General features: G+C 45.8%; 2 protein-coding genes across 37 annotated transcripts in view; both read right to left on the bottom strand.

The window, feature by feature from the left end:
• The window catches only part of BRD4 (bromodomain containing 4), a 209,512-nt gene extending 203,253 nt beyond the window's left edge, over positions 1-6,259 (bottom strand). For 7 of the 29 annotated variants that reach the window (XR_010594492.1, XR_010594493.1, XM_065576361.1 and 4 more), the window contains exon 1: positions 6,007-6,147. The gene's annotated coding sequence lies outside the window, so the exon portion shown is untranslated. Of the gene's footprint in view, positions 1-5,011; positions 5,296-5,373; positions 5,589-5,660; positions 5,863-6,006 lie in introns of those variants that run through there. The other 22 variants (XM_065576362.1, XM_065576366.1, XM_065576375.1 and 19 more) reach the window with 11 other exon arrangements.
• A 36,477-nt stretch (positions 6,260-42,736) lies between these two features.
• On the bottom strand, positions 42,737-70,685 carry AKAP8 (A-kinase anchoring protein 8). 8 transcript variants are annotated; one of them, XR_256599.5, is made up of 15 exons: positions 70,463-70,671; positions 64,564-64,602; positions 63,427-63,459; positions 61,544-61,847; positions 59,748-60,333; positions 58,258-58,399; positions 57,757-57,803; positions 56,993-57,029; positions 54,260-54,356; positions 53,440-53,581; positions 52,515-52,608; positions 50,753-50,883; positions 47,575-47,670; positions 45,886-46,080; positions 42,737-44,213 (listed from the first exon to the last, which is right to left on the bottom strand). XR_256599.5 is itself a non-coding variant. In XM_005304399.5 (14 exons), the coding sequence occupies exons 1-14, from the start codon at positions 70,479-70,481 to the stop codon at positions 43,698-43,700; spliced, it is 2,247 nt and encodes a 748-aa protein (XP_005304456.2). In that variant the 5' UTR covers positions 70,482-70,685; the 3' UTR covers positions 42,737-43,697. The 8 variants fall into 8 exon arrangements, 4 of the variants coding, with proteins under 4 accessions (XP_005304456.2, XP_005304455.2, XP_005304457.2 ...); XR_010594489.1 differs by having other exon boundaries at positions 59,784-60,333; XR_010594490.1 differs by lacking the exon at positions 56,993-57,029 and having other exon boundaries at positions 57,759-57,803.
• Between the last annotated feature and the right edge of the window lie 1,000 nt (positions 70,686-71,685).

The following is a 71,685-nucleotide window of genomic DNA, read 5'->3' as shown; positions in this document are numbered from 1 at the left end:
AAGATCAGATGGGAAACACTTCAACCTGTCCCGACGTAAGTCAAAGACCAAAATCAAAAAGGCGCTTATCAGGGAACTTCTATTCACTGATGATGCTGCCCTCATAGCCCACAATGAAGATCTGGTATAAGAACTCATGAACCACCTTTCAAGTACCTGTCAGGAAAGGCTGCCATCACCTTCAGTAGACTAACTAAAAGAGCATGGAACAACTCAAAGCTTATCATCAAGACCAAAATGCTAGTGTACCAAGCTTGTGACCTCAGCACTCATGTATGGTGGGAAAACATGGACAACTTATACTCATCAGGCCAATGCTCAAACCACATCAGAAGTTTCAATCTACATTGTTTACGCTGCATACTCAAGCAAGACAAGGTGGGTGAGAATATCTTTTACTGGACCAACTTCTGTTGGTGGGAGAGAAGTTTCTGAGTTTACACAGAGCTCTTTCTGCACTGATGCCTGCAATCATCCACATTCATCTGAACATTTGACTACAATCACTACAGACAAAAGACATAACCAGTTTGTGAACAACAACAAAACCAATGAGGCTAAGATTAAGAAAACTTTGCAGGACAGAGTAAATGCCTATTCTGCACACATTCTAAATCTAGGTGAGATACTATCTATGCTCCTGATTGCACACAATGGTCTCCTGTAACCCCACAGACTTCAACATTTCTTTGCAAAAGTACAGGGATCCACCCACACAGGACCTTGATCTTACAACTGGATTTGTGATTAAGTTACTTTTCAACAGCCACTTTACAGCTGCCAAATACAAACAGAAAGATGGCAGCATATATTTGTCACATCTCAAGTAATAAGATGAAATACTTTTGCAGCTTGCCTACAAGTTTGTTTCAGACTAAATCAAGTGAATAAAGATCTGCGAAGAATGTAGACTGAGTGCTTCTCTATGCTTAAAAGGCTGCAACTGCGCCACTGCAGCGCTTCAGTGAAGTCATTACCAAAAACAATGGGAAGACTTCTACTGTCAGCATAGGTAATCCACCTTCCCAAGAAGCAGTAGTTATGTCAACGGGAGAAGCCCTCCCATCGACACAGTGCTGTTTACACCAGGAGTAAGGTCAGTATAACTGTGTCACTCAGGGATGTGGATTTTACTGGCCAGAAAAAATTCACTAGGAAATTGTTCAAAATACTGAAACCAGTAGTAATGGCATATGAATTTGTATAGAGAAGTTCGTGTTCCTTGGCTGAAGCTGTTGAAGTGTGGAGGAAGACAAACATTTTTTTATTGAAATGCAATTAATGATAAAATGCATGTTCAGCAAGTATTATGTGGTAGTCCTCATTATTTTCTAAAATATATGACCAGTTTCTGCATGTGCTGGTTCCACCCACAGCAGCAGAATCAACACCTGCACTTGACTATTTAGATTAATATGTTTATGATGGAAGTAGGTTTTCTGCCAACAATAGTTGAACTGCAAGCCAGCTGCCTCAATTTAAAAAAAAAAAAAGTCATGTTCGCCAATTGAGTATTGTAACAGCTATTCAGTAGTGATAATCTCCAGTATATACTCTGAGAAAAAGATATGATCATGAAAGTAGTGTCAATTAACTGCTAAGGGTTCTGCTGGCTTTGAATTAGTATTTTCATCATTTCACCAGGTGCACTTAAAGACTAGAAACTGCATTAGGACAACTTCAAAGTTGATTTTTGTTTTCAGCATTTTATTTCTGAATGACTTCAAGACCCCTCTGTGAATTTCAATAACTGGCCACAATAGCAACAATTCTGATTTTTGCTCATGAACTATAATTGTAAAATATTACATTACTGATGTTAACATATTTGCAAGCTTGTACATATAAAAAACCCACAATTTTGAAGTTTGTTAATATCTTGAAATACTAAGCTTTTCAATGTTAACAATGACAACTTTCATAGTGATGAAGATTTTATTCCACTTTGTATGAATATAAATTCTGAATAAAAACAGTATTAAGGCTCCATTCTGAAAGCACTTATGCTACTGAAATCAAACTAGTCATGCAGTGAAGTGCTTAAGTGTTTTATGATGGAATTTTCTTTTTTTGTTGTTTGCCTGAAGCAGTTGCATAAAATTCAAAGATATCCTATCGTAGTGACGCTGAACAGTTTAAAACCAGAATTTATAAAACTTAATTCATAATCAATTTAACCTAAAATTGCAAGCCATACCATAAATTTTCAAATTAAGTTGGGGCTTTACAAAGCTAATGTAAATCAATGATTTTTAAAGTCCCTCCACCATTTCATTCTATTTTTATGAAAAATGTTCTGTAAATACAAAAGAGAACCCAACATCCTAAGTAGCCTGCAGAATTAAGTTTACATACATGTATCTCATAGAACACTAACCATCTAGCCATACTGTAACAGTATCATACACAACCACTGGTGATCATTCATGATCTTGACTGTCTGGTAAATATTTGCCAGCTTAAGTCTTTCCATCCCAGGATAATATGCATCTCAAACAAAGATCTACAGCACATGCACTTCCTACATTTTCCAGCTATTTTCCCAGTCTCCAGTCAGTTTTTATAAAATGTGCAATAAGTCTGAACACCACAAATTTTAGATTAAAAACAATAGAAGCACTGCTAAACAAGAACTTCCCGGAAACAGTCTAAAAAAAAATTTTTTTTAACAAGGCTTATTGACAGTTAATTGATGTTTATCATTTATAACTATTTGTTTAAGTGACACCTAATTTTTGGCCATTTTTAGTTTTAAAATCACCTACCTATAAAGCACTATTTAGGTAAAGAACAATGTGCTCATCAGTAGTATTTAAAGGAAGATAAAGCTGTATCCTGACCCATTCTTGAGATCAATCCAGTTCCAGGACAGATCATAGTTTCACTTTACATGATTAACAAGCAGCAGGAAAAGAAAAAAGTTACTAAAAAATAAGCAAGCAAAATAGTCTTCACATTTTTATATAAACAGTTAATGGAACTATGAAAATATAGAAGTATTACTGAAATACTTTTGTTATAGCTATGAGAGAGGAATTTTAGCCACACTACCAATGGTGCAAGTAGATCTAACTTCTCTGGTTCTCTGTATTTGCCACCCCAAGCACGGCAGTCAGGCAGCTTTCGGCAGCACGCCTGCGGGAGGTCCGCTGGTAATGAGGATTCGGCGGCATGCCTGCAGGAGGTCCGCCAGTCCCACGCCTTTGGCGTACCTGCCTCCAAATTGCCCCCGAAGCCGCAGGACCAGCGGACCTCCCGCAGGCATATCGCTGAAGGCAACCTGACTGCTGCCCTCACAGTAACCGGCAGGTCGCCCCCCACGGCTTGCCGCCCCAGGCACATGCTTGGTGCGCTGCTGCCTGGAGCCGCCCCTGCTGTGGTTATATTTTAAGTAGAATTCACCAGTCAATCACAATGCAATGCATATTCACACAATACAGTCAGTAGGGACATGGTCACCTTCCTTTTCTTCTCATACTACCAACTCTCCTTCCCAAAACATGAACCAGCCTTCTTAATAGGAAGTTCTGTTTCTGAACAGACTGTTTACACTCAAGGAACATTCTATAATCTAGGCAACAATTTGGAAGGGGGGGGGGGAATCAGTCAGAGTGGGAGAAGCACTGCAGACAGGAAGAAAATATTAGCCACACAATTTCATATTAGCAGAAATCATACGGTCAGGGACGGTCTAGAATGATAATACTTAGTCCTGCCATGAGTGCAGGGGACTAGACAAGATGACCTCTTGAGGTCCCTTCCAGTCCTATGACTATGATTTATTTATTCATGGAATCAGGTGCTTTAGATGCAATCAACTATATTTTGAGGGGGTGGGGAGTTGTAGAACAATTTTGCATTTAAACTTTCTTCTAACTGGCTAACTTCAAATTATCTAGTTCACAATATATAAACAGCTGTGTCAACACATTTTTAGTCTAAATCAAACCACAGTACTGAATTTTTTTTAAATTCACTAGTGTTACTTGTAACATTTAAGATTAAAACCAGTAATTTAAGAAATTCTCTATACAGAATGTACCATCAAATACACAGCATAGTCAGTTCCGCTGTTTCTATCACTGTAAACAGTTTTCAGAGTGGTATCGGTGTTTGTATCAGCAAAAAGCACAGGAGTACTTGTGGCACCTTAGAGACTAACAAATTTATTTGGGCATAAGCTTTCGTGGGCTAAAACGCACTTCATCAGATGCATGCAGTGGAAAATTCATGGTGGGTGGGTGTCTTCCTACTGTATTTGCTACAACTTATTTGTTTGAATCTTTCACACCAAGAGAGAGAACATTTGTTTTTCTACACTGCAAAATGACAAAATCTGAAGAGCCAGTGTAGTAAGCAGCATCAGTTTATACTCTGAAGTGCACCAGAATTCAGGTTACTGCCCTTTCAAAAAAAAAAAAAAAAAAAAAAAGTCAAGGTTCATCAAAGGTACACATTGTTCAAAGTCTTCCTTCCAATCAGGCCCGTTTAAACCCGAATCAGCGCCTCAATCCCATTTACGGGACTCTGCTGGGGCCGCATTTGCTGGGCAATCTCAAAGAGGCCCTTCCGCCAGCGGCTGTTGGCCGGACAGTAACGTGCCCGCAGGCCGGGGCGAGCTGCACACACACACTCGGTTACAGTGAACAGGGTTTAACGCCGAGCCGCCTCCTGCTGCTGCACCAGCACCGCCGCTCCCTGCCCAGTGACCTGTCCCCGCAGAGACCGACCCGCCCGCCCAATCACCAGGACCCGCACGTGTCGGCGACGGGCCCAGCCACCCTGGCACGTCGGGGGCGGCCGGGCCTGAGCGCCAGGAGGAGCCGGGCCCGATCTATCCGCATCCACCCCGCGGTGGCGGCGGCGGCCCGGCCTAACGGCGCGGAGAGACGCGGCTGTCCCACGCCCCGCCGGCGATCTCGGGGGCCGCCTGCTCCGGGCTGGCGTGACCCACGAAGGAGCCGGGGCGGGTAGAGCCCGTGAGGGTGGGGTGCGTGACCGCCTCACTCACCGCAAGCCGCGGGGCCAGGCCGGGCCGCTGCCTCCACTCAAGAGCCACCGCTTCCTCCTCCGGCTAGATGACAAAATGGCGGCGGCAGGAAGTACCATCAGCTCCGCCGCCCCGCCCCAGGGCCCCTGCTCCCGTACACTGCGCAATCCGCGCACTGAGCTACCCGTCCCCCACCGGCCCCAGTGCAAGCGGCGCAACGGCCCCTCGCCCAGAGACACCCCTGTGCAGGCCGCGTACCAAAAAGCCTTCCCCCACTCACCAGAGGACAAACGCTCCTACGCAAACAGCGCGCCTCCTAAAAAAATAATACATCGGGCTACTCAGGTCGCTACGCACATAGCGCTAAAGTCCTATTCGCCTACCTCTCCAGGGAACAGCCGTCCTCAACGAAGAATCGCCCCCAACGTACGTAAACCGCGGTCCGCGCGCGGGGGGAAAAAAAGCACTATCTACGCAAATCGCGTAGCCCACCGACGGGGCCAAATCTCTCTCCCACGCAAACTCTGCACCCTATGCCCTGCGTTCGCTTTCCACCGCAATCGGCGCAACAGAGCCAGAGACGTCCCCTACGTAAATCACGTAGTATTCTGCAGGTTACCCAGCCGCCAAATGCGCAAAATGCGTAAACAGAAAAAGCCGATCCCCTTACCCGTTCTCATACACCACCCACGCAGACCGCTGGCTGCAGAATGCGGGCTACATGAACGGCACCACAGCGGCCTGGAGGACCTCTCCTGCTACGCACATAACGTAGCGTCCCTCTCTACGAGGAAAGCGGGTCGGAATACACCGTTTGAGCAGCAGGCCTCAGCCTGAGACAGACGCCCCAGCGAAGATTGCGTAGTCTCCCTAACGCAGCGGCCGCATTACGCAATGCGGGTTACGCTAGCAGGGCAACGTAACCAAGGATGGTGAATACCGACACCCCCACCTCCGCTCGACCGCGCCCCCCAGTCGAGAGCCGCTTCCCTCGCGCGCGCGAACTCCGCTCTCACCTGAGGGGCGGGCCGCGCGCTCTCCACCCTCCCGCCGGACCGGGTGCCGTGGGGCCCGGAGGGGGGGTGGCGTCTCCTCCGCGTCGCACCGGGGGGCTGGGTGGGGGGGCCTCCGCGGGGCAGATAAAGACCGAGGGGCAGCGGGAGGGACCGATAGCGGCTCCGCACTGACCTCACCGCGCAACGCTCTGCGTCGCGGCGCAACAGACCACGCAACCGACGCATCCCGCGCAGGCTACGGGCGTCCCCGCCCCTTCCTAAGCCCCGCCCTCTCCATTCCCTACGCCCCGCCCCTCGAGCGCAAGGGCTGAGGTGGAGCCGAGAGCGGAGGCGGCGCGTGGGAGAGAGGTCGGGTCGTTCCGCGCCCGGGCAGCCGCTGCAAGGGGGGGGCACTGCACTGCACTGGGGAGGAAGGACGCGCTTGGGTCCCCAGCTAGTGGGGGGCTCTGCAGTGGCGGGGGCATGCATGGTGCGGGGGAAGGGGGAGCTCTGCAGCAGGCGGGGACGGCCCGGAGGGAGGGAGCCTCGGTAGCCCGCTGGTCATTGCAAGGAGGGGAGAGGCGGCTCCCTGCAGGGGCGTGGGCACTGCCTGGGGAGGCGGTTTCTGCACGTTGATGGGCATTGTGCAGGTAGGGGGCATGTCCCGGCAGCAAGGTGTATGCTGCACGAAGAGATGAGGGGAGATCGCTCCTGGGAATAGCGCATCATCCGCTGCATGGGGAGAAGAGCCTCTCCTGAAAACTGCTGGTTGAATCATTTGCTCTGGAGAATGGTTAGTCCTTCCACTTCCTGGTCGGCCCCAGTGTCTGTTGACTCTGAAGTCTGGTAATGCAAATGTCCATGTTAGCTGTTTTACTGCGGATCATTTTAGCAGAAAGATCCGTCTCCTCTGGCACTGTGGGTGTGACCCCCTACAAGTATCATGTAATGCCACTTCATTGATTTGTATGTAGCACTCTCCAGATTGCTGCAGCCACTGGTAGCCAGCGCTTACTCGCACCTCTCAAGGTATGTCTACACCAGAGCTGGACAATGTAATTTCCAGCTCAGGGAGACATATTTGCACTAGCACTGACTGAGCAGTGTAGACCTGGTGGCAATAGGGGCTAGGTGTCCTGAGGATGTACCTACAAGTTCAGTCAGGATTGTACTTGAGGAAGCTAGCTTCTTGTGCTGCCAGGGTGTAGGCATACTGTCAGCCAGAGCCCTGGGCTGAGCATGGGGTGGCACCTCACTTCCCCATCAGGAGCCCCAGCAGTCACTGTGACTCAGGCAGACCATGCTGCCCAGATGCAAAGCGGGAGAGCACCTACTCCTGGTGTTGCCAATTTTGGTTGGATGTATTCCTGGAGGCTTCATCACATGACAAAATCTTTAATTAACTATTAATCTTTAATTCCTTGAGACTCCATGACAATCCTGGAGGGTTAGCAACCTTACCCACTCCTTATCCACTAAGGTGCCACAAGTACGCCTGTTCTTTTTACCCACTCCTGTTTCTCATGCCCAGGCGCAGCATGCCCTCTGCTGGCCAATGTGGAGATGGCCATTGCCCCATCTGCTGCCTAAAGCAGGCCTGCAGGTGTGGTTGAGATCTACACTGAGGGCACAACATGAGCTCCCTTTCCTCCTCCCCATTATACATCCACTCTCAAGCTGGCTACAATCTGGTCCCTAACATCTTGGCTCCAATAACTGATTTGAAGGACTCCAGCTGTTTGGTCTGATTCCCTAAAATGATCCATGATCTTTCACAGGATCAGCTATGCCCCTGATTTTCAAGTGCAAATATAGTCATGCCACTGGGAAGGTCGGTCCTGTCTGGGCTCAAGTTCTGTGCCTGTGTTCAGGAGGAAGAAATGGAGACACTGCGATGTGTTTGCCATTCTGAGCAGGAGACCTTTAATATGTGGCCTCTTCTAGCTGTCCACAGCTGTCTGCTGGCCATGTGTGGTGGGAGCAGGGAGAGAAGTGTGAAATCTCTACCATAGCATTAACTGTGGCTCACAGATCCCAAGCAGGAGGCAGAGGAGGGGTTAAACTCCAAAAGGAGCTGCAGGCAATGAGGAAATTCACCCCTTGAGCTCCCTGGGTAACCTCAATTCTGGCATTTTCAAACTTCTGAATGGTTGACTTCCCTGCATTATCATTCTTGTAATAGGCTATATTGATTACTATATTGTCTGTATAACTATGGGACCCCAATCTTAAATTAAGGTTTCAGAGTAGCAGCCGTGTTAGTCTGTATCCGCAAAAAGAACAGGAGTACCTGTGGCACCTTAGAGACTAACAAATTTATTTGAGCATAAGCTTTCGTGGGCTACAGCCCACTTCATCGGATTCATAGAATGGAATCATTCTAAGGTGCCACACGTACTCCCAATCTTAAATTAACACTCAGCAGAGGACTGGATGCCTCAAGGGAGAGACTTTCTCCAGAAGATCACCAGTCTGAGTCCTTCCTAGTTCAATAGGGCCTAAAAAAATTTTCCATTTGCACATGTCCAGAGAACAGGCACCTCAGCTGGACGGACCCAGAAATTCCCAGAACAAGGTTAGGTAATTATCTGGCATGCTTAGTATCTGTTTCTGAGGCTGTGTAGGAAGTTTTCATTATTGGCAACCCACCCGGGAGGCCATACCCTACGCACCCTCTGAGAGCTGAGCCAACCAGAAATAGGGTGGCCAAGCATCTGGTTTTCAACTGGAATGCACGGTCGAAAAGGGACCCTGGCAGCTCTGGTCAGCACTGCTGACTAGGCTGCTAAAAGTTCGGTTGGCCACAGCAGAGGGCTTCCAGAAGCGCCTGGCATGTCTCTCTGGTTCCTAGGTACAGGGGTGGCCAGGGGGGTCTCCGCATGCTGCCCCTGCCAGTGGTGCAGGTGCTACCCAAGAACTAGCTCTGCAGCTCCCAACGGCAGGGAACCACGGGCAGTGGGCGCTGCGGGGGTGGCGCCTGCGGAGCCCCCTGGCTGCCCCTGCGCCTAGGAGCCAAAGAGACATGACGCCGCTTCCTGGGAGCCTCCTGAAGTCCGCACGGCCTAGGGTGACCAGACAGCAACTGTGAAAAATCGGGACAGGGGGTGGGGGGGTAATAGGAGCCTATATAAGAAAAAGACCCAAAAATTGGGACTGTCCCTATAAAATCGGGATATCTGGTCACCCTAGCGCTGCTCAGAGCCTGCACCCCATCTACTGGTACCTGAACTCCCTGTTTACATATATACATATAGAGAGCACTTTTGTAACAGGCGAGTTCTGGGGGGTGGAGGTCTCCCAAACCAAGAAGCAGAGGACAAGGGGCTTCCCCCCTTACTTCAGGGCTCCATCTTGTTGACAAATAAAGGGGTTCTGAAGTTAATGATGAAAATTGTGGAAACGCCCCATGGGTCATGACCCACTGGTCTCAAACTCATGTCCATAGGAGCAGCCACACTCCAAGCCTCCACCTAGCAGCCTGCTGACAATGACTTACCTGGGACCCATGAAGCCCAGCCCCCATGTGCGGCTCCATCTTCGAGGTCTGATTGGCGGAGCCCCAGAGCAGCTGAATGGCCGACTGCCCCTGCTTAAGCCAGCAGCAGGAACACGAAGCTGTCTGAACAACCGGGTTTCACCCTGCTCTGGGCTGTGCACTTTGTGCTTCCCACCCATGCTGCTTGATATCCTAGCTTGACTCCTGGCATCTGACTTGAGGTTCCTGGCCTCCAGCTTGTTTCCTGTCTCTGAGCCCCCGGTAGCTTGACCTGGCCTGACTCTGGTTCCCGACTTGTGGTTCTGATCTCCAGTTTGTCTCCTGCTACTGACCTCCCGAAATCCTGACCCAGTTGGCTCTTGACTCCTGTCTCCTGACTGCAGACTTTGACTCTGACTACAAGGTCTGACTGCCCATGACCAAGCCATGACACCCTGACAGTGGGATTGGTAGTTGGCTCAAACCAGAGACAATTTTAAAAGGCAGGATAATCCAGTGTCTCAGGAATTGTGTTTGAAAACTAGATGCAACAAAGCTGATGGAGAAGCACCCTTGGTGCTGGGGATATTCCTACCACTGGCCTGTAAACCACACACGGGATATTTCAAAGTGAAAAGAGGCTCTAGGATCTGGCGCAATGACGTCTCCTGCTGTGTTCGCCATCCAAACACCCTTTGGTCCAGGGGAATGTGCGTGGGCCTGTTTTCCAGGTGAGGGAACCAAAGGACAGGGAATATAAGTGACTGGGAAAAGGTTATAGAGGAAATATGGGGCAGAACTGGGAGCAGAGATCTTCTCTCCATTCACTACCCAAAACTTTGGTTAACAAAGAGTTATGGTTGGCTGGCAGTGCCTTGTACCCATCTAGAATGTTGAGTGCAACTAGATTTAAATCTCTGAAAACCAGAAAATAAAGAGGTAAGATGCATAGCAGCCCTCACCCAACCTTAACTCTGCTCCTGGAGCTTGCAAAAGCCACTGAGGCTATACTGTAAGTATGGTTCAGCCAGGACTGCCCCGTAATGAGCAGACATGAGGAATGTCTAAGGGCTTGTCTTCTCTTCAGAGTTAAGGCAAGCTAAATTCAAGTGTTGCCTGTTGTGATTATTGGACCTACAAACTTACCATGAGCTCAATTGTAAAAAGTATGTGAAAGTTCATAAAAGTTACAATACCCATTGTTTACAATGACGAATATTCTAATAGGTGCAAGAAAACCCAACAGAGAAACTGTGGTAGTCCAAACAACCAGGGCTTACTGATATAATTCAAGGACTATACCAGATCATACTTAGTAAACAAGAAAATATGGAAACAAAGGTACCTATGCCAAGTTTGGCCTCACAGAAACGCATTTAAATGATGGACAGATTAATGAGGATAAACTCTGCCTCCTACTTTTACTCCTTTTTGGGGTTCCTAAAATGAGACTTTGGGGAAAAAATAGTTTTCTTCCCTCAGCTCATCCCCCAGTCTGCCAGCATTGCAACTCATCTCGCTTCCTCAAGCTTAAGTCAGACAGAGCAGACCAGGCTAAGGACTTCCTGGGGGACGGAGGGAGGAAGCCGGCTGGCCTTGCTCTTGTTGCAGGAACTTTGTTTTCACCTGTGAGTGCGGAAAGTCACCACACAATCACGACAGCCCATCAGTGGGACTGTCCACCAGCCCTGCAAAGGCATGTAAGATCCTGTATTATTTTCCCTTCCCTTGTTGTGTTGATTTCTTTCCTCCCTCTTTTGTCCTGTCCCCTCTCTCATTCTCTCCGTTTTTTGTTTTAATGTAGTGAGATGAGATGAGCACAACGGGGCCTTGTCTAAGGAGCAAGAATCCAAATAGATGATGTCCCTAATCAGAGCATGAACAGGGATCAAGCAGAAAGTGCTAAGCTTGACCTGCCAGCCAAAGCATCCATTCATGATTGACCAGTATTCCAAAGATATGTGTCAAATCTGTATTCCCACCTTTCTCCCTCTCTCTCCTCCACCTTGAGCCTGTCTGCCTATCTTAGAAACAGGAGAAGTAAATACTCTTTACAAGGCAGGACTGGAAGTAAAATTAACTCTTTTAATCAACGAAAGGTGGTTCTCTCTCATTTTGTCTCCCAAACGAGAGAGACTTTAAAGGATTTGATTGTTTCAGTTTCAATATAAATGCTTGTTTTCATTTCTTGTTCATTCTTGTGTTTGATCAATATGCTTTCAGTTTTAGAATGAATGCTTTTGGGTGTTTGCCGAGTAAACTAAGGTCTCTGTAGAACTCCCCCACCCCCAAATCTATTTATTACCGTGTGATGTTGGACAGTGAAAGAGTTTATAGTCATCTTAACTCTTTAGACCTTCAAGATCAATACAATATCCCCCAACTCAAGTCCCTTCCTTATACAAAACATCTTATGGGTGGTGCTGCTTTTAACTCCAGTTGGCTGCCCAGTCAGGGATGTGGGCTACACTGTTTGAGTTAGCACAGCTTGTCAGCTGCTAACACAGCCCCTCTGTGCAACTCAAGTATTGTTTCATAGTGTGACTGTATTTACTTGAGCTGGGCTAACTCCAGAGGAGTTAACTCAGGTGGAGATAATGGCAGTTTACTCTTCTGTGAAGACATTTACCATATGTGCTGTGGTGTGCCCCATATAATTATATTCTTTCATTCAGCTGCTTGCATGCCCACTGCTTTGCACTGTCTGAGGGGCAGCTCTATGGACTGGATCAGGAATTACTTACAGTGGGTTGCTACAGCTTCCAATGTGATAGGATGGAGGGGCCTCTGTAATCGGAAGGATCGTGCAGCCTTGTTTCTGTGATGAGTTATGTGGATTCTGCAGGTAGAGGAACACTATGGTCTATTGTTGCCATGGGGATTTCTAGCAGTCTGGTATCAGACATGACAGTGCTACAAGGCAGAGAGAAGTGCAGGTGGTGTTCCAGAGGAAATCCATAGGCCTAGGGTGTGAGGCAGTGCCGCTCATACTTAGCTATTCATTAACCTAGTTCTTGGGCAGTCAATAAAACAGTTACTAACCTGTTCTGTAACTGTTGTTCCTTGAGACGTTGCACATGTCCGTTCCACTTCAGGTTTGTGTGCACCCTGTGCATCAGAGTCAGAGATTTTTCCTTTAGTGGTACCCATCGCAGTGACACACACGCACCATCTGCAGCCTTGTGCTGCTGTGCTGTATATAAAGGGTGGAGCCACCCCCAACCCCATTCAGTTCCTTCCTATTGGACAGACTCCAATATAAAGGGGAAGGATGGCAGGTCCTGGAATGTACATGTGCAGCACATCTCAAAGAACAACAGTTACAGAACAGGCTAGGAACCATTCTTCAAGTGATTGCACTGTCCATTCCACTTGAGTTTGACTCAAATAGTTCAATCCAAAGATGGGTGAAGGACTACTCATCTGAACTTGGCATTGTTTCTGGAGTGCTGAGATATAACGAATCATGAAGATGTGTACCAATGATTAAGTTGCAGTCTGTTATAGGCACTTGGGATAGAAAAGCTGCCAAAGTTGCTTGAGATCTTGTTGAGTGTGCCGTCACCCTTCCTGGCAGGGTTACATTGGTAATGTCATACCACATATGTATAGAGAAGGAAATCCATGAACGGACCCTCTGAGTAGAAACTGGAAGGCCCTTCATCCTGTCTGAAACTGCTATGAACCATTCAGATGACAATCTACACAATCTGGTTCTATCCAAGTAAAAAGCTAATGCTTTTCTGACAGCCAAGGTAAGGAGTCAGAGTAGCAGCCGTGTTAGTCTGTATCCGCAAAAAGAAGAACAGGAGTACTTGTGGCACCTTAGAGACTAACAAATTTATTAGAGCATAAGCTTTCGTGGACTACAGCCCACTTCTTCGGATGCATATAGAATGGAACATATATTGAGGAGATATATATACACACATACAGAGAGCATAAACAGGTGGGAGTTGTCTTTTGCCAATTGGCCTCTCAGAGTTGGTAAGACAACTCCCACCTGTTTATGCTCTCTGTATGTGTGTATATATATCTCCTCAATATATGTTCCATTCTATATGCATCCGAAGAAGTGGGCTGTAGTCCACGAAAGCTTATGCTCTAATAAATTTGTTAGTCTCTAAGGTGCCACAAGTACTCCTGTTCTTCTTTTTAAGGTAAGGAGTCTTTCTCCACCTTTATAAGAATAAGACTTTAGGAAAGAAAGTTGGTAAACTTATCACTTGATTGAGGTGGAATTTAGACATTGCTTTAGTCAGAAACTTTGGCTGAGGATGTTAGTAAACTTCGCTCTTTAGAAAAGACTGTGTAAGAAGGGTACCAATACTTGTATTTTCCTCCACTTTTCTCACAGTGGTAATAGATACAAAAATGCTACTTTCATGGATAGATGAAGTAAAGATCAGGTAGCCAACAATTCATAGGGTGGAGCCCTCAAATCAAATCCCAGGAAGAGAGAGGATTTGCCATTTGGGGATATAACCTGTCCAGACATTGGAATGAGCATGTCCAATGGGTGATGAGCCAGGGAGTATACTTACTTTAACCAGCCCTATAACTTTCTGAAATGAAGTCTGACATGCCAGATGACATGTGCAGGAGGTCATGTGTCCCAGAAGTCTGAGGCAGTTCCTTACAGCAGAGATGATGGTGTTTGCCACAGTAATCTTATGGGCTTTAATAGGGCTTCATTTATGGGTAGAGCCACGTGGGAAGGGTGTGTTGACCCGAGTGTAGTAAGATGAGACCCTGAAACATAAAATCTTGTATCAGAGGCCCAGTACGAGGCCTGAACTAGAGTAATAGTCAAGTCATTGTTAAGCAAAGCTGGGCTGTGAGCCAGAGGCAGGTCCCACTCACAGAAGTTGGCAAGAAGAGGGCGGCAAGAAGAGGGCTGCTAGAAATACGTATTAATCACTAATAAAATTAACATGGGCCAAGATGGCACCAGAACAATTGGGTACAAACACATCCCGCACATCCCACACAGATAACAAAGAACAGGTAGACCTAGCCTAAAGACAATATGAAAGGACAATATGATAGATAGACAATATGAAAGGACAATATGATGAATAGACAATATGAAAGGACAATACGATAGACAGTATGACGGATAGTTTGTTCAAACCAACCTGTGTCAAGAGAAAGGCAACCCCCTCATAGAGGGGCTGTACCTCAGTACGTTCAATGATGCATAACCTGTTTGTACCTGTGTATAAAAATACATCCCTGAGTGGATGTCTTTGTCCAGCCTAAGGGGCAGTGGAAAGTCCCGCCACTGACAGAGCTGTGTCCATTGACAGGCGGCACAAATTCGTAGTATGTCTTGTAGAGTCTATAGGAAACTATTACTGTGCTTCGTTTGACAATAAACCTGGCCGGAGGCCTTCATACCTTACTAGAGTCTGTGGTCATTGGGGGTTTTCTCGGGGTCTGCTGTGTCAGCGATCTGCAGAGCCGGGGCAGCACACAGAGGGAACACGCACGCAGCCGACTGATATCAACATTGAACAGAGCAGAGCACCACACCGGTAGCTCTGACGACACCCAGTATATCCACTAGCCTATGGGAATTCTCTGGCACTACCTCAACCTAGATTTCCAGAGAGGAAGCAACCTCTCTGGAACTCCTGAAGAGGTGGGGACGCCCCAGACCACTGCCTCATCAGGTGATAAGGAATAGGAATGGAAAGGAGATTGAACTGGAATCTCCTGTGACTCCCCAGGTGGAGGCTGTGCTTATGCAAGGCTGGCTCCTGCTTAGTAGTGGGGATTGTGACACTGTACCCCATATTCTCAGTAGTGATATTAGTATGATATAATTGTATCAGAATTATGATTGTATTTTATGCAAGAGAAGGCATGTGAGGTGTCATTGGAAAGGTTATGGCTTGCTGAATATGATTATCCTATTTGTATGCATGTATCATTTTTGTATCTGAAGTTATGAATATTGACTATGTATTGGGGGGAGGGATAGCTCAGTGGTTTGAGCATTGGCCTGCTAAACCCAGGGTTGTGAGGTCAATCCTTGAGGGGGCATTTAGGGATCGGGGGGGGGGGGAACTGTCAGGGACTGTACTTGGTCCTGCTAGTGAAGGCAGGGGACTGGACTGGACTCAATGACCTTTCAAGGTCCCTTCCAGTTCTTTGAGATAGATAACATAACATATGGAGATATACCTATTTCACATGTAGCTATTCCACTAAGCAAAATGCTCTCAGTCTAGATGGCTGGCTGGGAAGGGCCCATTCAGGTTAATGAGCCGTTAGGAAGAAACAATAGGCCTTAGGAGAAGCTTATCTCCCACCTGGGGAGCCTTCCTGTGAACGCTCCAAACATCCAGTGGGGGATGGCCGCTGTGACTCTACAGGGACATGTGACCAGGTCATCTGGTGCTGGACTCCATCTTGGGATGTCAGTATTTTTCCAATGACTGGTGTGGGAACCAAGCTTTGAAATAGGATTTCCACCATATGCAAAAGCTATATAAGGCAGGGGAGTGATATCATCTTGGTTCTTCACTGACTCCCCACCCAAGAAGATTCCTGGAAACACCTGAGGAACAAAGACTGAACTGGGGGAAGTGCTGGACTCGGGCTAAAGGGATTTCTAGCCTGTGAATGGAACACCTGGGGATTCCAAGCTGTAAGCAAGTGCAGCTTTCCCCTTAAAAATCTGCATCACTTAGGGTGAGGATCTGCTATTCATATCCAATCTATGTCGTATATTAAGCTTAGATTGTGGTTTTTTTTTTGTTTATTTGCTAGGTAATCTGCTTTGATCTGTTTGCTATCCCTTATAATCACTTCAAATCTCTTTTATAGTTAATAAATTTGTTTTTGCTTTATCTAAAACCAGTGTGTGGGAATCATGACTCAGGGGGAGAAAGCTGTTGCATATTCCTCTCCACATTGAGGGAGGGGGTGAATTTGATGAGCTTACGCTGTACAGTTCCCTGTGCAGTGCAAGACGGTATAATTTTGGGTGTATACTCCAGAGGGGAGGTGTGTCTTAGGAACTGGGAGGTGCCCTAGCTGAAGCCTTCGCATGCAGGGGCTGGTTAAAGAGCCTGCCTGCATGTAACCGCAGCTGGGTGTGTCCCTACCTGCATTCATGCTGGTGAAAGTGCAGACTAGAGAGGGCTTTGCAGCTTGTCACAGCAGTACAGTGTAAAAGGGAGCCTGGGCTGGTGGTTCAGGGAGGCTCAGTGGTATCCCAGTTCCCTGGGGGGAACCCGTCACGGGGGTAGTGTCCTGAGATTCTTCATGTGGACTATCCACATTGTCTGCTCAGGGATCTGCAGGGCAGAGGAACTGGGGAGGATCTGGTATGTCTGGGGTAACACCAGGGATTACAATATGGCCGCTGTGAGTAAGGGGGTGGGGAGAAGTCTGGAAGTGGGAGGAACTGTCACTACCTCCCTCCCCACCTGGAATAGCTAGTTGGGTGCACAGATTACACTGGACCAAAAGGAGCAAAGTTGTTTACTTCCCTATCTTCTCCCAAAAGAGAAGGAGCTGAGGAAGAATTGTGGCTATGAGGCATATTCCTGGCCAGGCTTCCTTTCAGGGTAACTGCAGCTTGGTGGCTCAGTGTAACCTTGAATACAGCAGGGCCTCACTCCTGATGCCAAACAAACACTATTTTTCATCACTCATCACTTTCCCTTCAGGAAAAAAAGGTTTGTGTTTCTATATCTGTTAGTAACCCCAATCTGACCAGCTTCAGTGCAAGTCCTTATACATACAGCACTTTACCAATTTAGCTTTTCGTGCTAAACTAATTATACACTATTATTCTCAAGCGACAGCTGTTACATATGCCTTACAAACAATGTTGCCACTGATAAATATGAATATGTCCTGTTGAGCTTTACTAATTTCATAGATTCCAAGGCCAGAAGGGACCATTGTGATCATCTAGTCTGACCTGAATAACACAGGCCAGAGATGTCAGGCTGACAGGCCTATAATTACCCAATTCATGCCATTTACCCTTTTTAAAAATTGGCACAACATAAGGTTTCCTCCAGTCTTCCAGAACTTCCCCAGTGCTCCAAGACTTGTTGAAAATCAACTTCCCCAGTGAGCTCCTCAGCCAGCTCTTTTCAACCTCTTGGATGCAAGTTATCTGGACCCTCCTGATTTAAAAATGGCTGACTTTTGTAGCTTCTGTTTAACATCCTCTGAGACACTAGTGGAATGGCAAGACTGAGATGACGACATCATCTGGTTTTTTTTTCCTTAACCTAGAACAGAAACATTGAGTGAACAGCTCTGCCTTTTCTGTATTATTATTGATAATTCTACCTTTTCCATCTAATGATGGACCAATACCAATGTCAGGATTCTTTTTGTTTGTAATATATATTAAAAACCTCCTTGTTGTTTTCCTTAACTCTGCTGGCCATAGATTTCTGTGACCCTTGCTTCCCTTATCCATTCTCCACAGTTCCTAGCTTCTGATTTATATTCATTACCGTCACCTTCCCCTTTCTTCCATTTGTTATATTTTATTTTTTACAGCTGCCTTCATTTCCTCTCTAAACCAGGTTACATTTTTTTTTTTTTAAACTAGCACAGCTTTCTTCCTCAATTGTGGGATTTGTGGCTTTGGGGGCATCTAGTAAGGTGTTCTTAAATGATTCCCCATTAATCAAATATTTCCTCATAGCTGATTTGGTTCATAATTGTTTTTAGCTTTTTGAAATTGGCCCTATTAAAGCACCAACTATACTGGTTTGGCCTTTATTCTGTATGCACGTCATGGTGCATGAAATGGGTCACAGCTGAAAATGCCAATCTCAGGTCAGACTGTCAGAAAACAGGGCAGACACACCTAAACTGATGGTATACGCTAAATTAAATCAAATTATAGATTTAATCAAGCCATCAACAACTGTGTGCTCCTGGATCTCTATACTAGATTACCAAGGAACCACAGCCAGTCCCCTTAGACATTCCAGCCTATAGTACCACCCAGACAAACTGGACTTAATGATAAAAGGTTATTAAAACCAAAAATAATCACGCATTAGGTTCCTCCAGACCCAAAAGGCCAGTCACTTACTCTAGGTCAAGTATACTCCAGATCTCACCAAAGACAACACTGAAGCCAGTTTCTCTAGTAAACTAACTAAAGATTTATTAGCTAAGAAAAGGAAATTAGAGTTATTGAGTAGTTAAAGCAGGCGAATCACATCACAGGTGAATCGATGTTTGTAAGGCCAATGTGACAGCAGGGGTGTAGTAATTTGCTGATTTCCAATAGTCTCTCAGGGTTACCCAGAATGGCTCTAGGGATCTCCATCCAATGGCTCCGAATTCCACCCTGTCAGAATTCATCAGGCTAGAGAGGCAGGATCATTCCCTTGAATCAGTATTTATAGATTCTGTTCACTTAAGCCAAGCTGACAAGCATCCCACATGGGTTTTGAGAGTAGCAGCTGTCAATTGAGCTGTGAATGGCCATTGTTGAACACAAAACAACCCTTGCTTTGAAGTTAACATTCTACTTCCTATGCATCCACAAGTTATCCACTTACAGTGTTAAACATATACACAATTCCTGGCTATTCATTACAATAGGGATGGATAAGTGGGAACAATGCAAGTATCCTTCATTAGTATGCATGAAGTTCTGCACACTAAGGGTATGTCTACACTACAAAATTAGGTTGATTTTATAGAAGTTGATTTTTATAAATCGATTTTATACAGTCGATTGTGTATGTCCCCACTAAGCGCATTAAGTCAGCAGAGTGCATCCTCACTACCGTGGCTAGCATTGACTTACGGAGCGGTGCACTGTGGGTATCCCACAGTTCCCGCAGTCTCCGCTGCCCATTGGAATTCTGGGCTAAGCTCTCAATGCCTGATGGGGCAAAAACATTGTTGCGGGTGGTTTTGGGTACATGTCGTCAGTCGCCCCTCCACCTATGAAAGCAACGACAGCCAATCCTTTTGCACCTTTTTTCCTGGGTTACCTGTGCAGATGCCATACCACAGCAAGCATGGAGCGCGCTCAGCTCACCATCACTGCTGCTGTGAAGAGAGGCTTTGAAAACCAGTTTCATGACTGGCCAGGCTTCGGTGTGACAGTTGTGACCAAACAGGAAATGAAATTCAAAAGTTCCCGGGGCTTTTCCTGTGTACCTGGCTAGTGCGTCGGAGTTCAAAGTGCTGTTCAGAGCGGTCACAATTGAGTACTCTGGAATAGCTCACGGAAGCCAATACCGTCGATTTGCATCCGCACTACCCCAAATTCGACCCACCAAAGTCAATTTTAGCACTACTCACTCGCCGGGGAGAAGTACAGAAGTCGATTTTAAGAGTCCTTTAGGTCACCGGAACGGGGTTGGTTCATTTTTAAATCGACCTAACGCGGCTAAATTCAACCTAACCTCGTAGTGTAGACCAGGCCTAAGTAAATTCTTATCCTTATACTAACACACCTTTTGATCTAAGGTTACTTATTGCAGGGCATGCATAATAGCAAATAACAGCATATAGTCCATCTTAACAATACAGTTACATTTTACAAGTGAATTTGTTTGAACACACCATGCTCTTTTAACATTCCTTTGGTTTCTATTAGCATGCAAGTGAATTAACCTGCTGGCAACCTGTGAGATAGCATCACAGCACATTCTAAATATGGTCAAGTCATGATCGCTTGTACCTAAGGTACCATTAATTTTTAGTTCTGTGATCATTTCCTCTTCTGTTAGGACAAGGTCTAATAAAGAATATTGTATCATTTGATATTTATTAGCTGTATCTTTTATCATAAAATAATTAGATCCTGAAATCAGAATAAGAAAAAATATACATTAAAAAAACCACAAGTAGTCATGGATCAGAATGAAGGATACTGTTGTACTGGGCTGAAATCTGTCTTATTTAGAGTTAATAAGAACAACAAGTTTCTGTTTATGTGCACAGTCTTAAGATTTATGATTTTCTCATTTTCTTTAGTTTTACAGTGTTGCCAACTCTCACACTTTCATCATGAGTTTTGTGCTATGTGGTATTTTTCTTCAAACCCCAGCTCCTGGAATCAGTTGATTTATTGAGAATCTCTGCTTTTATTTTTAAAGTAATTTTCTAAGCTATTGTGGCTGCAGAGAATAGCCTGAAAACATGACCCACGTGCACCCTAAAGGCTCAAAACTCAGACACCAAAATACCCCACATTTATTATTTTTTGAAAGATCTCATTATTCTGAAGCCAGTCTCAGGATTTTGGTGGGGGTCTGACTCATGATTTTTTTTAACTCTTGGGGTTAGTAGTGGTGATGGAACAGCTGACTCCATTGCTGTCACTTTAGCAACCCTAACTGTTGTGGTTATATACACACAGTTTATTGTGTGGGATCATAATGCATATACTGCATAGATGTGGAGCAGCTCTTCATAGGATAATGATCAGAGACGTGCCATTGACATTACAGAGCTGCCCAGTCCAGAGCTGGCTCAGAGCTATTAAACCCCACTCAAGGGAACATACCCAGCTCCGATGTGCCGTTTGTCCTGAATGTCTGCTCCTGCAGTCATGGCAAAACAACCCTTCCTCAAAGGAAAGCTGTTATATAACAATGTATAAAAAGGGACGTGTTATGACCTGCAAGTGCATGGGCAAAAAAACTACAAAGACACATTCCTAGGTCAACTGACACTAATAATAGTAGGCCCTTGCCTTCCTGATGTGAGCAGCTACCAGTTACCACCCCAAGAACCTGCCACCAGATTTTACCAGCTGTCCAAGGACTTGTGCTAAACCACATATTGCAGACCCAAAGGCCTCAAAGAGCAGGGTTGACTGGGACCCAGGAATATAGAGGGTAAAATTCTTCCCCTATGCAGAGGGGCTAGCACCAGACCTAGGCCCCACTTACGTCCTGCTTCAGCCCAGTGGTGAAGTGCCTGGGCCTAGAGGGAGAGAACTGAGGCCTCAGCCTTGTGCTGCCTCTTCTGCACAGAGATGAGTTTCACTGCACGGGTTTGATCCTATAAACGCTTCTGTAAGAGCGTTTTGATCTGAAGAAGTGGGCTGTAGTCCACGAAAGCTTATGCTCTAATAAATTTGTTAGTCTCTAAGGTGCCACAAGTACTCCTGTTCTTCTTTTTGCGGATACAGACTAACACGGCTGCTACTCTGAATTCTGTAAGAGAGTAATTGTGGGATTAGCTCCAGCTAACTCAATTGGATTACTCACTACTCCTTGCTTTAAGTATTTTCAGAATTGGGGCCCTAAAGATTAATTTAATAAGGAAATTAGCATAAATAAATAGCAGTGTTGCCAACTCTTTGTGTTTTATCACAAGTCTTGTGAGAGTTGATGTTTTTACTTAAAGTCCCATGTGATGGGAGTAATCTGCCCCCTCAGGAATTTCCCATCTTCCCACCAGTGGTCACCAGGTCGGTGATGAAGTGGGGCTGGCAGTTTCCCTGCCTGGCTCCGCGTGGCTTCCTGAAGTGTCCGGTATGTTCCTGCAGCCCCCAGGTGCACAAGCGGTCACGGAGGCTCTGCAAGCTGCCCCCACATCTCTACTTAGGAGCCGCGGGGACATACCAGCTGCTTGCACCCCCAACCCCATGCCCCGGCCCTGAGCCCCCTCCTGCACCCAAACTCCCTCCCAGAGCCTGCATTCCTGCCTGCACCCTAATGCCCTGCTTCAGCCTGGAGCCCCCTCCCGCACTTCAAACCCCTCAGCTCCAGCCCTGCACCCCCTCCCGGCCCCCAACCCCCTGCCCAGTGAAAATGAGTGAGTGAGCAAGGGTGGGGGAGAGTGATGGAGGGAGGGGGGAATGGAGTGAGCAGGGGGCAGGGCCTCAGAGAAGGGGTGGGGAAGAGGGTGTCCAATTTTCTGCAATCAGAAAGTTGGCAACCCTAATTGTGGGGCACTGACATCTTGGAGCCCCACCACACGGGGTTGACAGCCAGCGCTGCACTGCCTGGGGCTCCCCAGCAGGAGGGGCTCTGGCTGTCTGCCCTGGGTGGCAGGGCTCCATCTGTTGGTTGCCAGGGTTGACAGCTGGAACAGTCGTCACAATGTCGACACTGCATCGACCCAACTACTTTGACTTAAGCACTAGGCCTCTTGTGGAGGTTGAGTTGTTAGGTCAGCGTAGTGGGTGACTTACATTGGCAGGAGAAACATTATAGTGTTGATGCTTACAGAGTTAGGCTGACATAAGGCATCTTACATGGACCTTACTCTGTAGTGTAGACCAGGCCTAAGTCTTGCAGAATCTTTCTGCAGAACATATCAAAGCTAAGGCCTTTCCTGTCCATCCCCACCCCTAAAACCCTATCAGGCTCCTATCATCTTGCATCTTGATTACTGCAACACCCCTCTCTCTGGCCTTGACAAATGCAGTCTTCCCCTGCTAATATTCCATTCTCAATGCCATAAAGATGATTTTCCCAGTCTGTCACTTTGACCATGTCACCCCCTCCCTGCATCCCTCCATGGGCTCCCCTTTCTCTATTACATCAAACATAAGCTGTTTGTCTACTCTTCACATTACAGGTCCTGCGCAGTCAATCCCCACCCTTGCTAAAATCTCTCACGCGCTAGCAAGGTGTCAATGCTCACGCCTCTGATCAGCTCCTGATGCAGCCTCCATCAACCACTTGTTACATTGTCAAACAAGTGCCTTCATGCTTTCTCCCCTGCTGCCCCTCACTCCTGAGAGGTGCTCCCCATAAACATCCCCAAGGTCACCACAGTGTCTTCCTTCAAATCCCTCCTTAAACCTCTCCTTTGCAGTGATGACTACAAAAAGCTTGACAGCGGTTACGCTGCTGGTGTGTTGAGACCACTGCTGGTTATGCCGACCTTTATTTGTATCCAGCTGCCTGTCTCCATCTATTGTCTCTTGTCTTGTATATAGATTGCAAACTCTGGAGGCAGGGAATGTCTTTTTCTGTGTTTGTACAACACCTAGCACAGTGCGGTCCTGGGCCAGGACTGGGGCTCTGGGCACTGTGGTAACACCAACAATAGCTGATTTGAGATAAGTCCATTGTAAAACATTTTAAATATCTGCCCAGTGGATTTTACCACAGTAAGTAAATCCTCATCAAAACTCATCTGAGTCAAACTGCTTCAAAAATTGTGTGTGTAGACAAATGCTAATCCCTGCATGCCCCCTCTGAGGGGGTTAGCACTATCCCCAGAAACTGGAATCTAACCCCTACTGCTTCCTGATCAGGGAATGGGGCTTGAGGCCCTTCTTCTCCTTGGCTGGGGAAAGGGAGCCACGGTCAGTCTGAGAACCACAGCTGGAAATCAGTCCCCAATGCTCTCCCAGCAGGCTTGTGTGGCCTGGAGTGCTTACATACAATACACTACACTAAGCAGTTGCATGCTCCTTGCAATGCCCATGCCGTAGTAGTGCAGGAGGGAGGAATGGATTCTGCCCAGAAGCACTGGGGGCCCAGGCTTTGCTCAGGCACAAATAAAACATGGCATGTGAAATGCAAATACTGTGTTTCTGCTAAGTTACATTCCTGCATGTTACCATGCCCCTGGTTGTGTTAAGTTACATTCCTGCATGTTACCATGCCCCTGGTTGTGTGTCCATGCCCTGGGCAGGTGGGTACTTAAGTGTGCCCTCTGCCCTAGGGCAGTGCCCCCAGGCGGTTGGGTATAGAACAGCACCCCTCCCCGCAGTGTTGGTGTCCCATGGCATGTAGGTATCTTATCTATCCTGGCATTTATTGATTACAGAATTAAGTGAGGCTACAGTTGATATATGCAGCACCCATCCATGCAAAAGATCCTCCTCCATTGATCCCCTCACCGTGAGAGCTTCCGATTGCTCTGCTCAGAGGTGTCCCTTGCAAAGATGTTAGTACTGTTCAGCAGCAGCCAGTGCGGATGAGCTAAGCCTGCTGGGGGTAGATGCTGCCGCCTAAAGGAAAGGGAAAATACTGTATTACAGCAGTCAAAGTTCAAACTGGGCTCCCTGGACTGGGTTACCTGGAGCAGACAGATGAGCAGCAGGAAGTTTGCCCTGTTATATCAGCACGACCCTGCCAGTTACATTTTATTACTATTATTTGTATTACAGTAGAGCCTAGGAGCCCTAGGCATGAGTCAGGAGACCCATTGTGTTAGATGCTGTATAAATTCATAGAATCATAGAATATCAGGGTTAGAAGGGACCTTAGAAGGTCATCTAGTTCAACCCACTGCTCAAAGCAGGACCAAGCCCCAACTAAATCATCCCAGCCAGGGCTTCGTCAAGACTGACCTTAAAAACCTCTAAGGATGGAGATTCCACCATCTCCCTAGGTAACACATTCCAGTGCTTCACCACCCTCCTAGTGAAATAGTGTTTCCTAATATCCAACCTAGACCTCCTCCATTGCAACTTGAGACAATTGCTCCTTGTTCTGTCAGCTGCCACCACTGAGAACAGCCGAGCTCCATCCTCTTTGGAACCCCCCTTCAGGTACTTGAAGGCTGCTATCAAATCTCCCCTCACTCTTCTCTTCTGCAGACTAAATAACCCCAGTTCCCTCAGCCTCTCCTCATAAGTCATGTGCCCCAGCACCCTAATCATTTTCGTTGCCCTCCGCTGGACTCTCTCCAATTTGTCCACATCCTTTCTGTAGTGGGGGGGCCTCAAAACTGGATGCAATACTCCAGATGTGGCCTCACCAGTGCCGAATAGAGGGAAATAATCACTTCCCTCGATCTGCTGGCAATGCTCCCACTAATGTAGCCCAATATGCTGTGAGCATTCTTGGCAACAAGGGCACACTGCTGGCTCATATCCAGCTTCTCATTCACTGTAATCCCCAGGTCCTTTTCTGCAGAACTGCTGCTTAGCCAGTCGGTCCCCAGCCTGTAGCAGTGCATGGGATTCTTCCATCCCAAGTGCAGGACTCCGTACTTGTCCTTGTTGAACCTCATCGGATTTCTTTTGGCCCAATCCTCTAATTTGTCTAGGTCACTCTGGACCCTATCCCTACCCTCCAGCGAATCTACCTCTTCCCCCAGCTTAGTGTTATCCGCGAACTTGCTGAGGGTGCCATCTATCCCATCATCCAGATTATTAATAAAGATGTTGAACAAAACCAGCCCCAGGACCGACCTCTAGGGCAAGCCGTTTGATACCAGCTGCCAAACTAGACATCGAGCCATTGATCACTATCTGTTGAGTCCAACAATCTAGCCAGCTTTCTATCCACCTTATAGTCCATTCATCCAATCCATACTTTTTTAACTTGCTGGCAAGAACACTGTGGGAGACCGTATCAAAAGCTCTGCTAAAGTCAAGGTATATCACATCTACCGCTTTCCCCATATCCACAGAGCCAGTTATCTCATCATAGAAGGCAATCAGGTTGGTCAGACATGACTTGCCCTTGGTGAATCCATTTGACTGTTCCTGATCACCTTCCTCTCCTCCAAGTGCTTTAAAATGGTTTCCTTGTGGACCTGCTCCTTGATTTTTCCAGGGACGGAGGTGAGGCTGACCAGTCTGTAGTCCCCCGGGTTCTCCTTCTTCCCTTTTTTAAAGATGGGCACTATATTTGCCTTTTTCCAGTCATCCGGGACCTCCCCCGATCACCAGGAGTTTTCAAAGATAATGGCCAATGGCTCTGCAATCACATCAGCCAATTCCCTCAGCACCCTTGGATGCATTAGATCTGGACCCATGGACTTGTGCCTGTTCAGCTTTTCTAAATAGTCCTTAACCTGGTCTTTCACCACTGAGGGCTGCTCACCTCCTCCCCATACTGTGTGGCCCAGGCGAGCAGTGTGGGAGCTGCCCTTGCCTGTGAAGATCAAGGCAAAAAAAGCATTGACTACTTCAGTTCTTTCCACATCATCTATCACTAGGTTGCCTCCCCCATTCATTAAGAGTCCCACACTTTCCCTGACCTTTTTCTTGTTGCTAACTGTAGAAACCCTTTTTGTTACCCTTCACATCCCTTGCTAGCTGGAATTCCTGTTGTGTTTTGGCCTTCATGCTCTCTGAGCGGTTCTGTCCTTGTTATATCACTAAGTCTCATATTAATTTAAGTGAAAGTCTTCAAGTTAGAGCAGGTGAATATTCCGGAGAACTTCCCATCTGATGCAGAATTTGGGACCTTGGATGAGCATTTAGACCCCCACCAGCCACAGAATTCAATGTGCTTGGAATCTGGTCACATTGTCTGAAGATTGGGGAAATTAATCCATTTCCTTTGGGTTGTGCAATTCAAACTCTGCTCCAGTGAAGACAATGAGTCTACATAAGTGTTAGAGTCTGGTTGATTCATAGATTTATAGGGCAAGAAGGAACCACTGTGATCAGCCAGTCTGATCTCCTGCACAGCTCAGGCCATCACTTCTAGCTGAACTGGAGCATTTCCTTGAGAAAGAGACAGTCAATCATGATTTAAAGACTCCAGCTGACCGAAGAATCACCACATCCCTGGGTCAGTTGTTCCAGTGGTTAATTACTCTAGCTGTGAAATAAACATTGGCATTTTTCTTTCCACTTCAGATATGTCTCGCTTCACCTTCAGTTAAAAGAGGTCAGATGGTCTAGGCCATAGTGCATTAGCCTGGGGCTGAAGAGACCCAGATTTCCTTCCCTGCTCTGCCCCTGGCTTCCTGTGTGACCATAGGCAAGCAACAGATTTTCCAAGATTCCCATCTGAAAGCAATGGGAGGCAGGCAGGCAGAGACTTTTCTGAAAAATCCCAGTAGGCTTCTAGCTGCATCATTTGGCACTTAAATACCTTTGAAAATCAGAGTCTCTGTGTGCCTCAGTTCCCAGTTTGTACACTGGGGATAACAGCCCTTCCCTGCCTCCCACAGGGTGGGTGTGAAGATAGGTACATTAACGATTGTGAGGTGCTCAGACACTATGGTAATGGGGCCAAATAAGTACCTAGGATAGATGGCCACTGGATCTTGTTCTGCCTTTGTCTGCTAAATTAAAAAGCCCGCTAGCATCTGCTATCTTCTCCTAAATGAAGCTACTTCTAGACCAGGACCAAGTCACTTTTTAATCTTCACTTGGATGAACACAAGAGACTGAACACTCTAAAATAGCTTTTCCTCAAGTCTTTTCTTGTGGCTCCTTTCGGAACCCTTTCCAATTTGTCAACCTCCTTTTTGAAGTATGACCACCACAACTGGACCTGGTATCAAGGACTTGCCGCTCTACATAGCACAATTAGGTCATTCTTCCTCTCTGCTCTAAGCAGCTATTCCCATTTATAAATCCAATGGTCACATTCACTCCCATAGCGATAGCACTGCGCAGGGAGCTCATAGAATCATAGGAATAGAAGGAACCACAAGTGGCATCTAGTCTAACCTCCTGCCAAGATACAGGATTTGTTGTGTCTAAACCATCCCAGACAGGAGGCTCTTCAGCCTCCTTTTGAAAATCTCCAATGAAGAAGCTTCCACAACGTCCCAAGGCGTTTGTGCCATTGTCCTACTGTTCTTACAATTAGGAAGTTTTCCCTGAGATTTAATCTAAATCTGCTGTGCTGTAGTTTGAACCCATTGTCTCTTGTCCTGCCCTCTGTGGCAAGAGAGAACTTTTCTCCATCTTTTTTATGGCAGTCTTTCAAGTATCTAACATATACCCCCTTAATCTTCTCTTTTCCGAACTAAACATACCCAGTTCCTTCCGTTTGTGCTCAGATGGCTTCCATTTCATCCCTCTGATCATCTTTGTCGCTCACCTCTGGATCCTTTCCAGTTTCTCTACATATAGGTGACCAAAATTGGACCCAGTACTCCAGCTGAGGCTAACCAGCGCCGAGTAGAGCAATACTCTCACCGCCCATGAATTGCATGCTATATCTCTCTTAATGCAACCAAAAACTGCATTTGCTTTTTTTGCAACAGCATTGCATTGCTGACTCATGTTGAGGTTGTGAGCCACCACAACTCCCAGATCCTTCTCAGCAGTGCGGCTGCCAAACCAGTTTTCCTCATTCTGTATTTGCGCGTTTGGTTTTTCTTCCTTAAGCGTAGCACCTTACCTTTGTTTTTGTCGAATTTCATTTTGGTGCCTATAGCCCCATTCTTCAATTTATCAAGAGCCCTCTGAATGTTAGCTTTATCCTCCGAAGTATTGGCACGCCCCACCCCCAGCTTTGTGTCATCTGCACACTTGATCAGTATGCTCTCTATTCCTACAGCCAGATGATTAATAAAGATGTTGGCCACCACCAGATCCCTGTGGAACTCTGACTTGAGACCTCTGACATTCTGTACCTCATGGGAACACCCTACACCCCCATGTTCATCCTTATAATATGATTGTGTGGTATCTAATGCAAAGTTTGTCATGTTGGATGTCTTCAGAAGGCTCATGATGTACTGAGCATTGTTGTTCTAGTAATCATTGTTCTAGTAATGTTTGTTATAGGTTGTAATTTCATGTATACTTATGAGGCTGAAAATGTTTCCTCATGGCTTAAAGCAAGCTCAGGCAAAAACTCTCCAGAAGCAGAGGGGAAGTTCACACCTCATCAGGGCATGTATGGGAGAAACCCAGCCCAGCCTCACAGAAACAAAGGACACTGGCTTAGGCAACAAAGGATCTGTTGGACTCTTCAGTGAGTCACCCCCCTTCCTTTGGTCTGTTTGGGACTGCGATAAGGTAATGCTCACCTGACTCTGAAGGGCGGGGGGCAAAGCCAACAGGGAAGAAAGGACATGATAAAAGGGAGAGACACCTTTGCCTGCTCTTCCTCTCTCTTCCACCTACATCTACAGACACCACACCAAGCGACTGAAGCACTAAACAAAGGGGAGAGCCTGACTGAAGGGCAAGCAGCCAGCTTGCGGTGAGAAGCATCTAAGTTTGTAAGAGCATTGAAAGTGTTAAGAGCAGCTTAGAATGCGTTTTGCTTTTATTTCATTTGACCAAATCTGACTTGTTATGCTTTGACTTATAATCACTTAAAATCTACAGTTAATAAATCACTCAAGTTAATAAATAAAGCAGTGTGTTTGGTTTGAAGCATGTCAGACTCCACTTGGGATAACAAGCCTGGTACATATCAATTTCTTTGTTAAATTGACAAACTCATTTAGCTTGCAACATCCAGTGGGCATAACTGGACACTGCAAGACAGCGGTTCCTAGGGTTGCATCTGGGACCAGAGATATTGGCTAGTGTTATTCCATTGCAAGTAGCTGGGAGCAGCTTACATGCCAGAGGCTGTGGGTGAACAGCCCAGGAGTGGGGTTCTCACAGCAGAGCAGGGTAAGGCTGGCTCCCAGAGTCAAAGATTGGAGTGACCTAGCAGAGCACCAGTCTGGATAACACCAGAGGGGAACGTCACAACCTCCCTCCAATCTGACATCATTCCATTAATAGTTACTCTTTGGTTGCGGTTGTTTAACTAATGGTTTTAAGGTATCAGAGGGGTAGCCGTGTTAGTCTGGATCTGTAAAAAGCAATAGAGAGTCCTGTGGCACCTTTGTGCTGTTAGTCTTAAAGGTGCCACAGGACTCTCTATTGCTTTTAACTAATGGTTGTTCTGTTTAGCCTGCATTTCTCCAGCTTACTTATGAGAATGTCATTTGGGACTGTGGCAAAAGCCTTGCTGAAGTCCAGGTATATTTTGTCCACCGCATTCCCCCGATCCACCGAATCAGTTACCCTGTCAAAGGAGGAAATTAATCCGGTTTGGCATGATTTGTTCTTGGTAAATCCACGCTGACTGCTAATGATTGCCCCTTTATCCTCCAGGTCTTCTCAAACTGAATGTTTTATACATTGCTCTAGTGACTTCCCAGGTGTCAAAGTCAGGCTGACTAGTCTATAGTTCCCCAGCTCATCCTTTCCCCCCTTTTTAAAGCTGGGCACTACACTAGCCCATCTCCGCTCTTCTGGGACCTCTCCTGTCATCCATGAGTTTGAAAATATTATTGCCAGTGGCTCCAAGATTTTTTCAGCTAATTCCTTCAGCACCCTCAGGTGAATAGCATCCAGCCCCACTGATTTGAATTAATTCAAGTTGGTCAGAAAATTTCTGACATGTTCATACTTATCCCAATCTGCATAGGGGGGAGGGATAGCTCACTGGTTTGAGCATTGGCCTACTAAACCAGGGGTCTCAAACACGCGGCACGCGGGCCGCATGCAGTCCATGGAGTGATTTTCTGCGGCCCGCGAGCCCCTCGCAGCCCCCCCACGCCTCCCCCAGTGTTTACCAGAGCTCCCTGCCTGCCTGCCCTGCACAGCTCCGGGAAGAGGCTGGAACGTGGGGAAGCGGGGGCGGAGGGGCTGTGTGTGGCTGTTACTTCAGGCAGTGCCCCCAGCAGCTCCCATTGGCCGGGAACGGGGAACCACGGCCAATGGGAGCTGCTGGAGGCAGTGCCTCAAGCAACAGAAACGCACAGACCCTCCGCCCCCCCTTCCCCACGTTCCAGCCTCTTGTGGGGGCAGGGCAGGGTGGTTGGGATGCGAGGGTGGTATGTGAGGGCTCCGGCTGAGGGTGTAGGCTGTGGGGTGGGGCTTGGGATGAGGAGTTTGGGGTGTAGGCAGGTGCTCTGGGCTGGGACCCAGGGGTAGGGAGGGGGATCAGGGCTAGGGCAGGGGTGAGGGCTCCGGCTGAGGAGGGGTTTGGGGGTGTAGGAGAGGGCTCTGGGCTGGGATCTAGGAGTTTGGAGGGCAGGAGGATCAGGGCTGGGCAGGGGGTTGGGGCACAGGGGGAGGCTCAGGGGTGCAGGTTCCAGGCAGTGCTTACCTTGAGCGATTCCCAGAAGCAGCGGCATCTCCCCCCTCCAGCTCCTACGCAGGTGTAATTGCTAGGTGTAAATTAATTAGGGTAGTGGGATATAATTGGTTAGAGAATTATGTTACAATATGTTAGGATTGGTTAGTTAAATTTCAATAAAATGATTGGCTAAGGTATAGCTGAAAATATTACTATATAAACTGGAGGCAAACAGGAAGTGGGAGGAAGGGAAATTGGAATCACGTTTGCTAAGTGTAGGGGGGACGGGGAACAGGGACACAGGCAAGGCTCTGTGGCATCAGAGCTGGGAAGGGAACACTGGGGAACAAACTCTAACGTTGTATAGAGATAAGCCTGACTGGTGTGAAGGGCTTTGGAATATGCTTGCTTGGAAACCAACCCCAATAAACATCACATTGTCTGCACTTCGGCCTTCTGGTCTTCTGCTGTCTGCGTGATAAGAACCAGGGAAGTGGGAGGGTTGAGGGAAAGCCCTCTAACAATGCCCCTCCTTCCATTTCTTATATGTATCCCTTTTGGTTTTTAGATCGATAAAAAGTTCCTTGTGCAGCCACATTGACCACCAGTGGCTCTTATCTTTCCTCTGCGTTGGAATAACTTGATGTTGAGTCTCCAGTATTACATCTTTTAAGAACGGCCAGTCCCCTTCAACTCCTTTTCTTCCTAATTGGTCTTTCCCTGGGACCTTGTCTACTGTTTCTCTGAGTCAGCTGAAATCTGCCTTTCTGAAGTCTAGTGTCCTTGTTTTGCTGTCCTCCTTTCCATAGGATCTTGAATTCTATCATGGTCAGTTGGTTTCCATCACAACCTCCAGGTCTGTTTCAGAGTCACTACTTTCCAGTATACAGTTCCCCCTCCCATAAGAATGACCTAGTTTTTGTTCCTAGATGTATAACCATGCATGTAGGTGTATTTAAATGTATACTGTTTGTACCCAAGCTTACCCACTCTGTATTGATGACTTGTTCTTATTTGCCTAATTCACCAGTTTGGCATATGCAAACTTTACCAGCAATGACTTTATGCTTTCTTTCAGTTCACTGATGATTGATCAAGAGAGTCACTTTGATGAAGATTATTAACAGTTATATTTTGAGATTCATTCTGACACAATAAAAGTAGTCATCTTCATTTCCTCTCTTGAACTTGTGTATGATGTACAATAGCTGCTCTGCTCTACTACAAGGGTGGCTGGATTGGTCCCTCTGTATACACCAGCTTGTTAGATTTGTAAAAGCTCTGGGGGAAGAAAGCAGCTACAGAAAGTGCATACCTGAAGTATCTGATTCTGTAATGATCGGCAATGATTGTTCAGAGCTGTAGCCTTTGAAACCTTCACGTACACACACTGCAATAGCTTGGTGCTTGAAAGCAATTAAAATAATGTCAGGAGAGGAATGCAGCCTGCCTGGTCCCTTGGAAAAGCAGGAGCTGTGTGAATTTTAAGGAATAAAGGTAGTACGGGTAGAAAAATGGGACTGACTGTACCACTGAGCTAACTCCCCTCCGCAGAGTTGAATGCATTCCACATGTCTGGAGAAAGCATTCCTATGAGGGCAGAGAACTGCTATTATGAATACAACTACAAACATTTCCTCTGTACAGGCAACAGGCCGAGAGTTTTGGACTTCTATGCACCAGTACAAATGCTTTGGCAGTTTATGGATTTACTCAAGCCATTCACATAACATATGAGAGAGAGAGACAGAGAGAGAGAGAGTGTCATCCTGTGAGCCAAAGTGACCCTACTCCTGCCTAGGTAAAGTCTGCTCTTTAGGCAAGTCAGATGAAAGCTCAGGCCTTTTGCCAGGTCAATAAATCAAGTAATTCAACCAGGAGCACCAGGGAACCTGTTGCTCAGCATTGGTGGTGTCCAGGCAGCCAGAGAGGCAGGCCCCAGTTCCACCAAGAACTCGCAATGCCGGACTAGATTCATTTAAACTAAATAAGTTTTAAACAGACTGCTTGCTAATTATAGCCCTAGTTCAAACAGGAATTAATTGTTATGCAGGTCAGATTAGATGATCACAATGGTCCCTTCTGGCTTTATAACATGAAGTATCCCAGGAGCAGGTAGAAGGGTCTCATTTTAAGAACAGTTTACAGATTAATTTGCTAATGGGGATCTAAATGAAATGGGGGCGTTTCCTTGAATTGATGCCCCAAGTAAAAGCATGGTGGGCATGTATGACTAATGCAGAATCTAGGAACAACTGAGGATTGAGCACCAAGCCCTAATAGTTGTCACCTAAATGAAGAGAAGACTATCATTCTGAACAACTAATATTAACTACCAAGGGGAAGGGACATAGACCGGACTCTAGAAAGAACAGGTTAAAGAATATTTACAGAAGTTAGATGTATTCAAGCTGGCAGGGCCTGATGAAATTCATCACAGGGTACTTAAGAAATTAGATGAAGGAGTCACTGAACCATTAGCAATTATTTTCAAGAACTGATGGAGCACAGATGAGGGTCCAGAGGACTAAAGAAGAACAAACGTAGCATCTGTCTTTTAAAAGGGGGAAAGAAAGACTTGGGAAATTATAGATCAACCAGCCTAACTTCTACACCTGAAAAGATACTAGAACAAATTATTACAGAATCAATTTATCAGACACTGCAGTGTGAAAAGCCAGAGCTCCTGAAACCAAGCAACTACTACTCTGTTCTACAAATATACCTGTTCAACAACACAGCACCCTCATCAGCCCAACTAAGCAGACCCCCCTTTTAGAGATAACAGCAAGAAAGAACATCTGAAGATAAATAAAATATTGCCCTGCAATATTCAAAGCCTAGTGACTCTTGTTTAGTGTGGAAGAAAGAGCAGAGTTGAAAAAGCATTCACCTACTCATATCTTCAGGTTGGCCGGTTGTGACAATCAGGATCCGGACACCGCAAAGGGAGAATAGGGGCTCTAAATCCGAAGGAATAAGTAATTGAAGCAACTGGTTGTATACAATATTGTTGTGTATAAAAATACATCACATAAGGTCTTTTATGAATGCTTGTCATGTTCTGAACTTGGTCATTATGAGCTGTGTACAAAAAGTTACTCACCTTGTGCAATAACAATGGTTCTTCGAGATGTGTTCCCCTATGAGTGCTCCACTAGAAGTGTGTGTGCAGACTCGTGCTGCTGATTGGAGAATTTCAATAGCAGTCCGTCCCGCCGGCGCATGCAGGACTCCCACCTACCATGAGGCAAGCCGGTGTGTACAGGGACTTCCTCCTCAGTTCCTTCTCTATTGTAGAGTCAACCAATGAAACTCCGAAGTAGAGGTGAGGAGGGTGGGTCGTGGAGCACCCATAGGGACACACATCTCAAAGAACCATCATTACTGCATAAGGTAACTTCTTTGAGTAGTGTCCCTATGGGTGCTCCACTGTAGGTGACTACTGAGCAGTACCAACTGCTGGAGGCTGGGACTTCGGAGTCAAGTCTGATAGAGGTGACAGTACTATGGCACCGAATTGAGCGTCTGTAGTCGAATCCCCCAGGATGGCATAATATTCTGCAAAGGTATACACAGATGCCCAGATAGCGCTCTGCAGATCTCTGATAAAGGGATACCCTTGGGGAAGACAAGGAGGCTGACCTTGTGGAATGCATGCGTATTGAAGACGGGGGCGCTACCCCATGCAATTGGTAGCAGAGTTTAATACAGCCAGCAACTTACGTGGAAAGCCACTTAGCTGAGATAGCTGCACCTTTCGATCTATCCACAATGGAGAGGAAGCGTCTCAGAGATTTTCTATAGGTCTTTGTTCTGTCCAAATAGAAGGCCAAGGCTATTCTCACATCGAGTGTATGAAGGGTGGCTTCCCTGTTGTCCTCAAGTGGTTTGGGATAAAATGTTGGAAGCTGAATACATTGATTCATGTGAAATGCAGAAGTCTCTTTAGGGGTGAATTTTGGATGTGGTCTGAGTGTGACCTTGTCAGGGAAGAACATAGTAAAAGGGGGATGCACTATCAAAACTGCTCTCTCCCCTATCCTTCTGGCTGAAGTGATGGCGATGAGGAACGGAGTCTTCATGGAATCGTTAGTGAACAAGAGGCCATGGGTTCAGATGGTGGTCTAGTCCATAGCTTCAGTTCTTAGACGCACAGGGAATAAGATCTGGTGCCTCCCTGTCAGTTTATGTAGTACATGCAGGCCATGTTGTCCATTTTATCACTATATTGAGGTCCCATTGGAGAGTGGGGGGCCTGGGTTGTGGGAAGAGGTTTGCTATGCCTTTAAGAAACCTCTTCATAATTGGGTGCTTGAAGATTGAGTAGCCTTCTACCTGCTGGTGGGAGGCTGCAACTGCTGCTAACTGAACCTTCAACGAGCTAATAGAGCGACCTGATTTCTTTAAGGTTAACAGGTACTCTAGGACCACCTGTGGCTGAATTAGGGGTGATGTCCTTGGTCTGGCACCAGATCTGGAACCTCTTCCATTTTTGAAGGTAGATATGATGAGTAGTGCCCTTTCTATTATGTAATAGCACCTCTTCAGAGCAAGATGTTTCTATGTGCTGGAACCATGAAGGAGACATGCTTTGAGTTGAAGGACTTGCAGATTGGTGTGGAGGGTGTGACCCTTGTTCTGCGACAGGAGGTAAGGAGTGATTGGCAGAGCCATCGGTGGACATGCCAGCTGTGACAGGTAAGGGTACCACATCTGCCTAGGCCAGGTGGGTGATATTTGCTTTTTCCCTTTTTATCTTCAACAGGACGTTCAGCAATAGGAGGAAGCGGGGGAAAAGGCGTAAAGAAGACCCTTATCCCAAGGAAGGAAGAAGAGCAACTCCCATGGAGCATTGTCCAGTCCCTGCCCTGGAGCAGTCTTGTGGACACGTCTTGTTCGAATGAGTAGCAAACAAGTCAATTACCGGCGTATCCCATTGTCGGAATATGTTGTATAGAATTGCCGACTCTATTCCCCATTCATGGTCTTGCAGGAATTTGTGGCTGAATATAAGCTGTCAGGTTGCGTATTCCCGGTAGGTAGGCCACTGATATTAGGACACTGTGGGAGATGCACCAGTTCCATAGCTTCAGTGCTTAGACGCACAGGGAATAAGATCTGGTGCCTCCCTGTCAGTTTATGTAGTACGTGCAGATCACGTTGTCCGTCATGACCGTTGTGTGCATGATCAGCAGGAGGAAGTGAGCGCATGTGTTTCGACTGCTCTGAGCTTGAGCAAGTTGATGTGGAGGCATGTCTCTGCTGGAGACCATTTGCCCTGTACTGTGTGACCATTGAGATGCACTCCCCATCCTATGAGGGATGTGTCGGTGGTCAGAAGGGATGGGGAAGACTGAGCAAATGGGATTCCCATACAGATGTTTATTGGGAAACGAATTCTTCTGTTTTCTTTATTACCATGACACAAGCACTTAGAGGCTGCAATTGGGATCAGGGCCCCATTGCTTGACCCTGGTGGGCATTGATAAAAGCTTGCCCATTGTTGTCTCTATTCGGCCTGTAAACTGAACTTAACCATGCTTGGAGGCATCTCATATGTAATCTGGCATGAGCAATAATAAGTGATGTGCCCACGGCCATGTGCCCCAGAAGCTAAAGGCAATGTCTGGCCAAGATTTGGGAACTGGATTGTATTGTCTCTATCAACGAGGAGAGACTGAAAAATCTGTGATATAAAAGGAGTGCCCTCGACTGAATGAAGTCAAGTTCGGCTCCGATGAATTCTAGTCTTTAAACCTGTATTAAGGTCAATTTTTGTTCATTGATCTGTAGACCCAGATTCAGAAACAGGTCCTGTGTGGCCTGAGTGACTTTTTGGGCCTCTGTGCAAGACCGTGCCCTGAGAAGGCAATCATCTAGGTAGGGATAAATCATCACGACCTGAGAGTATAAGTGGGCCACTACTACGGGAGGATCTTGGAGAACACTCTGGGAGCCAATGAGAGGCCGAAAGGGAGTACTCTGTACTGGTAGTGGTCCTGGCCCAGCATGAATCTGAGGTAACGCCTGTGACTTGGTATGATAGAAATGTCTATCAGGGATGGTCTAGACAGTATTTGGTCCTGCCATGCGGGCAGGGGACTGGACTCGATGACCTCTCGAGGTCCCTTCCAGTCCTAGAATCTATGAATCTATGAATCTAAATGCGGAAGTATGAGTCTTGAAGGTCGAGGGCCGAAAACCAATTGGGATGATCACTGATAGGGTGACCATCTTGAATTTCTGTGCTTTGACATATTTGTTGAGCACTCTGAGGTTCAGTATAGTTGCAGTTGTTCTGTTCTGTGGTTTGGACCTCTTTAAGGAAGCAGAACAACTGCAGCCACGACGCCCTTCTCATAACCACGGCCGTAGAAATAGACATGGCAGACAGGGTGACACGTTCAAATGCGGACTGGAGAGATTGTTTTGCCACCAGCTGGCCCTTGTTAATTACTGCCATAAATTGGTCTTTGTGGGAGTTCAGGAGCTGATCAATAAAAGAAGCTAGTTTCACATAGTTCTGGTAGTCATATTTGGCTAACAGGAGCTGGTAATTAGTCACCTGGAACTGAAGAGTGACTGATGAATATGCTTTTCTGCCAAACAGATCCAAGTGTTTCCTGTTTTGGTCATACAGGGTGGATTTAAACTGGTAAACTAGAATTGACCACATCCACAGTGATGGAATTTGGAGGTGGGGTAGGAAAATAAAAATTCCATTAATAATACTTTTTGCTCGCCCGCTTGCATGTCGGCAGATCGACGCAGGGATCTGCCATATAACTCTGGCAGGATCCAGAAGCACCTCATTAACAGGAAGGACCACTCTGGCAGAGGTGGAAGAAGTGGAAGAGTGCAGAATGTCTACCAGTTTGTGGTAAGGCTCAGTAACTTGGTGCAGCTGTATTTGCGGGGCTTCTGCCACCTTCTGAGCTAAGTCCTAGAAGGATTTAAAATTATCTACCATGGATGGCAGAGAGGGCATCACTGCCTCATCAGGTGAGGACAAGAGATGAGCTTGAGGGGTGTCTTCCCTTTCTGCCTCAGCTTCATCTTCCTCCCCCAGGTGCTCGGGTGGTTTCGATCCTACTGACACCACAGCTGAAGGAGGGTACCTCCTTGCCTGTTGGTATATCACTGTAAGGGCCTGAAAGGTTTGTTGCCTCAGCCTGCCAGAGCCATTGAGGGCAGGAGCCTGGTACCATAGCTGCCTAAACCATAGAGGCTGAGGGTTGGGCGCCAGGTGTCCATGATGAAATTGAGACCCGTAGGGCAGGTAGAACGAGCGGAGGGAACCCAAGTCCTCTTGCTCACTGTCTGACTCTGATGAGGAGAAAGATGATGTGCAGCATGGAGAGGTCATTGAGTTGAATGGTCTGGGAGAGCCTGGCACTGAATAGGAGCGAGTCTGGTGCATCAGACACCAAGAGATCCGTTGCACACCAGAAATCTGGCAGTGCGGATGCTGGTGCTGGTGGTTGTCAGTGCAGAGAAGCTTGTACCAATGGAATCGAAGACATGGACCTAATCATATGGTCTGTTGGTGCCACGTGCACCGGGTCGGTGGCGATGACCATGTCAATGTAGCCTTCCCCAGGGCAGATCTTACATGCTTTTCATGCCCCTGCAAGGCCGGTACTATTTTTCCTGTGCCCATTGGGACTTTGAGCAAATAGACTTGCTCTGTCAGTTTGGTACCACACATGCCCTGGGTACCAGCTCTAGACAGCTTCACTGCCGTCGGTATCAATGGAGCCGGAGATAGTTTCTGGCTTGATCAGGGCTTGCTATGGGGACTCTCAGAGCTTTTCTTAGTGGTCTCAAGTGAGTAGCTCATCTCCTTGGAATCACCTGCCTTCGACATAGAAGGTTGCCAGGACTCTGGAGGTTGAAGGGCCGACTCCATGAGCTGCAGTTTAAGCCTTAACACTCTATCCTTCCAGGACCTGGATTTAACTGCTGGCACCAACCACACTTTTGTGGATTGTGCCTTTCCCCGGAGCAGCAAATGCACTGTGAATGTCTCTATCCATCACTGGGATGGATTCTTTGCAGATAAGGTACTTTTTGAAGCCTGGTGAGCCAAGCATACCCTTGCCCAGGGGTGTCATCTCCCCCTTTCCCCCAACCAGAAGGCAAACCCTTTCTTCTTTTTCTTTGGCACAGCCAACTAAACACAAACAAGGTACTAAAAGAAAAAGGCTTCAAAGGAAGCTAAAATTTGCAAAACTATAGGGGGTCAACGATCTGTGAACAGAGAGCTCTTAGCTCCATCTCTAGGCAGGGGGGAACTGTGCGTGCACTGGTGGGATGGATTGCTATTGAAATTCTCCAATAAGCAGCACAGGGGTGCACATGCACACACCTACACTGAAGCACCCATAGGGACTGTACTCAAAGAAACTATGGTTATGAATACACATATTTATGTATATAGAAAAATGTGCTCATAACCTGTACTACAATTTCAACTACATCTCACAGCAGGGAGGGGGCACCTCCCATCCCAGGTGTTTATACAAAACTAAACACAAGTAACCATCTATTATACAACTCCAGAAAATGCAACAATGAGCCATTAAAGATAATGGAACAACATGGGCATTTCACAATTTTGAATATCTGTAGTGACTGAAGAAAAAACCCTTTTAAAATGGAAAGAGTTTGAAATGAAAGCATGTAGAAATTGAGGGACAGTCTCCAAGCAGGAAGTGGTCTCTGAAACTCTGGAGGCCCCTACGGTCAGGGGGTACACTAGGAAATTGTTCAAAGACCACAGGTAACTTGTATTAGAAAAGGGATTTTATCACCTCTAAAAGCATAAAGCTTGAGGCTGCAATTTTGTTTGCGTCCATTACTACTTCATCTTTGAATCTGTGGTTTTTCTATTAAATAAATCTTTGTTTATTGTTTTTACCCCAAGCAAATCTCCAGAGTGCAAACTGTGTGAAGTGTATGTGCCAAAGTAAGCTCGGGGGGAGGACTGGTTTCATTCCTTTAGCGGTGATGAACCAGAGGGGAATGGTCCAACAGCTGGGCAATTATGAACTCAGACAGTGCTGGAAGGGCTGTTGGTGTCACCCTGAAAGGAGTAACTAGGCTTGTAAAAGCCAGGCTGAGACATTCTGCTTGTAGATAGGCCACCGGCATCAGATTCTGAGCCATAGCAGCACAGCATAAACGTACTCCAAGATTACATGGCAGGTAGTTTCAGAATCCCTTATTGGTCTGCATGATCCCCAAGACATCACACCAGTACTAGAAGAGATGTAAATACCATACTCCCACAGATGCGTACAGCAAATTTGCACTCATTTGAAGCACTACTTGTATGTACATTATTGTACTCATTTGATACTCAAAAATGGCTTCCCAAATAAACTTCTCTATCAGAAATAAGAGCAATCGATGTAGTAGCATCTGCTAGCTGGCAAGTAAACAGAAATTCAACCAATCCCCATTTCTCTAAAACAGGGGTGGGCAAACTTTTTGGCCCAAGGGCCACATTTGGGTATAGAAATTCTATGAAAGCTCACAAAATTGGGGTTGGGGTGCAGGAGGGGGTGAGGGCTCTGACTGGGGGTGCAGGCTCCAGGGTGGGGCTAGAAATGAGAAGTTCAGAGTGCAGGAGGGGGCTCCAGGCTGGGGGTGTGGGCAGGGGATTGGGACATAGGTGCGGGGATGACGTTCAGGGGTGGAGTCTCCAAGCGACGCTTACCTCAAGCGGCTCCTGGAAGCAGCAGCATGTCCCCCCTCCAGCTCCTATGCAGAGGCATGGCCAGGCAGCTCCGCTGCACTCTGCCCTGTCTGCAGGCACCGCCCCTGCAGCTCCCATTGGCCACGGTTCCTGGCCACTGAGAGCTGTGGAGGCAGCGCGCATAGTCCCTGGCTATCCCTACGCATAAGAGCTGGAGGGGGACATGCTGCTGCTTCTGGGAGCAGCATGAAGCAGCCCCCAACCCTACTCCCTGGCTGGAGCGGGGAAAGCTCCAGACCCCACTCCCCAGCGGGAGCTCGAGGGCCGGATTAAAACACCTGTTGGGCCAGAACTGGCCTGCGGCCTGTAGTTTGCACACCCCTGGTCTAAAGCCTCTCTCGTCTAATTCAGTGTTTTGTGCCCTTCTCTTCCCCAGGAGCTATCTTGCATTCAGCACACTGTCAGTACATGAAATTTACTAACTATGCATGGGCACAGTTCAGTTATTGGGAAAGCAGAGGGAGAGGCCCAGGCTGCAGCTTTATAGGACCCACAAGGCAATCTCCTTGCTGCTCCCAGTTCTATAGGGGCCTTAGCATTCCAGGAAATGTAGTGATTACTAAAGATCAGATCTTAGCAACAAAGAAATCAACACTTCCTGAGATAATCTCATGCAGTTCGTGGAAGCCTCCCATATTTATAGCTATTACAACAGAAGCATTACTGGCTTTGAAAATAATTCAAAGTTACATTTTAATTTAGTTTAGCAACTAAAATGCTTCCTTTCTTGTGTGGCAAGAACAAAGAGAAAGCAAATCTTCTCACCCAGCCACAACACAGAGCTAAGAGAGGAGAGGTGGTGCAAAAAAATATTGCATTCGGGGAAACCAAGCTACCTTGCTATTTGTAAGTTGCACTTCCCCGAAAAGCCTCTTTAGTTTAGGTGTACCAACCAGTTGCACTAGTGTTCAAGCACGTGTGTTCTTTTTTCTCTCTGTAATGTAGTCTCACTGCCTCCCTCCCACCTCCACAGCATCCTGATACAATCTCACAGCTGGCAGAAGTTTATGGACAAGTAGAAAGGGAATCCGCAAACAAGACTGTTCCCTCTTCCCCATTTCAGCCTCCAAGATAGAGTTTGTTCTTTGTCCACATTACAGTTGTTCTATAAGAAATCAGTTGGGTTTGGGTGTGCACATGATCAGCACTAACATACTGAACTTTAAGTAGAAGACCGTCACCATTTGGTACTTTGAACTATAAATTTTGGGCTCAGCCAAACAACAAGAGATTGGAAAACCCAAATGCTATGTGGACATGCAGACAGTGATGGATTTTCTATGAAGTGTGGCAATGACTATCAGGAAAAGGCTTGCCAATGGTCTTTGTATGCAACATCTTTAACCTCTTGATGCCCTGAGAATCAGACCAATGTGTTGTTACCAAGATCTTTGGTGCCAGGGATTTTAGCAGTTACAAAGTGCTATTTATAACAAAACTTAACTGCCACTCCAGGCAAATATCTCAGCTACTCTCAGCCAGGCAGACAATCATGTTTGATACCTCGGTTTTCCCTTTGCATGTACAAATGTTACATCAGAGTGTATTGGTACAAGGGATCGGAGGCAGAAATGGATGCGATTCTTACTGCAGCCTCCCAACCTTCCACACACTGTGGAAGAGAGAATCTTTAAAAAAAGCACCACCTGCATTCGGTCTTTGGTAAAAAGCATGTGATATCGTCCCAGAACCCAAGACCCAGAGATAGAGCTGGTGGTTCTCATTTTACAAATATTTAACGATTGCTCAAAATGCAGACATTTCATAGGCAGCTCAATTACAATTAGAGGTGGTTGTTGGTTTTTTTCCAGATTCAGAAGTTTATTTAGACTTTAAGACCAAGAACTCTGGGTTTATTCAAAATTATAGCGGGTCTATATCAGACTTAAACATTTTATACCACAAGCATAGATAATAACACTTAACAAGTCAGCAGTTCCTATCGTTTGCTGATCTTGGTACTGTTTGAATAACCTGTGACAGCATTTGGCAATCAGTTTTATACTGTGAATGAGACTATTGTGACCTTATTAAAATTTAGGAGGAAGGAAAAAATGGTTTTCAAGGGAGGTGCAATTCCCCCCCCCCCCTCAAAGTAGGTCTCTAAATCAGTGCACTATACAAAGAGTGGCCTGATTTCTAGACATAAACCAACTTGGTGCTTAAAAACTGTAAAACTAAGTATCCTAATTCTCATGCAGTACTGGAGTTTTGACAGATGAAGCCAGTGGATCTCTTGACAAAAAATCCTCTCCTTTCTAGGGAGTATTTAAAATGGTAAAGTATTCCCTAAAGGTAGGGATAAAAAATGCTGAAGATATTTATTGGCTCCCAATTAGTAAAAGGACCAAGTCTCTGTTGCAAAAGAAACCATACTGCTTTAGTGCTGCACTTAAAAACCAAACAGCTGTCAGAATCTAATCATCATGTTTTTATTTTGCAAATCCTGCTTTCCATTCTAAAATTCAAAAAGATGATGCACCTCAAGTGTTTCTTGGGGAATGTACAGCTTTCTGCAGTCTTCAACCTAAAAAATTATGTAGAAAGCAGAACTAAGCAAGTCTACAGAACAAGACAGTTAAGCACAAGACTGCTCCCATAACAGAACAGTTGGGTCCCTCCCCTCAAACAAAAACAAAGCCAGCCGTATTTCTGGCAATGCACATTCAGGTACTGCGTTTGAATAAGACAGGAAAAAAATCAAAATAATGGATTATACAATTGTGCAGGACACGTCACCTTCACACAAACATTCACAGAGTTATTCTTGCTGCAGCTCCACTTCTACAGGCGGTGCCTCCTCCTCTACCTTTGCATCACTGGTTCCAGACTCTGTTACCTCACTTGGTTTTTCCTCTTCCTTTTCAATCTGGTGCACCTCAGCTTCACCCCCTGCAGAAGCCGCTGTCTCCCCGCCGTTTCCTTGAGGAGGGGATGGTTCTTCTGTTGCAACCACTGCTGCCTCTGCTGCTGCTTCTATTCCAGCCTCTGCCTCAACCTCGGCTTCTTCCTGTGGCGGCGGCGGCGGCTGCTCTGCCTCATTTTCAGGCAACTCCACATTTTCAGGCAACTCCTCAGAGGCTCTCTCTATTTCTTCTCCTTCTGCTTTAGTGGCTTCAGGGGCTTCTGTGGCTTCACCTGCATCCCCAGTACCTTCCTCTTTCATCTCTGCAGTAGCACTTTCATTAGCCCCTTCTCCACCCCCATCAGCTCCTTCCAAGGCTTCAGTTTCGTCAACATCCTGGTCAACAATTTCATCTGTAAATGGATCATCGCCCTGACAAAGAGAGGGGAAAAGGACAGCAGTCATTTGCCTGTAGTATGGTTTAAGTGTCTCCTAGAGAAAACCTCAGATGTGAAATTCAGAGGTTTGCAACGGAGATCAAGTGGAAACGACAGATCCTCAATTTCAGGAAAGAACTGTGAAAATTGATCAAGTCCAGCCCCAAAGCTCCTATAAAAATTGTGCACTCTAAACTTTTATCATGAAAAGCACCCCAGGAAAGTGTTTCTCAAAGCCCCACATCAATAGGCAATGTTACTTATTGCTGGGAAAGCCTCTACCTTGCAGGAATGGAAATTGTATGCGACTCATGTACTGCAACCTGTTCAGGGTGCAGTCACCCAGGGGCTAGGGGAGGGAGGGTGTAGTCTTATAAATTGTGTGTGCTGCAACACCTAGGCAAACCAGGGGTGTCCAATCTCAAGTGGGAGGAACTCATCTTCTAGAAAGCAATTATATCATTTTTTTCACCTTCTGTCCAGTCCCACTTGAGCATACAACCCAGTGGGAAAGAAATCTCTCCCACTGGGAGAGGTTCAGGCAGATCAACAACTGAAGTAACAGTTTTCATACCACCCTATCTTTGGGAGCCAAGAAATCCAGGTATTTTTTGAAGTGTTGGTATAACTAATGGTTTCAAGTGAAAACCGTCTTGGTAGTCTCAGGAATTGGTTCCTGCTCTCTCCATCCCACACTAAGTGATAACTAATTAGGTTTTGTTATTTCAGTAGGAGTTATTCACATTTTTCAAAAGAGGTCAAGGCCCTAAGGGTTTTGGCCTCGTTCAGCCTGAATAAAAAGGCTGAGATCAGAGCTCACTTCTACTCTTGTTGGGACAGGGGACCTATTTTTATTATTTGGCTTAGACTGGGTTTCAGAGTTATCTGAGGGAGAATATTGTACAGCCAGCAGATGGACCCCCTGCATGGTTTGTTCTGGATTATGGTATGGTGGCTCCTAAACTCTCCTTCCCTTCCTCACAGATCACCTTGGTATGCAGGCAGCCTGCAACAGATGAAGTGTGAATGAGGAAGATAACATGCCAGTGGCAGAAATCTTGCCCGGAATCTAATCGAGTGTGACTAAGAGCTTTTGAACTCATGTCATGGTTGCAATGGAGGCGAGGAGAGAGTTCTCCTGCCCCACCAGTATCCGTGAAATCCTGCCCAGTGAAACTGTGCTGGGTGACAGACAGCCTAGTAAAACTGGGCCATCTTTGCCTAGCAACAGTCAAGTGTTTCTTGTGAGGAGTTTTCTACTTCACGGACCAGAATGATCAGATTCAGACCAGTCTGGCTGCCTCCACAAGAGCAGATCCATGCAGGTGGAGGACAAACATAATGTCGTCTTCTCTGGCTGGATTTCAGCCAGCCAATCTTATCTATTGAGGTTCTGGAGGAACTCCAGGCTATACCCTGCGATCTGGACCCATGTCCATAATCGCCAGTAAAATCTACAGGGGAATATGGAGTCCACTATTGGTGGAGACTGTCACAGCCTCCCTTTGTAAGGGCAAGGTGCCAGCATCCCTCAGAGGAGGAATCATTAGGCCCACGTTCAAGAAACCATCTCTTGACGCTGACAGTCTTGGCAATTATCACCCTGTCTCCAGCCTTCCTTGGGGAAGGTTGCTGAGAAGGTTTTGGCGAGGCAGCTCTGGCATTACCTGGAATCCTCAGATTTCCTTCACCCCTTTCAGTCTGGTTTTGCACCTGGGTATGGTACGGAGACCGTGCTGGGATCGGTCGAAGATCTCCTCCTGCTGATGGACAAAGGTCAGGTGCCCATGCTGATTCTTTTAGATCTGCCGGCAGCCTTTGATACCGTTGATCATGAGGTGTTGTTGATGTGCCTGCGGACCCTGGCAGGGGTAGACGGAGTTGCACTTGAGTGGTTCCGTTCTTTCCTCTGAGAGATCCCAGAGGGTAGCACTGGGCAATTGCTCATCTGCCCCGAGGGCTCTCTCGTGTGGGGTACCGCAGGGTTTATTGTCACCCCTCCTGTTCAACGTGTATGAGAGGCCGCTAGGGGAGACAGCCTCGCTATCTGGGCTGCAGTGCCATCAATGTGCTGATAACTCTCAGCTCAAAGTCTCTTTCACTGGACCCAGAGGGTGGAGTCTCAGTTTTGCTAGTGTCTAGCAGAGACTGGGGCTTGGATGAGAGCTAGTTGGCAGAGGCTCAATCCAGATAAGACCAAAGTGATGCCGGTGGAACAGGGGAAACAGCTGCTCCCCCCATTTGAGGGGTTTTGCCTGCCCTGTTAGCCAAGTTTGCAAATCAGGGGTCCTGTTGGATCCTTGGCTGCTCCTGGATTCCCAGGTACCAGCAGTAGCCAAAAGTGCTTCTTTTCATCTTCGCATGGCAAGGAGGTTGCGACCTTTCCTCTCAGATGTGGACCTCGCCAGTTACCCATGCCCATGCCACCGCCAGATTGCATTACTGCAATGTGCTCTAAATGGGCATACCCTTGAAGGCAACTTGGAAATGTCAGTGCAGGACGCAACTGCCTGCTTACTCAGCGGCGCTTCCGCATGGAGCATATTACACCCATACTCTGAAGATTGCACTGGCTTCCAGCTTCTTTCTGGATGCAATTCAAAGTGCTGATTTGACCTAAGAACCCTACCTGTTGTGGCCCTTTGTCCTCATACTCCATCCTGACAGTGAGGATCGGCTAGGGTGCTCTCACTGATACTCCCCTGCTTTGATCTCGAGGGACATGGATAGGGCCTACAGGGAATGTGTTTCGACTCTGGAATTTGATTCCCCTGTTGGTCTGTTAGAGTTTGTTAACCTGCTGGGAAAGTTTCAGAGCCTAACTGTTCATGCAGGGTGAAATTCACCCCAGGCAGGTAGCCTAAGCACCACTTCAGTCCAACTTACGCCCTGTGGGACTTAGATGGTACCTACGCCTTGTGCCTCCTTTTGGCACCAGGGTGAATGCCCCCTCAGGCCACTGCCTGAGGGCTGACTTTAGGGCACTGAAGTTCCTTTTGATATTTTGTTCCTTTAATTATGTTTTGGTTTGGGTGATTTCATAACTAATCTACATGCGCGGGGATTGCAATAAGGTACAATATGTAAATTTTAAAAAATACATGAAAAGTGATAAACTGCCTAAAAAGAAAATAAAGACACCAGACCCAAGGCTCAGCCTATGCATAAGAAAGCAGAGTGGTATCTATGCTTCTCCCCATTGTATATAGAAGCAAGCTTTGTGACCAACATGCAGCACACACAGTGATACTCAGCTCTGTGCTCTGTACCAGTTCAGTGTTCAGGACCAAGTCAGCGTGTATCCCCACTGCTCTGTGGAAAAGCAAGACTAGCTGGCGACTTTCTTACTCACTCACCTTGAGATACTTTTCCAGCATTTTTACAATGTGCTTGTTATTTAGGACACTCTTGGCAACATGGAGACTAGTTTTCTTGAACTGCTCAGCTGCCATCTGAAAAGAAAACCGGACACTGGGGTTACTCTGTGGGTCAAGTCAAGGAAGAGCTTAACAGAGACCAGTCACAAGATGTTAGTTTCCTGCTCAGCTATGCTATCAAGGAGAAATTCCAGATTCCAGCCCTGTTCTGCAGTGGCTGCTCTGCATAGGGTGCATGTTTTGGCCTTGGGGAAGGGCATGCCCAATCTGGCAATACAAGCCCTGAAGGAAAATCCATTTAAGGACCCTCAACTGCAATGGTCACCCAAATGCAAAGGCTGCTGGGCAAGGAAGGAGCAATGTAGCAATCCCTAGTTAAAGAAGCAGATTATTAGGTCTTTTCACTACCAAAGTAAGTTTATTTCAGAAAACAAGACAGCTAAACAATTTCTGCTATGCTGTGCATGCATTTACATCCAAATACCATCAAGCAATGAGTGACTTCATTCCTTGACTTAATTCTGACTGAAACTGCTCCCAAATTGAGGTGATCCCAAATCAGACATGAGCATATCCCTCAAATACCTTACAGTAAAATCAGATGTAACGAAGTTTTAGGACTTTAAAATGAACGCTATTCGGTAACAGATTAAGCTGTCTGCACAAATATCAGTGTGTGATCTCCAGATTGGCTAGCACCAAATGAGCAGCTGCATCATACTTAGGCTTGGTAGGATTTGATTTTACACTGATAGATGTCAGAAAATGTTGATTTCAGCTGACAAGGAAACTGATGAAAACAACAGTCAGTGGGATTGCATCCACCCCGCACCTTGCCCTGTAGAGCCTGAGTGTCACCAGCCCTGCAGCAGCGCACAGCCCCCTCTGCAGCCCTGCTCCTTCACTCCTGTGACAGCAGGGCTACAGAGGGCTTCCTGCATGGCTGCAGGGACAGTGACCCCTGGTCCCTGCAGGTGCAACATACAGGGAAAGCTGTGGTCCTGGTGGAATGAGCGGAGACCCCCCACAGCCAGGGCTGCAAGAACAATGACAAACCCCCTGACACGGGGAAGGCCACCCGCTGCTGAATGTCTCCTGCCAGGAATGGAGCCATATAGTAGTGGGATGGCTTCCCCATGGCCAGGGGCTCATCTTCATCACACTCCTAGCCAGAGATCTCTGCTTTGCCCCCCCCCAAGATCGTAGCCTTCTCTGGGCCTTGCGCCTGCAGGGATTGTGTGTCACCAGCCTTGCAGCTATGCAGGGAGCCCTCTGCAGCTGTGCTGCCTCGGCCCCACTCATCCATCAATTGGGATTGTGGAAACTATCCTGAGCAGGAATAGTTCAGCAGCACCTAGTGGTTGAGGGCTTGTCCTCCTTGCAGCAGCTCTGACTGGGCCAGGACCACAGCCTCCCTGCACCTTGTACCCCAGTGTCTTGGACCTCTCAGACATGCAGGGAGCCCAACCTCCCCCCCACCTTAATTTCCAGCCACTGCAAAAATAAAAATTGCTGTTAGGAAAAAAAAATAAAAAAAAAATCAGTATCAATTGTCAAAATTAGAAAAATAAAAATCAAATTCTGCCAAGCTTAACCATACTCAGTAGCAACAAACTGCGAAGAGCAGGAAGTAAAGGAATAATGGACAGCTATGATTAAATGCCACTGGCATTTAACACTTCTGGAAGGGTTTCAAAGGATCTCTCATATTTTCCCCAACTGAACAACGAACCAACAAAAGCTGGGTGCTGAAGAGCTGTATTTAACTTGCATAGAGAGAAGTGATTGCAGCCTCTCTCTTTTTATGAAAGAGCAGTCTTTGAAGACTATAGATCTCATCATTAAGGATACAATTTTGTCACAGTTACTTTTACTAAAAGTCACAGACAGGTCACGGGCAATAAACAAAAATTCACAGAGCCTCTGACCTGTCTGACTTTTACTAAAAATAACCATTGATGCTGCGGGGCGGGGGCACACGGTGGGCTGCAGCCCTTGCCGCAAGCTGTGGGGCGGGTGCTTGGCCCCATCTGCAGCCCCTGCCGCGGGGTGGAGCAGGATGCTTGGCCCCATCTGCAGCCCCTGCCGCGGGGTGGGGGAGCATAGCCCCGGCCCCAACTGAAGAAGTCATGAAGGTCTGAGAAAGTCACAGAATCCGTGATTGCCATGACTAAAATTGTAGCTCTACTCATCATGCATTGCTCCATTTCGAACTGAGATGAAGAACTGCTGGAAGATATATTGTAAAGCTCCAAGCTCCACTGTAGCCAATGCTATTTAGATGCTCATCTAACGTTATGCCTTCTGTTAGAATTATTATTGTGCCTGCCTCAAGTGTTCTGACAAGGCAGGCTTTTGAATTTATTAAGCAGCATTATAAAACAGTGCAACCTCAAAAAGAACACTTGGTGTGTAATTTATACAGCATTCCTGAGTCAGAGCAGTTTAATCCCAAGAGAACAGGAAGGAAAAGCCAGACCCTCACAGAAATTACTGGGGTGGGGGGGGATGTCCTCTAACCCTGTGTTAGGCAGGTCAGACTAGATGATCACAATCCTGCCTTCTGGCCTTAAAACGTATGAATTCCATTCAAAATCTAATTCCTGGCCCAATAAAAGATGTGCCCTTAAGGGTCTGGCTCCCTATGTATCACAGTCAGCATATGGAAACTTCAGCTCCTATCAATGATTCCATGGTTCTCAAATTCATTGACATACTATAGGATGGCAGATTACAAGAGGCAAGACCAGGCTCACTTTCTTTGTAACCACTTCTATTCATCTCTCTTTCACTCCCAACATGTACTACAACCCCTTCCAGCTCAGCTGCTAATACGTACCTACCTACCTACCTACTTGCCAATACCTGCAGGAGAACAAAATCCACAGGGCCAGTTCCTTCATCTTCCCACAATCGCCAGTGACCACAAGGTTACAAGTTGGTTTTGCATTCCATCAGGTTGGGAACAATAAGCCAGAAGATGAGAAGTGTTTTAGCAGGTGGAAAGCAAGTTAGCATTCCTCCAGGCAAGAGCCCTCAGCGGTCAGAAACCCTCAGCCCTTTACCTGTCCATTCAGCCAGTTCTCTGAGTTAAAGATGAAAAGTTACTTTAAATTATCGAATGAGTAGTTGGCCAGAAGTGAGTATGCTTGCTTACTCTGCGGTTCCTGTTGTGGTCTGCTGACCTCAGGTGTCTTTGAAGGAGGTGGTTCTGTGCAGGAATTAACATGTCACAAGCCATACAGTGAGCTGCCTCAATCTTCTTGAAAAAGTGTTCCTGGCCGATACCTGGGGTGACACAGACAGGTTAGCCAACATTCAGAGTAGCTATTACCTCGAAAAATGTTCTGAGTGTCCCATCAACACCCTCTCACAACTCCCATAAATAAATATCACAAAAATCCCTCTGGGATGTAACTGATGGTAATTTGACGGTATCTCATCTCCTTTTAATTCTGCCTTGCTTTCTGAGAACCATCCATGCATGTCATTCTAAGGATCTGAGAAGCCACTTATCTTAACAATCTAGGTTCTTACACATGCCCCACTCCTGTTGTATCAGAGCACATCACAAATATCACCACTTATCCTAATGTCAGAAACAAGCACAAAAATCACTGACTTTCCCTAAGCAGAGCAGGGAATGGAACCCAGATTTCCTCAGTCCCAGGTAAGCGCCTTCGCCACAAGGCCAGCCTGCCTCAAAAGTGGCTTCAATGAGACTCTTGCAAAGACTCAAAGGCAGGACAGCACAAATGATTTCCTAGATTTTTGAATATTTCACTCTTCCGTTACCCAATTTTCAGAGGTCAACAGCAAAAACCTGTTAGCTGGCTTAATGTTGGCCAATGCACAACTTAATTCAAGTGTATCACAGGACCCAAGCTCTCTACATTAGTTCAAATGCCTTTTCATTAACTGGCTGTGTCTAAAGAGACCCTGGCCTGTAGGAAAACATGTTGGGAATTGTGTGCTAAGCAAGACCTTGTAGGTTCTGTGGCAATGTGCTAATGTAGAAATGGAGGCAAGAACAAAACAGGGAAAAAAAACTCAACAGCTTTTAATGGAGTTAAATAGTAAAATGAACATGGGATCTGTTCTGTTCAACTGATTATTTACAAAGTCAATAAAACCCTTTGCTTTTGAACATTTCCCCATCTCCTACTGCCACACATCTTCACTGGCCACAGAATTCAGCATCAGTAACACTGCAATGGATTCTCACTAAACCATGCACAGAATCTGCAGTCTCTCCCCACCTGATAGCGAGGCCTCTTATTTTTATAAAATCTGCCATGGCATTCATGTGTAGTGTGATATAGCATCTGGAAGCAAGGCTGAACTACAACTGCCTACAAAAATGAATAGAGCCCAGAGTGACTCAGCCCTTTAAAAATGGCACTTGTTCACTTTCTTTCTAACTTTCAAAATGCAGTAATCTTTAGCAGCTCTCCCAGTCACTGGGATAAGATGGCAAGATTAAACTGGGTGGCAAGTTTAACTTCTGTCTTACCCCAGCCCTTTCAGATAAGGGGTTTGGCCTGAGAAAGGAAAAGCAAATGTGGCTCCTTTTTCCAACCCCTCATCCAGCAGCATCCACACTGCCAAGCTTTTTCCTTCAGCACTTGCCACTCCAGGGCTACTGGATTTCCACTGATCATCTAAGCCACATCATAGAGTAATAACGGTTTTCTGCTAGGGAAGTCGGATAGTTTGTGGCATCTTGGGCCTAATTAAGAGCTGACTGATCAAGCATTACTGAACAGGCAATACTTAATTGTAAAATCTATAGGGCAGGGACTGTCTTTTTGTTCTGTGTTTGTACAGGACCTTGCACAAAGTGGTCCTGGTTCATTACTGGTGCTCCTATGTGCCACTGCAAAACAAATAGTCTCCAGGCATACACAGACATCACTTACCCTTGAAAGGGTCTGGTTTCTGCTTTGTACCCTCCTTTTCAGTCAGCTCCTGACGACGCTTTTCAATTTTCTTATTCCTGTTCACAATATACTCCTGGGGGCGGTGGGAGGGGGGAGAAGAAGAGAGAATGAAACTCTCCACCACTTGTACAAGCCAATGGCATCAATAAGCATCAAAATCTATAGCATGCCATTCAGAAGGGAAATGAGAGCTCTGTAAGAAAATCCATGGGGAGGGGAAGAGAGCACAACTAAATAATTAAGAGACATGCCAAGCACTCCCACCCCACCCTGCCTATACCTTCAGGAGCTCAGACAGATCTATTCAGTCAGAGCCACGCTCCATATATCTCAGCATGCTACAGTAGTCAATAGTGCCATGACAGCGGTTAACTGTCTCTTTAAACCACTCAGGTGACCTTTGTGTTCCTGAAAGATGCCTATTGACAGCCTGGAGACTTAAACACTGATCATCTAGAGAAGGATGCAACATAGGCTGCAGAAGCACAAGCTGCCTGACATCTCACCTGAAAGACATGCTTTTAGAGCTATGGGGAGGGGAGAGTCGGTCTCTATGGCTTATTCATTTCTTGGCTTCTCTGATGAGCCAGCTAACTTGAGGCTTAAACAGTGCCAACTGAGTGTTATTTGTGTGACATGCACAGGTGATCCACTGGGAACTAGACAAACCTAACGCCACATTTCACACGAGTCAATAAAGAGCCATCAATTGATAACTCTTAGTGAATGCTGGCATGAGCTGGAAAGGAGCCAGAGGGCTCTGTACCCCATTACCAATCCCTGGGCAATGCAATCAGCAGATGTGACAGACAGTAACAGAATTCCTCAATTATCCTATGCCTTCTCCCACACCATTCTAGGAATTTTAAATAAGGGTTAAAAAAAGGCTGAGCCGTCCACATACCTGCAGGAATTCAACTGTTTTATCAGGGAGTTTGGTGCCAATGTATCGCAGGGTATCTTTGTGAAACTTGCTTTGCAGATGTTTCTGAATTTCTTCATCTTCAAAGCTACGGAACTTACACACAGAGCAGGCGAACTGGATTCTGAAGAAAGTAATGTGTGGTACAATAATCTATTTATACAGTGAAACTTTTCACAAGAGCACCCTGACAAAATTCCAATTTGAGGAATTTTCTGCTTACCAAACTTTCCTCTCCAGTTTCAGTTGATGCGGTACTATTATATTCCTGTCCTAAATTGTGTAATTTTGCTTTGTAGCATGTACATGCATGTTGAAAGAATACAGATGTATTTTACGGAGTCAGCGTTAAGCCTAATGTTGGAATATACAAAATGAATTTTCATTTGACAATACTATTGTTAATTTGTACATATGTACTGAATGGGTAAGTTATCTTAATCGGTCATTTAGTCTTTAGAATGCTTACTTTTTAAAATGGCAATGCCCTGTATTTAGCATAAGAGTTATAATGAATTACTTATACAACTGTAACTATTAGACAATACCTACATTCCCCTTTCTTTAATGGGAGTTACAAAGCACAAAGACAAAAGAAGAGTAGATTGGCTGGAATTGAAATGCTGATTCCACTGTGCCAGCTTCAAACGGAAACTTATATCTGTGTTGTGTGAACAGGAGAGAGTTCAGATCTCCTGCAGGGATCCAAAGAGAATTCTGTGCCAGGTGGGTTAGGAATGATGAGTCACAGCACTGCCCTTGGGAGACTGATTTATTGATTGCTCCCTCTATAGTCTCTTACCTGTCCATAGCACGATCACGCATTCTATCCCTTCTCCTCTGTTTCTCCCTCTTCTTTTTCACCTCATCATCATCATCATCACCGCCATCTCCAGATGCTACAGAGAATCACATGTAAAGTTTCTATATAACACCATTTTTAGTTGGCAGAAATTTAATTATTTGGGTTTTATTAGGATGTGAGCTACTGTGCTTCCCTCCCATGCTAGGCTTCAAGAAATCCCTATCCTTCCTAATCTCTGACAGCGCCTCTGTCTGATTTGTTTTTTCAGGCCGCTTCTCTATCATGTGTTTGTTTCTGGGAAACCACTCGGCTTCCGGCCTAAATATCCTTGGAATTAAGAGTTCTCAGTTCTCGAGTGGTACCAATTGTAACAGACCCCACTCCTGACTCTTGGTGCCCAGAAGGGAACTCCCATCACTTAACTTCAGAGGTTGCTGGTTTCAGTGAAGACACAGCAACCACAAATGGAACCAGCTCTTACTGTTGACAGTGAAGGCCCTCTCTTGGGGTAGCTGCATTGGGTGACACACGTTTACCCAACTTCCCCTGCATAACTAGTGTCTGTCCCTCCCTCCTACCCTTGTTTTCCTTGGGTGGTCGAGTGCCAGTAATGCACATTCTCAGTGACTCATTTACCTGAGAACTGAAGCACAGACTCCATTTTGTATTGGGTATTGTCCTTTCACTTTTTTCACCTTCTATTTTTCAGGATGCTAGCAAAGCACCCCAAAGGGTTCAAAACACCTCACATGCCATTCCAGAATGTCTATCACAGATAAACACGACTGCTGTTTGGTTTCTCAGAGGAGCTTTGAAGCCACTGGAGTGCTGCTTCTCCAAAATCCTTAATGAGAAAAGGAATAATTGGGGTTTTAAGGCCCCTGCAAGCAGGACAACAAAGTGTGAGCCAGGGAAGGGAGAATTGGACAGAACCTCAGTCCAAGTCTCCAACTGAATTAGATATCCATGTCTTTTTATCTTCGCTGTACAGCCTGCTGTTTTCAAACTACATGGTTCTAGGGCTTTGCCAATACACAGCCATGTATTTTGCGAGGTCTCCAAATGCCTGGGAGAACACAGGATTTGAATGGAGCAACTAGCCAGAACCCAGCAGAGAGAGCAACCCTACCCCCAATGCCTGTACTGTGGTAACACCAAAGGTAGGGGACCCTCTGTGGGTCAGGATCTGGTTATCAAAGAGGAAGGTTTGGATAAACATCCGAACATCAAACTAGATCCCAACGTCAGCCATGAGAATGTCCTATGTGTGGCTAGAGCAGAGCACTAATTCCCCATAAAGAAAACGTGTGGCTCCCCCCAATAATCATGTGCTGCATAGCAGCTAACATGCAAAGCCATCTTGTTCCAAGTGTCTGCTTTGCTGCAACATTTAATAAGCCACAAACACTGTTGGCTGCTGTCTACATTCCCACAACTATGCAGATCATAATTTCAAACAAGCAGTGGCTTGTGAATCTCAAAAAGATTCATATACATCCTGAAAGCATAAGAGAAGGTGAGTCTAGAATTGACTAACTTAGGACTGCCAACTGCAGAATTGTGAAAGTGCAGGCCATAAGTGAAAATTGTGACAAGTATATTATTAGCTAAAATTCTTTCCACAAATACAGACAAGGGGTGTAATTTTCTGAATTGCTCAGCACTGGCCTAACTGCTTTCACTGAAGTCAATAGTAAAACTGCTACTGAGTTAAGCTAACGCTGAGCACTTTTGAAAATCCCAGCCAAGGGCAATAAAAGGGGCAGTCTCAATGTTTAGTCTCTGCCTTCCTATGTTTGTGGTTTTGCTATCTAAGGGTTTACCCCTCAAACTGATCTCACAGATTAGCCAGCTCTGTTTTATAAATCTCTTCAGTGACATTTCCCTCATTCTGAAATTAATGACTATGCTTTATGACTTGATGTCAGTAAGTCTCAAGTCCCTCTTCGCAATCAGCAAGTGACCAAGTGAAAAGGAGACATCATCCCCTTAGGGTGTAGGCCCAACAGCCTGCCAGACATGCATAGCACAAATACAAGAAACATACGGAGGCAAGAGGAGATGGTTCTGGCTACGGGGACCCAATAAGACACCTCCATCTATAATTTCTAAGATAAAACTCTTTGCATAACAGGCCCTTTCCCCCAGATAGGGTGCAGGCACATCTGGGCTTTCTGTTCTCCATTCAACTCAAAGGAATTCAGTTCAAAAGGAATGACAAGAGTTGTTTTCACATGAGATAATAAGGCTTTCAAACTAACCCTTGATCTAATATGCTTCCACCTACTCTGGACAAAGACATATTTAATTTAGAGTGTCACTGTTAAACCACCACCCAAGATGTGTGTCATTATTAGAGAAAATCCTGCTTTATCCATTTACTGGACTATTGGTGTTTTGTTTTTCCATCTTAGATTGTAAGCTTGGACAGGCACTGTGACTGGCTTTTCGGTACAGCAGTGAGCACAGTGTCAGAGCTCTGATATGAGTGACGCCCCTCATAGGCAAGCAGCATTATCCCACCAGGCTGCAAAAGACTACACTAAAGCAGTAGCTTAGGCACCCGGACCTGTGTGTGTTGTACTTGACATGACATAGCACACTCCTGAGTTTTATAAGCCTTTGATTGAAAGCTGAACTCAAGATAGCTCCAAGTGAAAAAGAGGGAAAACGCGCCAGTTGGGTACGTTAAGTCCACAGGAATCATGTGACATGAAGAAATTACCCTACCTTTCTTCTCCCAATCTTCATCACAACCCTCATTCTCCTTTAAAACAAAAACAAAGAAAGCCATCAACATCAACTACTACTTTAAAAATCCACATAAACTGTATCTGCTCTAATCGGTCAGTGACTGACAGAGTATACAGTGTAGAGTCATTTTTAGATCAAACCATCATATTTAACCAAAATTTGCAAAATTGTTTTGCTAAGGCAAAATATGACAGTAAGATCCTATTTTGCCAGTCTTAACATTTTATATGTTGCTAAAACAATGAGTCATAGCCATGGACAGAATTTGGTGTTTGTACAGTGTCTAGAAAAATGGGGCTCCATCCCTATTTAGCCTTTAGGCACTACTGTAATAAACATAATTAATAAGGAGTTTAATCCCACTGTCCCAATTACTAGATCATACTCCCTCTGAAATCATAGAACAATAATGGAGCATTGTGCTGGTCTAGAAAGCAGAGTTCATAGCACCCCAACATTAGGGGCAGTCATACGTATCCTATATTGCAGTAGGAGGGAACTTTTGGGTACTCAGCATTTTTGAAAAAAAGATGTCTACGTAGATTTAGAAGCCTAACTTTAGGCTATTTTAGAAATTCTGGCTCTGGTGTGTGGAAGCAAAGTAAAGGACACTAGCTACAATATTCTCACATCTTCACTCTCAGGTGAGGCTAATCTAATAAAGGTAGCTAAGAAAGAATCTAGCAGACACGTTCAGAAAATTCACATTCATTCTATAGAGGCTCTAGAAAGTTACTTACACCTTTGTCTCCTTCATCTCCAGATTTGTCCTCTCCTTCACCATCATCTGCCAGATATACAAGATAGATCATTTAACTAGGGTGGGGAAAGCCTGTCCTCCCCCTCCTACTGCAAGTTAGTAGGCAGCAGCACTATATCATTGCCTATTTACTCACAGAGCACTGGTTCATAACCACCAATACAAAACTCAGTTTACTGACTATTCTCTCCTCTGTCTGGCAGTCCCTGCTACAAGTTCTGTCCCTACCTTAATGATGAATTTAAAGCACCAACTTCTCTGATGAGTCCTCAGAGCATCAAGGTAAAGCCTGAATGCTATTAGGCATCTCACAGCATACCACAGTAACAGTGACAGACTATAACCTCAGATTAAGGACCACGAAGTTTTAAGATCTAACAGCCAATATCTATAGTGCTGGTTGTCAGTCAGTGAAGAGAGGAAGCACTTAATCAGTGATGTTAGCTGCGAGCCTTATTAGTTTCAAAAAACAGGACTGTACCATTCTCAGTGTCGTCTCCTTCGCTGTCAGTCTTTGCCTGTTTGCTGTCTGGCTCATCTCCGCTTTGGGATTGTTTCCGCTTGCGCCCTCCTTCACTATCTGATCGACCCCCTGAGCGGTTGCGGAAACTTCTCCTCTTGGGCTAGAAACACAAATTGGGTGAAGTATCTTATTGTCCAGCTTTTCAGGATCAACCAAGAAGCTCCAGCTCTTCTAACCCTTCTGCAGCTTAAATGAAATGAACTTCTAAAAGCACGTGTGACCCTGTAACCGTCTGTCTAGATCAGCGGTTCTCAAACTTTATCAACCCGTGGACCCCCACTGATTTAAAAAATGTTGGGAACCCCCAAGCCCCCCCCCCCCCCAACTCAGCCCTTCCCCGCTCCTTCTCCGAGGCCTCACCCTCACTCACTCCATCCCCCCTCCCTCTGTCGCTCTCTTTCCCCCACCCTCACTCACTTTCACCAGGCTGGGTTGCAGGAGGGGGTACGGGCTTTGAGAGGGAGTTTGGGTGCAGGGTACAAGCTCTGGGCTGGGACAGAGGGTTGGGATGTGGGAGGGGGTGAAAGATGCAGGCTCCGGCCAGGTGGTGCTTAGCTCAGTCGGCTCCTGAAAGCAACTGGCACGTTTCTGGCAGTGGCTCCTACGCGGGGGGGAGGGGAAGGGTCGAAGGGGTTTCCATGCACTGCCCCTGCCCGCAGGCACCACCCTCTCAGCTCCCACTGGCCACAGTTCCCAGCCAATGGGAGCTGCAGAGTTGAGGCTCAGGGTGGGGGCAGCATACGGAGATCCCCAGCTCCCCATGGGCCGCTGGGATGAGACAGACGCTTCCGGGAGTGGCGTGGAGCCAGGGAAGGTGGGAAGCCTGCCTTAGATCCGTGGCGGTGCTGGACTTTTAGCGTGCAGAAGGTGCTGGGAGGGAGGGGGAGAAGTTGATTAGCAGGGCCCATGGGCCCCTTGGGTTACCCTCGGGGAGCCCCAGGTGTCTGCGGACCCCAGTTTGAGAAATGTTGAGTAGCTGTACTTAATGCAGTAAATCCTTTTATAAACTGAGCAGACGAGCTGTGCCGAAGGTATCCAAAATACTGTACATGGTTCCCTGCCTCCCAAATAGTTAATTTTTTCTAAAGAAAAAGTCTGCTCAGAAACTATATCCTATTTGTACAGAGAAACAGCACACCAACCTGTTGACTCTTTGAAAAGTGACACTGAAATCTGGCAATTATCAGAAGAAAATGTACCCTTCTAACAGGAGGAGCGTACTTCACAGCTAATCCCAGTGCCCCTGGATTAACAATGCGCTGCCTGTCTTTTAAGGAAAAACAAGGAGGAGTTCTTGTGGCATCTTAAGGACTCTTAGTTGTTTTTGCTGATTCAGCCTAACATGGCTTCCACTCTGAAACCTGTCTTGTCTTTTAAGGGTAACTACATGAGTAAAAGCAAAGTAGCAAAGGTTTTACACCAAGAACAAGTGGTTTGACGGGTCTTACCATAAGAACGTTCAGATGCCACGGCACTGTACTCACTCTGTTTCGTTGCCTGCCGACTCCATATGGCATGTTACCATACCTTCCCATTCCTGGCATTCCCATCATGCCATAGTCATAGTCCCCATAGTCACCGTAGTCTCCGTAGTCACCATAGTCGCCATAATCTCCATAATCCCCGTAATCGCCATAGTCCCCATAATCACAATAGTCAGGGACAAGGGCTTGGGAGAAGAGGGAAGGGAGCCTGTTGGGGCAGGGACCACCCATGCTCCGCCCACCCATATAGTTCAACTCATTCCAGCGTGCAGACAGTCGCTCAGTACTTGAAGATGGCATGAAGCGGTCGGTGCGGTTGAAAGCATTTAGACGCCCCCGATTTTGAATCCGATTCTGGCCCCTCCCTCTAATGAGACCATAGCTGTTTCCTCTGTTGCTGGACTGATTCCTGCGGCTGTCAAACTGGCTTCCAAAGGAATCATTCCGATCAGTTGCAACTTCGCCATAATCGTAGCCAGCTCTGTACAGATCACGGTCGTTCATTGAAGCCCTTGAGTCATAAGATTCAAAAGACTCAAACCTGAAAGAGCTGCACAGCAAGCAAGGAATCGAATCAGTAGCTAATAAAGCACAGAGCCATGCTCTGCCAAACATAAAAGCCACAGAGAAATTTACATCCAGATTTAATTTGGGTTAAAACCAGAATCAGGACACAAAGAATGAAGATGCAAAGAATACAAAAAAATACTGTGGTCCCTGCTGAGTGACACCTTTGCACAGGAACTCACTTCACCTTGTCCTTAGTCTTATGAGAATTTAACCCACAATTGTTAATCTGCTGCACAAATGTCTAATCAGAAATACAGCTGAAAAAGCTTCTCACTTTTGTTACCCTCTCTGAGTGGGGGTACCTGCTGATCTGTTAATCAAAAAACGGATGGGTTTCTATCCACCTTAATCCCACATTGAGGTACAGCCAAGAGATCCCCTTCCTCACTGCCAGCTAGCTCATTAGGAGAGCTACAAGCACACAGGAAGCCTGGCACAGTACACAGCTGCAGAAATAGGAAATAACTGGAGAATTAATTGGATACAGAAGGACAAAAGAGCAAAAATCCCTGCCTGAAGTAGAAGCCCTGAGGAGAAATGAGAAATACCTCTGCTTTGCAGGGTAGAGGCAGTACACAGGGGTTCCAATGTACTTGCAATATTCCTAAGATAGCAGCAGGGGCAATAATAAGGAATCCAAAAGAGAAAACTTTTGGTTTTACCACTGGGTGTGGAATTAAGGCAGATAAATCCATCAGCATCTTGGCTGACGAAGTAGCAGATACCAATGCCACAGAAAGGTTATGTATTTCATTTCTTCCTTCCTACAACTGATGTCAGGATGCATATTACTGCCTGCACAACAGAGCAAGCATCTGGTATTTTTCTTCATTCTGACTGGTCTAGCAGTACAAACAATTTAGATTACAAGGCATTATCAGAAAAGGTAAGAAAAATACAGTTGCAGATTAAACATCTCACTTCAGCATTTTATCATTAATAAAAGTAAGTTTCGGTACAACTAAGGGTGAACAGAGAAACCAGCTTTGAAAATACATTGTTATGCTGAATAGGGGTTGATAACATAATTTGGGACCGAGAGATCAAGGCTGCATTTTGTACTAACGTGTCTGTTTAAGAGGAATTAATATTGGACCATTCCCTCTGCAGTAAAATGTTTCAATTTAATTTGAAATTACAGTGATTTAAGATTTAAAAATCTCTGTGAAAAGTAAGAAGCGATACGTTACCTTTCCTGGTCTTCCATTCCTTCCCCACCTCCACCACTGCCTTCCTTTGACAGCATATCCAGACGCTGGTTTATTTTGGCTATGATGGAGTCGGAGTTCTCATTCGCCACAGCTTCTGTACTATAAGTTGCAACTGGCATACTGGTGTTGACATCAGCAGTCATGGTCATGTCGGTAGTTTTGGGAGTCTCCCAGGTATTAGTGGTAGCAGCAGCAGCAGCTGCTGCTGCTGCAGCATAATTGTACGAGGCAGCTGTGGTAGAGCCGGTGGTTTGGGTGCCATAATAGTCATAGCCTTCATAGCCTTGCAGAAAAGGAAAGTTACATTGAATACATTGTCAAAGAAATGTAGGCTCATGGAAGGAGTTTAGATTCTAATGAACTCACTCTACCAGTCAAGGTTGCAGCTGATCTTTACTATTTGATGAAAACTTTTAAACTTTTCGAACAAGTATGGTCAGGTTCTCTGTAAAGGAAAATTCAGGTTTCCTAAAGTTACAAAAATCAGAGATAGAAAAATCTCTTTTGCACTCAGCCAATTATCATGAACCAGTGTGGGATTATTCCAGTGATTGGTCCATCCTGGTTTTAACTGATACGACCGAGATCCTGTACTACCATAAAGATTTGTTGTTATTATAATGTTCAGTATCTATAGCGTAATACATTGCCAGCATGCATGCTAAAATTTGAGAGACCTGTGTTGCTGGGCTTGTAACCACGTATGCAAGAATAAATACAGTGTTAACATACATTTAATAGACTAACCAGAAAATTTGAAGTGATGAGCCATATTCTAGCTCTGACAACAAACTGCCTTATGGCAAGATAATATAATGGTGAGGGGAAAAGGCACTGCACTACAGCTATGTTCATGCCACTATTAGATACTGCTTATGTAAATCCAGAGATTCGGAATTTGGGAAGTGTATGACAGTACAGAGAATTCTTGTAATAGCACTACACATACACAACCTGCCAGTGTGCTACAAGCAGTGCACCGACTCACCAAGCCAGGGCTGTACTGGTTCTGAAGAGAAAATGCATTTCTGAGCCCTGTACTAAAAAACTTCCTCTCAGAGCGCTTCCACTGCTACTTCTAATCTGCAATACCCTCTGCTATGCCAATCCTAGGGCTCTAGTTAAGTGGCTGCCAAATCATGATCGAGAACCCTCCTCAAAACTCCCTCCATTCTATTATGCCCACATTACATTTGACACCCTCAGGCCACTGGTGCACCGATGCCATTGCCTATCCTGAGGACCAATACTGTCTCATTTCCTTGTACTTTTTGTTCTGTGCTTGTACAGCGCCTAGCATAATAATCTATAATTAGGGCTCCTAGGCACTAACACAACACAAATAAGAGAAACTCATTTTTCCCTACTGACTTGACCAGAGGTCTATTGCCCTCTGTGCTACACAATACCCAGTTTTTTTTAAAGTGAAAACTAGAGAAAAAGACTAAAAATAATAATAATTAGTTCTTCTCAAATTAAGGCACAAAACACAGCTTTAAAAATACTTCAAATCAAGGCCAATTACACGCCAGAGTGAAAAGCTAAATTCTAAACCCAACACAAGGATTTATTATGAAAACACAGACAAACCCTTTAGCAGTACCAGCAGGCAGGTACAGCTGTGTTTACTGCATACAATCAAGGTGTCATTTAACGTCAAGAGCATAATCCTAGCTTTTGAGGGGAAAGGTTTGGTACCCAGGCTCATCACTATTCTGGCATGAAGCCCAGCATAGTGCAGAATGATGAAGCAAGGTACAAATAAGTGAGTTGGAGAATAGACCAAGGTATTGCAGTCAACTCAAGAAGTTGAACAGAGTATAGAGGACTTAACACAAAAACAATGTATATATAACACATACCTTGCCAATTTGCTGCGTTTGCTGCATATGTACCTATGGGATGGAAAGATAAACGCATTACTTCAACATTAGAAGAATCACCCAATGGTATTCAGTTTACAAAGGCTACGTGAATGTCACTCAATTTAATGCCAGCAAAAAATATTATCCTTTCACATAAGCAGAAAAGAAAAGGCTCTCAGAAGTACTGTCTTATGAAAATAAGCAATGGAGAATTAAATGGAAAATTTGCATTATGTGGGAAACATTTCTGATTTATTTCAAGAGAAAGCTGGAGATACAGAAATACTGTACCAGAACCTCAGGGTCCAATACACTCAGACTATCCAGTAACAAAAACAAATATTATATTCTTCCCAGTTTATGGTTCAAAAAGAAAATCTTTGTTGCATTTCAATAAATATTGAAATATTATTTAGCGCTGTTATCTTTAGCCCATGTTCACCATCAGCAGACTCAAGATTATTAGCTGACTCCAGTTCTATTAACACTACTTCAAGGTCGGAAATCCCACAAAGAGGAACTGTAAAAAAGTGTAGTATTGCTTAACAAATCAGTTCTCAAGTTTCTCAGTGGAGGCCACAGGGCATAAGCAACTGCAGAAATTAGACTCTTTATTAAGAACCCCAGTTTCAACAAACACTTACTGGCAAAACCATAGTGAAAAAGCTTCAAAGTCAACATTTAATAAGATCAAAACACGCTTGGAAATGTCGAGGAGGGGTATAAAGAGATCAAGTAGTAGGACCTGATCCAGCAAACACTTGGGCACATGTTTAACTTTACTACCATAAGTTGCTCACTGAATAAAAGTTAAAAATGGGCCCATGCATTTGCTGAATCAGTGCCTAGGTCTGGAAATCAACCTTCCAATATGAGAGCCCAGGAAAATGTTTGTCTGCCCTTCCATCTCCCCATCAACACCACAGCACAGAAGTGAGTATTCCTTGAAAAGTTGGACTAAACATTTACAAAAAACTTATTCAGTGTGATTATAGAGGAGGGTAAAAGCTATAAGCCAAAAAATGAGGAATGCTACACTTTGTTACAGAACATTAGAAAGGAAAAGGCATAAAACAAATTATTTTTTAAAATGCAATTCCCTATGTCAGCTTGAAATATAACTGTGAAACTTACCTTGAGCATTGGTGGCAGCAGTGCTCCAGGTGCCATAACCTGTAGAAATAAACGAACATATTAAGCTACTTTAAGGACATGCTACTCTTTCCCCAGCTCTTGTGGAATGAAGACTACCCTAGAAACTAGCATTAGTGGCTAGAATGGTTTTTGTTTCTTTCCTTACTGGTTTGAGGGAGGGAGCTGAGTTTACTTTTGTTTGCATGAGTATTTTTACCATTTGGCATCTGGAGCCCTGTGTCCCTGCTTTTAAAAAACACATTGCTAAACACAAAGATAAATAAATAATCTCCAAGTGAAAATAGAAACATTGAGAAATTTAAGAGAATCCACATTTTATAGGAAAATTCTTTTCAAAATAAGCACCATTTTTTCCCATTATAAACCTACCTGAGCCGAGACGGCGAACCTGCAACTATTCTGATTTCCAAGTCAGTCAAGTAAGTCTCTTATGAAAAACTGGGTGACTGGACTACTACCCAAATTCAAGAACTGCTGGCCAGAATGCTCCAAATGCACTGGAGTGACCATGTGCGCTCAGGTAATACATATGTTGTTACCCTGGTGGAGAAGAGATAGGAGGCGGAGGACTGGTTTTATTTCTCAATTTCTTTTTGGCTACCAATCCTATTATTAATTGAAAAGAAGCCAATGTAATTTTCACCCTAGTAATCAAATAATTCATTTCTCTCTTTCCTCAATTCTGGCCTCCACTCCTTTTCCAAAACATCTAAGTATGCTTCAGCAGCATACAGGGCCATAAACACCACAGAGCTGGCTGGATGAGGATTCCCTTTGCCCTCTTTCCCTCTGGACTATAAATTCTGCTTCGCCTTGTAGAGACTCTTGCCCCTAATTTAGTTTCACCTCTAAGTGAGGAGAATTTAGTCTTGAAATTTAATTTATATATTTTTAAAATAAAGGATTCTGTACATTTACTTACTGAATTCTCTATTCCAAAATTCCATTTAGAACAGGAATCCTGAGAATTTAGAAGACAGCATGCTGGATATTTCCCTACCATAATTAAAGTTAACTTGGCAACTAAATCTGCATCTTCATAAGAACAAATCCACACCGATATTACTGAACAAAGAAGAAGCCTTCAGTCTCTAAAATGTATCCCCCAAGAGGAGCTCAGCAAGGATTACTCTCATATAACAATTAGACTAGGAGCGTGTAAGAAAGTACATCTCTAAAGGCTACTGTAGTGCTCATGACAGCAAATGCAACAGCAAAATAGGAATTGTAAGGCTAGAAGTCACAGATAAAACATGTTTTTAAAATGGGCCCTCGCTTTACAAAGTCTACAAGTTTTGATGTTTACTTTTCAACATTTAGGCTGTTCACATTATGCATTTCTCTCAGGATGAACATTAGTTACTTTCACTTCTGTTCAGCAGTTTCACTTTCCAGTTTTTACATACTAGAATTAGGCTGCTATGTTTGGGCTGCCCAGGGGACACTGCAGGGAAGGTTTAAACCCAGTCAAAACACGCAAGTGCATTTTTTAAAGTTAATGATAAAGTCTCAAACCTATAAACGCTGTGTGTACACAGACACCTACAACCACAGAGCCCTAGTTTTGAAGTCCATCACTTGAGCGAACGGAAAATAATCCTCTTATAAATATGAAAAAAATAAAAGGGGAAGCAGAGAAGAGCAAATATTTGTATTACAATGAAACTTGGAGAGCCCAAATCAGATCAGTGTCCCACTGTTCTAGGCACTGTCCCTATCCAGACTGTAAGACAAGGAGTGGGAAGGGAAACAGAGCCAGAGGAGAAAGTAACTTGCCCACAGCAAGCTCACAGCAGGTCAACGGCAGAGCCAAGAAAAGACCTCAAGTCTGGAGTCCCAGGCATTGCTCTAGTCACTGGACCGCAACACCGGAACACATAGAAAATTAGCTCATGTGAAAAATCCCCAGCATGGGTTTTTTAAATACAAATTATATCAATCTAAAGCTTACTTAGTATATACAAAAAGTGGAAGACCACAAAAGGCCCAAGTAGCTCTACAATATACCCTACAGCCATCCTCAGTTTTGATACAGAGTTACAGTCTGCAGAGGCTACTTGGCCTAGCATGACACATCTATCTTGGTCCATGGCCAGACTACTCTGTATGCTGGAACGTGGAGTATTCACAGACTGCACCTCAATATCTTGACAAGTCGTTAACGCAAACCCCAGCCAGGCATTCCTTATAGACATATCATGAATCTAATGTTCTTGTTACACAACTGGAGAAATCTGGATTAGATAAAGCCATTATAAAATTGATTTTCTAACCTGTTTTAAACCCAAGTTAAGAGGACAACGATTAACAGTTCAGCATCAGCTTTGGAAGCATTTGTCTAGTGGGGTCAGAAGATCAAGCACTAACACATTTATTAATGACTTAGTAAGAAGGAGCAGAGAACAAATTGGTCAAAGCTGTGATAAATACAAAACTGACACTAACCACTCCAGAGAGGAGAGCAGAAATTCAACACAAGATGGAAAGTCCAGAGAGACAGGCTAAGTTTAACAAAACAAATGCAAACTTCATTTGAGAAGTGAGGACCAAGAGCCACAAATATAGACTGTGAAAACACCCGCTCAAGAATGGTACTGCAAAAAGAGCTTGGGGCGCAGTCAAGTCTCAAAAATGCCCTTGTCGGTGGTGAGACAAATGGGTGCAGTGACTGGAACCTTGCCTTATGGATTCACGCTTTTGGTACTCTTTTCCCGAAGTAGGGTGCTGAGCGCCTGTCACAGGAGTGTCTCCCTACTCCACTCCAATATTAAATCACTAATGAAAAGCTGTTTTTCTAAGTGGGGATGAAAAACAGGGTTTAATGGAACACTAGTTATAGCTTCAGATGTGGAGAAATACTCTCTCCCCATAGTAAAAATAATGACTAAAACCTATATTTACCTAACTTACTAAAAGATAAATATGCCTATTTTACAGAAGGACAAACAACTTTCCAAGGGTCAGAAGCCAGAAATAAGTCTCCAGGTGTTGAGGCTCCCATTGGACCATTTATTTAGCTTGTTATGTATCTTAAAGAGAAGATTAGGGGGTGACTTGATTACACTGTGTTCCCCATGTGGATGCTTACAAATATTGAATAATGGACTCTAGCAGACAAAGGTACAACACGATCCAATGGCTAGAAGTTGAAATTAGACAAATTCAGATTACTCATTTCCAAATTTCCGAACAGTGAAGGTGATTAATCATTGGAACAATTTACAAAGGGTTGTGGTGGATTCTCCATTATTGACGCTTCTTTAATCCAGACTGAATGTTTCTCTAAAAGATCTGCTCTAGGAATAATTTTGGGCAAATTCTGTGGCCTGTGTTATGCAGAGGCAATGGTACCTTCCAGCCTTGGAATCTACGAATCTGTGACAAAGCAACTTCTAACAGTCAGCCTCCTGGTTCCATATAAAACAGATATGCTGCAACTGTAAATCACATTCATCACTGGCTTTGGTTTTATGATTGAAAGTCTGCTAAGTGAACTGCAATCAGCTTTTGTTGCCTTCTTTGCCAGCTACAAGGGGAAATGGTTTCCACCAAGGACTTTGGAGACATTAAAAGAAAGCAATACATGTTTTGGACAGAGCAGCATTCTGAACTGTCCCATAGTCAGCAGCATTTCAATCTAGGTATAATAGACAATAGTACTGAAAATTACCTTTTGATTAATCCTCTTATGTACAAATTATTTTCCTCACCAAAAAGGCACATTGATAATTAAGAGAAGCAAAAGGATGACAAGTTATGTACAGTTTTAATCCTTTGTTCCAAGTCTGTGGCAGAATATAACTGCACAAAGATATGTAGAAGATAATTCAAGATGGGGGAATTATATGCAATGGCTTAAAAAGAAACAATTTAGAATTAAAATAAGAAATGCCTAGATTAGTGGGCAAGAAAAACTTAAGTGGCCAACCAGAGATTCGCATGACACACCTAGGGCAGGGGTGGTTTGGGGTTGTTGTTGTTTTTTAAACCATACCATCATCTAAGAACATACATGCCACCTACTGGCATCTACCATCATGATGACAAGTGACAATGCTTAGCATCTACATCCACTGTCCTAACATCAAAGTGGACTCACAGCAAGACAGCCTAATATCAATAAACTGGTATTCTTTGGAATAAAATGAAAAGGTATTTTCTCATAGTTTTAACAATCTTCATACAATCTTTTGGCAGTCAAATCAGCTGTCTTCATGAATTCCACCCATTACTCTCTACTGCATACATACACAGATTTGTTATTGTACTCATAAGGAGGAAAGTGTTTTAGCTTATAAATATACTCAAATAAATATACATTAAAATGTGTTATCTAAAGAGCCCGGCACTGAAATTATCATTTAAGAAAATGTGCTAGAGTTCCATTAGGCATATGTGTAGCTTTCATACAAGATCTCAGAACATACAAATGTTGACACAGCTGAGAACCAAAACCATCAGAAACCTAAATAATTCCCTTTTCTGGGCCACATCTGGCATTGATTTTGTTCCTTTCAAGCACAGCCTTGTTTTCACAGTTGGTGGTGGGTAGCTGTCATAACAAACACCAAGTTTGAAACATTTAAACCGCCAACTTCAAGTACTAGCAGGTCCACGGACTATGATGTTACTGAGCTACTTTAAGGTGGCAGTAGCGTTGGAGGAGAGCACTGACACTATGTTAGTATGGCATATAGGGGATAACAGGATTGCACTGGACGGCTCTGCTTTGTAGTGGTGGAACCACGGGTGAGGGCTAGAGCTGTTCTGGTCTGAGTAGAAAGTGTGTGTATACCGAGGGTTTAAGAGATCTGCCCCACCACTGGTCTGCTCTGGAAAATAGGAATCGCCAGACTGGTTACTGGACTAAATGGACCACTAGCGTGATCTAATTTCTGACAACGACTGGCAAATTCCAGCTGCTATTCCCAAGACAGGGAAAGCTCCCTCCCACCAGTCAGCTTAAAGTTTGAGGATTTTTCTGGGTATTTGTTCACTGTTTACTATTACAATTCCAGATACGCTTTTCCATGGAACAGGAAGATATTCGGGGTTGCATCACAGGGCTGCGCTGGGGGGTAGCTGAGGGGAGGCCGGCGGGCTAGAGCGCTACACTGTGGGCTGCTGCTGGGATGAGGCAGAGAGCTGCACTGGAAGGGGGGAGCTGTAGCAGTGGAGACAGATGGGGAGAGAGCCAGAGACCTGCATAGGGGTACGGCGGTAGGGGATGGCCGGAGACCGGGGCTGCGAAAGGAGATGGCGCCCTTGGGCCTGGCCTGAGCTACGGGGCTGGGCGGAGGAGGCTCCCCCAGGCAGCCCGGGGAGTGTCGAGCCCGGTCCCCCACCTATGGGGGCGGGGCGGCAGCACAGCACGTAGGGCTCCGCGGGAACAAGAGGCGGCAGCAGCTTCCCACGGCGCAGGGGGCCGCGCACGGGACCGCAGAGACCGCGGGGCCGCGCACACGCGGCGAGGGGCGGGCGGGCAGCCGCCATTTTGTGTCGTCTTCAGAAATGGGACTCGCTCCATTTCCAGTCCCGGGAGAGGGAGAGGTGGTTCCTCCCCCTTTCCCCTCCCCCTCACGGGGGTCCCGCTCCCCACCGCGCCACTCCTCACGGTGAAAGGGGGGATGGACAAACTCCCTCACAACGCCGTCCCCCGCTGCACCAATCCGCAGGGGTACCTCGCTGAAAGGCGGGTCTGACAGCCAATCAGGACCGCCATCTACACACGGTAGGCGGGGTTAACTTCGCCAGGGCGTAGGTTGCCCCCCCAGGTAAACGGGGTTCGCGGCGGCGGCCGGTAGGGGCCCACTACGCTGTCCCAGCGCCCTCCGTATGGCTCAGGCCTCGTTCCGCCCCGCTCGCTCTCTTTACTTACTGCCGTATCCCTGATCCATGTCTCCCTCCGCCTTCGGCCAAGTCCAACGGCTCCTCCGCACTAACTGCACGCCCTTCCGCTCACTACGCAAGCGCCACACGCCCGTTGCCCATTGGCCATACCCGCGATCGGGCACCACCCCCAAAACACCCTATTGGGCGTACTCCCGAGTTCCGCCCCGCCTCGCACCCATTCGTCGGGTCTCCCACAAAGCACCGCCCCCTCCCAATTGCCATTGGTTAGTGTTTCTTCGCCACCCGGACGTTCGAGAGATCCCATTGGACTAGACGACTTTTTCTTGGGTGACCTCGAGCGTTCTCCTTGGCCCGTTTCTGTGCTATTAACCGTCAATCAAAACGATTGGCTGGCAAATAAAAGGCCGCCATATTGGAAATCATAGAGGAGGTTCAGGGAGCAGTGAGTTGTGGGCCTGGTGTGCCCCACAGCCCCCCACTTCTCCAAGGTGGTGGTAGCTCCTGCCTGGAGGATGGGCGAGACGTGGTGGGGCAAGGAGACGGAAGGACCCCTCCTACACTGGGTATCCCCTCAGGCTGAGGCTGGAAATGGCTGGTGATTCCATGGTACTGCCCCAAGGGCACACAGCTGGGAGAAGGAGAGGATGGGCACGCGTGGCTCTCACAGGCTGTGGTCATAGTGCCCAGGGAGTCCAGCTGGGCCTGCGGCTGAGGGCTTACACCCACGTTCCCAAGACCGTTGTGCAGCCCCAGAGCTTGCTTGGTCGTAGGTGGCAGCTCGGAGCCTGTTGCCTCATGGTGATTTCATCACAAGTTAATAATAATTATATGCCCTGGGGACCTCACCTGGACAGGGTGAGAAGGCTTACACATTCCCATGACCAGGAGAGCTCTACCGGTAGGAGTTTAAACTCCTGGTAGGGCCACCCAAGGCAGGTCAAAGGATGGGACCAGACAAAAAGCAGTTCACTGGTTCTGGAGGGTGGGGGTTGAGCAACAGGCCAGCAACCTATGGTGAGCCTAAGCAAATCCCAATGCCAGAGGGCAAGGGGCTCACTGGTATCTGGTAGCGAGTTTCAACTGGCCTGACTAGTGTATCCCAATTCACGTATAGCATAATACGAATCTAATAACAGTCATGTAGGGCAAAGGTGCAGAATCCGTGGGGGCTCCAGGGCTGAAGCAACCATGGAAAAAAATAGGGGTGCTCAGCAGCCACCAGCCAATCAGCTGTTCGATGGCAGGAAG

This window comes from Chrysemys picta, chromosome 22 (genome assembly GCF_011386835.1).
Source record: "Chrysemys picta bellii isolate R12L10 chromosome 22, ASM1138683v2, whole genome shotgun sequence".
Classification (NCBI taxonomy): Eukaryota; Metazoa; Chordata; order Testudines; family Emydidae; genus Chrysemys; species Chrysemys picta.
The sequence above is the reverse complement of the archived record's forward strand: the minus strand, read 5'-3'. Positions and strand labels throughout refer to the sequence as shown.

Coding starts and splice junctions, on each gene's coding strand:
- AKAP8 (XM_005304398.5), bottom strand. Junction 57,030..57,756: donor GAGATGAAGGAGACAAAGGT/GTAAGTAACTTT, acceptor TTTGTTTTAAAG/GAGAATGAGGGTTGTGATGA. Junction 47,671..50,752: donor ACCACAACAGGAACCGCAGA/GTAAGCAAGCAT, acceptor TTTTCTTTTCAG/ATGGCAGCTGAGCAGTTCAA.